Here is a 72089-nt window from a genome sequence, read left to right on the forward strand (position 1 = left end):
GGCTATGAAGTTCAAAGCTCAATGAGGTTAGAAAACCAAAAAAAGTGCTTTAGTAAGTCAGTAAAAAGTAGGTAGGAGTATTTAAAACAAGAAAATGATAAGGATGCCCATTACTTATGCATCGGTCAAATTTTGTTTGAATGCAGATTGCACATTTTCTGTTAGTACAATAAACCTCATTTCAAGGCAGAAACATTACTGTGTCCAACAGTTATTAGATATATGAAACTGAAATAGCTGTTGCAAAATATGTATATAATATTTTAATATATAGATAGATAGATAGATAGATAGATAGATAGATAGATAGATGGTAAACCTTTCCTTCAATTTAGTTTCAATCCATTGGATGACCAGACAATGACATTTAAGACATTTTGAAACATCTTGAATATGTTCTTCACTAAAGGAGATCATCTACAGTACATGATACTGAAAAACTGGAGAAAGTTCAGAGAAGAACAACCAGGATGGTAAGTGAACTGCAAAGTATGTCCTACGAGGAACAGTTAAAGGATTTGGGACTGTTTAACTTGCAAAAAAGAAGGCTAAGAGATGACTTAATACATGTCTACAAATATCTGGAGGGATGTCACTGTGTAGAGGGAACATTCTTATTTTCATTTGCACAGGGAAACATGAGAAGCAATGGAATGAAATTGAAAGGGAGAAGATACAGATTACACTCCCTGACAGAAGTTATGTCGCTTATCCATGTTATGTAAATGAAAGCCTATAACCTGACGTTAAATTCATCCATTGGTTGTATAAATTATTCTTTTGAAAGCTGAAACCCTCCGAAATGTGGTTTAGGTTTGGAAAATAAATTGGCATCAATGCAGAAATATTGATCAGTTAATGGACACAGAATGGTCAGATTTTGGCAAGACAAACGTTTTGTCGCCCACAGAAAGTAATGTGATATTCAAACAAATAATTAACTTAAAATACAAATATATGTTGCATAACATTGGTGAATGAAGTTGTGGTGCTATTAGAGTCATATTTAATATTTTGTGTGACTTCCATGAGCTTGAAGGACTGCATCCATGTGGTTCAACAATGATTCATACAATTTACTAATGAAGTAATCAGGAATATCAAAGAATGCAGTCTTACATGCCTCCCAGAGTTCATCTAGATTCTTTGGTTTGGTCTTCCAAGCTTCCTCTTTCATCCTACTCCAAACATGTTCAATGATGTTCATGTCTGATGATTGGGCTGTAGCAAGTAATGGTAAACTGACTGAACAGCGAACTAGTCTGAACTGGTGCATAACCAAAAAACAACTTACATAGCAAATAGATGAATGGCTGCACTCAATTGTACTAAAGCAAGGGAATGTGTGATACATGAAATGTGAATAGCATAATGCCTTGTGAAATCTATGAAAAACACATGAGATGCTTAGCATAACATTTGGCAAAAAAATGTGAGCCCATCCACCAACGTCAAGGTAATCTCATGGATTGGATGGGTCCCTGACCTGACTGCCTAGTGTGAACACTTACCTCTGTCTAATATCATGGTAAAGCCTGGATTTATTGGAAGGCCGGAACCATCTGTGTTGGGATGTAATTACAATCACAGCATGGTGAAGGGCAGGGCATTCAAGTCAGAAAAAATTAGTATAAAGCAAGTAATGGTAAACTGACTGAACAGCGAACTAGTCTGAACTGGTGTATAACCAAAAAACAACTTACATAGCAAATAGATGAATGGCTGCACTCAATTGTACTAAAGCAAAGGAATGTGTGATAAATGAAATGTGAAAAGCATAATGGCTTGTGAAATCTATGAAAAACACATGAGATTCTTAGCACAAAATTTGGCCAAAATATGTGAGCCCATCCACCAACGTCAAGGTAGTCTCATGGATCAAATGGGTCCCTGACCTGACTGCCTAGTGTGAACACTTACCTCTGGCTAATATCATGGTAAAGCCTGCATTTATTGGAAGGTCGTAACCAACTGTGTTGGGATGTAATTAAAATCACAGTATGGTGAAGGGCGGGGCATTCAAGTCAGAAAAAAATAGGTTATAGCAAGTAATGGTAAACTGACTGAACAGCGAGCTAGTCTGAACTGGTGCATAACCAAAAAACAACTCACTTAGCAAATAGATGAATGGCTGCACTCAATTGTACTAAAGTAAGGCAATGTGTGATACATGAAATATGAATAGCATAATGGCTTGTGAAATCTATGAAAAAACACATGAGATGCTTAGCACAAAATTTGGCCAAAAAATGTGAGCCCATCCACCAATGTCAAGGTAATCTCATGAATTGGATGGGTCCTTGACCTGACTGCCTAGTGTGAACACTAACCTCTGGCTAATACCATGGTAAAGCCTGCATTTATTGGAAGGTCAGATTCAGAACCAATTGTGTTGGGATGTAATTAAAATCACAGTATGGTGAAGGGTGGGGCATTAAAGTCAGAAAAAAATAGGTTGATTAACAAGGACTGACATAGCGGATATCCTTGTAACATCTAAAGTTGCATTACGCAATAAGAGTCACTCCTAATGGAACATGATACCTATATAGAAGAGAGGAGCTCAAGACTCATATAACTATACAGGGCCAACCACAAATCTGATTAAGTATAAATTTTATTTAATTCAACATAGACACAAAATTCAAAAACAGAGACACAAAGGCCCAATCTATATACAAAATTCAATGGACGAGTGTCTGGAAGGGGATAATAGAGCAATGAACAGTATGCACAATGGCTGCAAGGAATCACCACTGAGGAATGGGTCAGGAAAAGGATTATACGGCTAGCATGATGGCCCTGTACCCATAGCAGTAAACCGCAAGGCCAGAAATCAACTAAGTAGAAAATGTGTTTAAGATCTGGTACAAAAACCTGGATCTATATAAACATCTGGCCACTCATAAGTAAATAGAATAGTACTTATACCATCCCACAGAAAGTGCTCATGCTAAAGTGCAATTGCGCAGGGCAGCAGCGGTTAGGGACAAAACTTACCCATGTCAAGGGGTGATAACGCAGTCACTATGCATACAACATGCCCCGACGTGCGTTTCGCGTTGCGGGCTTCTTCGGGGGGGGCAGTGTGGGTCTACCAGACATGTTGCAAATATTTATAGAACTTACTGAGCGCTACACCTGTGAGCACATGTGGAGTGGGACCAGGGCCGCCACGCAGCTCGTCCGTACGTCCGGCTTCCGGTGCAGATCAAAGGAAAAACTTCCTGTGACGTCACTGGCCCGCACCGAAGCCATAAGGACGACTTCGGAGATGCCGGAGTGCCCAGGACACCACTAAGTACTATTCTATTTACTTATGAGTGGCCAGATGTTTATATAGATCCAGGTTTTTGTACCAGATCTTAAACACATTTTCTACTTAGTTGATTTCTGGCCTTGCGGTTTACTGCTATGGGTACAGGGCCAACATGCTAGCGGTATAATCCTTTTCCTGACCCATTCCTCAGTGGTGATTCCTTGCAGCCATTGTGCATACTGTTCATTGCTCTATTATCCCCTTCCAGACACTCGTCCATTGAATTTTGTATCTAGATTGGGCCTTTGTGTCTCTGTTTTTGAATTTTGTGTCTATCTTGAATTAAATAAAATTTATACTTAATCAGATTTGTGGTTGGCCCTGTGTAGTTATATGAGTCTTGAGCTCCTCTCTTCAGAAAAAAATAGGTTATAGCAAGTAATGGTAAACTGACTGAACAGCGAACTAGTCTGAACTGATGCATAACTAAAAACAACTTACATAGCAAATAGATGAATGGCTGCATTCAACTGTACTAAAGCAAGGGAATGTGTGATACATGAAATGTGAATAGCATAATGTCTTGTGAAATCTATGAAAACACACATGAGATGCTTAGCACAAAATTTGGCCAAAAAATGTGAGCCCATCCACCAACGTCAAGGTAGTCTCATGGATCGGATGGGTCCCTGACCTGACTGCCTAGTGTGAACACTTACCTCTGGCTAATATCATGGTAAAGCCTGCATTTATTGGAAGGTCGATAGGGTTTGCCTGACTCTATACAAAAAATGGGTAAAAACTTACTATATTGGTGCTTATGGCCCTTCACCTTAATGAGCCTAATTATTAATTCAACACAATAATTAGCTACAATGTAAACCGCTTATCTATGCAGACAATTTTTTGTTTTTATTTTTTTTAATACATTTATCCCTCCACTTCTTCTAAGAAACAAAACCCTTTCATTTTATCACCAATGTAGCAGAACATGGGCTTGTGCTTTGCTTAGTTTTGAATGACACCTTCCATTTTGCATTCAGTATATTGAAAATGGGTAAAATATCCAAGTAGGATCAAATAATGAAAAAACTGCAACTCTGCCATTGTTTTTACTATAAATTTGGAGTATAATTGGTCTGCACTCTTTATGAATGGAAACGGTGGTGCTGGTATAGTGGACACGAGTCCTAAATACTAGTAATATAAAATTATACCGCACTCACAAGTGGAATAACATGCAAAAATTGAACAATTTATTGTGTACAACAATAACATAACATCACTATATAGAGTCCAACATCAAAGCGTAACTAAAAAGACGTTTCGGACCCTCCGGGTCCTTATTCATATACCGCTGCGGAAAGAAAAAGAAAAACATGCCATATATACATAAGATCACATAAATAACAAAAATTAAATAAAGTCCGCATAACATATATATAGTACACAATAGGTAGAGGAACCCCAAATTAATAGCCCCGAAGTACAAAACCTAAAGTAAAGGAATAACACCACTAACAAAACGTGTCTACCTCTGACATGTAAAAGCACACTTATGTGAGAAGAGAGTACAATGAGATTTACCTTTGGTGGAGTGATGTGTAATATGAGAGTACACCCAAAAGGGTAAAGATCACAATGTAAAGTCCGTATGCTGTGGGAAATAGCGTAAGGATTAGATAAGACTAGATTATATGGATAAACCGAAGAAAAAAGGAATAATGATTTACCTAGCTGGATGGTAGAAGGCGTTAGTGTAGGGGATATGCCACATATGTCGCACCTAATGAATAAAGGATGCAGTGTGTGAAGGAACAATAGTCTAACATTGATAAAGAGCCCAAATGTGTATAAAGTGCAGGGTATTTACCTTGTGTGTCCGTCTGAAAAAGCTGCGCTCCCGCGCCCTGCTGTAGCTGTGTGCACCGGTAGCAAAATGTGGGCCCTTTATATCCCCCTGAATAGACGCTGCCAGGGAAACCCCGCCCCCGGAAATGACATCGATGCTAATCAGTGCGCAAGCGTCCCGGTTGTTATGGACGCTGTACCCGGAGCCGGCCGGCAAGTGGGGCGCGTGCGCAGTGAGCCCTGTGCGGAGATACTATGTCGTCCGTCGGCAAATCGGGCGCATGCGCGGTAAGTACCGGCATCGGACCCTAAGTATTAAAGCCGCTGTCTGGAACATACAGCTGGAACTCGTGCGCGGGGGTATCCGGCGGTAACCCTGTGCTGAACAGGCCATGGTATAAAAAGAAAAAGCCTCCCTATTACGTATAGCAAGGGCATAATAAAAAAATAACAAGCTGGTCCCCATGCAAGCAGAATAAGTGTACCCACTATGGTAAGGTATGGAAATATCCGATATAAGGAGAGATGACCAAAAACTTGACAATATGTGCTGTATGAAAAGTATGGATAAAAAAGAAAAAATAAAATTAAAAAATAAAACTAAAAATAAAAATGAAAGATAAATAAAGAAAAAATAAATAATAAATAAATAATAAATAATAAATTGTTTTTACTATATTCATTTTGTGGTAAAAATGACGTAGAAATATTACAATACAGGCCAATAGAATTAAGGCAGTACAAAATTTGCATAGATACTGTATTTTGTAGTTTAAGTGGTGAAAAAATGCAAATTTTCTAGAGAAGTTATTTTGGATTGTGTCATCATTTTTCGAGATCCATAATGTTTTTATCTTTCCATTGATGGAGTTGTATGCAAGGAAGGCTTGATTTTTTTAACTCAGGTAGTGCTGATCATCCAGGATGGCACATTAATGCGAGCTGTGGCAAGAAGGTTTGCTGTGTCTGTCAGCGTCGTGTCCAGGGGATGCAGGCACTACCAGGAGACAGGCCAGTACACCAGAAGATGTGGGGGGGGCAGTGGTGGGGCAACAACCCAGCAGCAGGACCGCTACCTTTTTGCAAGGAGGAACAGGAGGAGCACTGCTAGGAGCCTTGCAAAATGACAAAATGACCTCCAGCAGGCCACAAATGTGCATGTATCTGCACAAACAGCTAGAAACCGACTCCATGAGGATGGTCTGAGTGCTCAACGTCCACAGATGGGGGTTGTGCTCACAGCTCAACACCGTGCAGGATGCTTGGCATTTGCCACAGAGCACCAGGATTGGCAAATTCGCCACTGGCGCCTTGTGCTCTTCACAGATGAAAGCAGATTCACACTGAGCACATGTGACAGACGTGACAGATGTGACAGAGTTTGAAGACACCATGGAGAGCGATCTGCTGCCTGCAACATCCTTCAGCATGACCGGTTTGGCAGTGGGTCAGTAATGGTGTTGGGTGGCATTTCTTTGGAGGGCCACACAGTCCTCCGTGTGCTCCCCAGAGGTAGCCAGACTGCCATTAGGTACCAAGATGAGATCCTCAGACCCCTTGTAAGACCATATGCTGGTGCAGTTGGCCCTGGGTGCCTCCTAATGCAGGACAATGCCAGACCTCATGTGGCTGGAATGTGTCAGCAGTTCCTGCAAGATGAAGGCATTGAACACATCTGGGACATTATGTCTCGCACCATCCACCAATGTCACATTGCAGCACAGACTGTCTAGGAGTTGGCGGATGCTTTAGTCCAGGTCTGGGAGGAGATCCCTCAGGAGACCATCCGCCGCCTCATCAGGAGCATTCCCAGGCATTGTAGGGAGATCATACAGGCATGTGGAGGCCACACACACACACACTGCTGAGCATCATTTCCTTGTCTTGAGGCATTTCTACTGAATTTGTATCAGCCTGTAACTTCATTTTCCACTTTGATTTTGAGCATCATTCCAACTCCAGACCTCCATGGGATGTTGGTTGTTATTTACATTGATCATTTTCAGATTTTAATGTTCTCAACACATTCCACTATGTAATGAATAAAAATTTACAACTGGAATATTTCAATCAGTGATAACTAGCATGTGGGATTTTAGTGTTCCCTTTATTTTTTCCCTATTATTGTATTATATATTGCAGCATATAGTAAAATCATGGCTTCCCTATAGAGCTGAGTCAGTGGCTGGGCTTCACAAGATGGCAGCAAAAAAGCCCTTCTGTATGCCCCCCAGCTGCCGTTATAACCCATTGGTGCCTGATGAAAGTTATATTTATATACAGTACAGACCAAAAGTTTGGACATACCTTCTCATTTAAAGAATTGTATTTTCATGACTATGAAAATTGTACATTCACAATGAAGGCATCAAAACTATGAATTAACACATGTGGAATTATATACTTACCAAAAAAGTGTGAAACAACTGAAAATATGTCTTATATTCTAAGTTCTTCAAAGTAGCCACCTTTTGCTTTGATGACTGTTTTGCACACTCTTGGCATTCTCTTGATGAACTTCAAGAGGTAGTCACCGGGAATAGTTTTCACTTCACAGGTGTACCCTGTCAGGTTTAATAAGTGGGATTTCTTGCCTTATAAATGGGGTTGGGACCATCAGTTGTGTTGTGCAGAAGTCTGGTGGATACACAGCTGATAGTCCTACCGAATAGACAGTTAGAATTTGTATTATTGCAAGAAAAAAGGAGCTAAGAAAAGAAAAACGAGTGGCCATCATTACTTTAAGAGATGAAGGTCATTCAGTCCAAAAAATTTGGCAAACTTTGAAAGTGTCCACAAGTGCAGGGGCAAAAACCATCAAGCGCTACAAAGAAACTGGCTCACATGAGGACCGCCCCAGGAAAGGAAGACCAAGAGTCACCTCTGCTTCTGAGGATAAGTTTATCCGAGTCACCAGCCTCAGAAATCGCAAGTTAACAAGAGCTCAGATTAGAGACCAGGTCAATGCCACCCAGAGTTCTAGCAGCAGACATATCTCCACAACACCTGTTAAGAGGAGACTTTGTGCAGCAGGCCTTCATGGTAAAATAGCTGCTAGGAAACCACTGCTAAGGACAGGCAACAAGCACAAGAGACTTGTTTGGGCTAAGGATAACACAAGGACTGGACATTAGACCAATGGAAATCTGTGCTTTGGTCTGATGAGTCCAAATTTGAGATCTTTGGTTCGAACCACCACGTCTTTGTGCGACGCAGAAAAGGTGAACGGATGGACTCTACATGCCTGGTTCCCACCGTGAAGCATGGAAGAGGAGGTGTGATGGTGTGGGGGTGCTTTGCTGGTGACACTGTTGGGGATTTATTCAAAATTGAAGGCATACTGAACCAGCATGGCTACCACAGCATCTTGCAGCGGCATGCTATTCCATCCGGTTTGCGCTTAGTTGGACCATCATTTATTTTTCAACAGGACAATGACCCCAAACACACCTCTAGGCTGCGTAAGGGCTATTTGACCAAGAGGGAGAGTGATGGGGTGCTACGCCAGATGACCTGGCCTCCACAGTCACCAGACCTGAACCCAATCGAGATGGTTTGGGGTGAGATGGACCACAGAGTGAAGGCAAAAGGGCCAACAAGTGCTAAGCATCTCTGGGAACTCCTTCAAGATTTTTGGAAGAAGATTCCCAGTGACTACCTCTTGAAGCTCATCAAGAGAATGCCAAGAGTGTGCAAAGCAGTCATCAAAGCAAAAAGGTGGCTACTTTGAAGAACCTAGAATATAAGACATAATTTCAGTTGTTTCACACTTTTTTGTTAAGTATGTAATTCCACATGTGTCAACTCATAGTTTTGATGCCTTCAGTGTGAATGTACACTTTTCATAGTCATGAAAATACAGAAAAATCTTTAAATGAGAAGGTGTTTCCAAACTTTTGGTCTGTACTGTATCACAGTCAGAAATTGACAGCGACATCTAAATGGTTTACATCATCGATCGGAGCTCAGCTCAGGCTGCTGCTATTAGAGACGTATGCCGACTATATAACGTAGGCATCCCCTGGAGATAGCTCTGCTCCTGAGCACCCTCCACAATCAGTGATACCAGCGCTAATGTACATGTACGTAACCTTGTGCTAATGGTTTAAGGAGTGCGATCATGTACTTGGTTTTGTTTGTAAAACATATTTGAAGAACTTGGGTTGCTTGTTTTCTATTTGCAGGTCCTGCACTTGGAAGGGTTGTGTCATCTTATTACATGGGTAAAATTGCAATGCGCTTGTAAAAACTACTTTTCCTCTTCACAAAAATATTTTCTTCTGTCAAGAAAGGAGAAACTTTTAATTCAGTGGTATTCAACCTTTCGCCAAGGACACTAGCCAGCCTCAGTCCTCCTGCACCTACAACCCATGCTGAATAGACAAAGCTGCCTCTGCTAAGAGCACGGGAGGGCGTACGGTTAATGACAGAGGTCCAGCCTTTCTGCTGACCCAAACTGTCAATCTTCAGAAGCGCACCACCCTAGCAAAGTGGAAGCCAGAAGACAGAGGAGCAATGCCCTCCTGAAGAAACAAACATGGCATAACTCCTTTTTCTATAACGTCGGTGGCCATTGAACCTCAGGCACCGCCCTAATGGCTGACTTGACAGTCTATCTACTTTTATTATATTAACTAAGCAATGCTTTACATGATTAATACGTCTTTCATCATAGTTAACAAAACAGGATGCATACATTATTAAAAACATCTCTCGAACATGATGGAGCTGGTGTGCTAACTTTGAAAATTCATGTCAAAATGGCAGTGTAATAAATTTTGTAAACATTTCATGTCTGATACTAAAATGCCTATTTTAAAGGCTCATTTTAGTTACAGAACTATACATTCTGATGTGCATTTAAAAGTAAGTACGCTAGATTTTGGCGATCTCACACATTCACGCAATTTCATTCTTTTTTTGACAGGCATAATGTACATCCATGAAGCTGAACTGTTTTCTATGAAGGCAATAAAAGGCTTCTTTTTTAAGAGATATACCTTATATACTCGAGTATAAGCCGACCCGAGTATAAGCCGACCCCCTAATTTTGCCACAAAAAACTGGGAAAACTTATTGACTCGAGTATAAGCCTAGGGTGGAAATGCAGCATTTACCGGTGAATTTCAAAAATAAAAATAGATCATTATTTCCCCATAGCTGTGCCATATAGTGCTCTGCACTGTTCATTATTTCCCCATAGCTGTGCCATATAGTGCTCTGCACCGTTCATATTGCCCCATATCTGTGCCCTATATGCTCTGCACCGTTCATATTGCCCCATATCTGTGCCCTATATGCTCTGCACCGTTCATATTGCCCCATATCTGTGCCCTATATGCTCTGCACCGTTCATATTGCCCCATATCTGTGCCCTATATGCTCTGCACCATTGATATTGCCCCATATCTGTGCCCCATATATGCTCTGCACCGTTCATATTGCCCCATATCTGTGCCATATAGTGCTCTGCACCGTTCATACTGCCCCATATCTGTGCCCCATATAGTGCTCTGCATCGTTCATTTTTGTCCCATAGCTGTGCCCCATATAGTGCTCTGTACCGTTCATACTGCCCCATATAGTGCTCTGCACCATTCATACTGCCCCATATAGTGCTCTGCACCGTTCATACTGCCCCATACAGTGCTCTGCACCGTTCATACTGCCCCATATAGTGCTCTGCATCGTTCATACTGCCCCATATAGTGCTCTGCACCATTCATACTGCCCCATATAGTGCTCTGCATCGTTCATACTGCCCCATACAGTGCTCTGCACCGTTCATACTGCCCCAAACAGTGCTCTGCACCGTTCATACTGCCCCATACAGTGCTCTGCACCGTTCATACTGCCCATATAGTGCTCTGCACCGTTCATACTGCCCCATACAGTGCTCTGCATCGTTCATACTGCCCCATACAGTGCTCTGCACCGTTCATACTGCCCCATATAGTGCACTGCACTGTTCATACTGCCCCATACAGTGCTCTGCATCGTTCATACTGCCCCATACAGTGCTCTGCATCGTTCATACTGCCCCATACAGTGCTCTGCACCATTCATACTGCCCCATACAGTGCTCTGCACCGTTCATACTGCCCCATACAGTGCTCTGCACCGTTCATACTGCCCCATATAGTGCTCTGCATCGTCCATACTGCCCCATATAGTGCTCTGCACCGTTCATACTGCCCCATATAGTGTTCTGCACCATTCATACTGCCCCATACATTGCTCTGCATCGTTCATACTGCCCCATACAGTGCTCTGCACCGTTCATACTGCCCCATACAGTGCTCTGCACCATTCATACTGCCCCATATAGTGCTCTGCATCGTTCATACTGCCCCATATAGTGCTCTGCATCGTTCATACTGCCCCATACAGTGCTCTGCACCGTTCATATTTCCCTATATATGCTCCACATAAATCTGTGCCGCTGCTGCCGCTGCTGCAATAAAAAAAAAAAAAGCCATACTCACCTCTCTTGATTGCAGCTCCCGGCGTCTCGTTCCGGCGTCCGGTCCCGGCATCTCTCTCTGCTCTGACTGATCAGGCAGAGGGCGCAGCGCACACTATATGCGTCATCGCGCCCTCTGACCTGCACAGTCAGAGCGGAGATAGACGCCGGGAAGATGGAGCGGCGCCCGGCGGCTGGAACGGGGACAGGTAAGTATGACATACTTACCTAGTCCCAGCGATCCTGGCGCTCCCCGCCTGTCACACGGTCTTCTGTGCTGCAGCTCTTCCTGTCAGCGGTCACCGTTACCGCTGATTAGAGAAATGAATAGGCGGCTCCACCCCTATGGGAGGTGGAGCCGCCCATTCATTTCTCAAATGAGCAGTCCCACGTGACCGCTGAAGAGGGGAAGAAGCTGCAGCACAGAAGACCGTGGGACAGCAGGGGGAGCGCCGGGATCGCTGGGACTAGGTAAGTATACCTCAGCGCCCTCTCCCCCTCACCCGCCGACCCCACCGCTACCGTGACTCGAGTATAAGCTGAGAGGGGCACTTTCAGACCAAAAATTTGGGCTGAAAATCTCAGCTTATACTCGAGTATATGCGGTAACTAATTGTATGATACACCAAGCACATGATTTTCATGCTGAATTATTGCTACAAATTATTAATTAGAGCTGTTTGGGAGGCCCCAAGGGACCTCACATGACCCCTTTAAAAATGCACATTGTTTTTATTGTGAAATCAAGTAACAGATTAACCCCTTAGCGACTGCCGATACGCCTTTTAACGGCGGCTGCTAAGGGTACTTAAACCACAGCGCCGTTAATCAACGGCGCTGTGGAAAAAGTAAATAGCGCCCCCCAGAGTCGGATTTTCTCCGGGGTCTCGGCTGCTGGGGGTAGCCGAGACCCCAGAGAACATGATTCGGGGTTTTTTTTACCCACCCCGCATTTGCGATCGCCGGTAATTAACCATTTACCGGCGATCGCAAAAAAAAACAAAACGCGATCTCTTTTTAATTTCTCTGTCCTCCGATGTGATCGCACATCGGAGGACAGAGAAAAGGGGTCCCAGGTAGCCCCCCAATACTCACCTACCCCCCCGGTGCTCCTCGTGGCTCCCGGTGGGCGCCGCCATCTTAAAAATGGCGGGCGCATGCACAGTGCGCCAGCCGGCCGGCCCCGCGAGAATCTTTGGGGTCTCGGCTGCCGGGGGTAGCCGAGACCCCAAAGAGCATGATCAGGGTCGGTTTTACCGACCCCTGTTTTGCGATCGCTGGTAATTAACTGTTTAAGTGTAATTCTCTGTCCTCTGATGTGATCGCACATCAGAGGACAGAGAAATAGGGGGATTCGGGGACCCTATCATACTCACCTGTGTCCCTGGATCCTCCTGCTGCTCCTCCTGGCCGCCGGCAAAAGAAAATCGCGGGCGCATGCGCAGTGCGCCCGCCATCTGTCTCCATCTGCCGGCCGGCAGGAGAACAGCAGTTGGGGCTAAAATTAGGGTTAGGGTTAGGGCTAGGGCTAGGGCTAGGGTTAGGGCTAGGGTTAGGGTTAGGGTTAGGGCTAGGGTTAGGGTTGGGGTTAGGGCTAGGGTTAGGGCTAGGGTTAGGGTTAGGGCTAGGGTTAGGGTTAGGGTTAGGGCTAGGGTTAGGGTTAGGGCTAGGGTTAGGGTTAGGGCTAGGGTTAGGGCTAGGGTTAGGGCTAGGGTTAGGGTTAGGGCTAGGGTTGGGGCTAAATTTAGGGTTGGGGCTAAATTTAGGGTTAGGGTTGGGGCTAAATTTAGGGTTAGGCTTCTTTCACACTTACGTCGGTATGGGGCCGTCGCAATGCGTCGGCCCGACATACCGACGCACGTTGTGAAAATTGTGCACAACGTGGGCAGCGGCTGTAGTTTTTCAACGCATCTGCTGCCCAATCTATGTCTGGGGAGGAGGGGGCGGAGTTACGGTCACGCATGTGCGGTCAGAAATGGCGGATGCAACATACAAAAAAACGTTTCATTGAAGGTTTTTTTGTGCCGACGGTCCGCCAAAACACAACTGATCCAGTGCACGACGGACGCGACGTGTGGCCATCCGTCACGATCCGTCGGCAATACAAGTCTATGGGCAAAAAACGCATCCTGCGGGCACATTTGCAGGATCCGTTTCTTGTCCAAAACGACGGATTGCGACGGATGCCAAATGACGCAAGTGTGAAAGTAGCCTTAGGGTTAGGGTTGGGGCTAAAGTTAGGGTTAGAGTTGGGATTAGGGTTAGGGTTTGGATTAGGGTTGGTATTAGGGTTAAGGTTGGCATTAGGGTTACGCTTGGGGTTAGGGTTAGGTTTGGGATTAGGGTTAAGGTTAGGGTTGTGATTAGGGGTGTATTGGGATTAGGGTTAGGTTTGAGGTTAGGGTTGAGATTAGGATTAGGGGTGTGTTGGATTTAGGGTTTTGATTAGGGTTATGGTTAGGGTTGACATTAGGGTTGTTTTGGGGTAAGGGTTGTGATTATGGTTAGGGTTAGTGATTAGGATTATGGATCAGGTTGGGATTAGGGTTAGGGGTGTGTTGGGGTTAGGGTTGGAACTAGAATTGGGGGGTTTCCACTGTTTAGGTACATCAGGGGGTCTCCAAACACGACAGCCAATTTTGCGCTCAAAAAGTCAAATGGTGCTCCCTCCCTTCTGAGCTCTGCCGTGCGCCCAAACAGTGGGTTACCCCCACATATGGGGCATCAGCGTACTCGGGATAAATTGGACAACAACTTCCGGGGTCCAATTTCTCTTGTTACCCTTGTGAAAATAAAAAGTTGGGGGCTACAAAATCTTTTTTGTGGAAAAATATATATATATTTTTTTATGACTCTGCATTATAAATTTCTGTGAAGCACTTGGGCATTCAAAGTTCTCACCACACATCTATATAAGTTCCTTGGGGGGTCTAGTTTCCAAAACGGGGTCACATGTGGGGGGTTACTACTGTTTAGGTACATCAGGGGCTCTGCAAACGCAACATAACGCCCACAGACCATTCTATCTAAGTCTGCATTCCAAAACGGCGCTCCTTCCCTTCCGAGCTCTGCCGTGCGCCCAAACAGTGGTTTACCCCCACATATGGGGCATCAGCATACTCAGGATAAATTGGACAACAACTTTAGTGGTCCAATTTCTCCTGTTACCCTTGTGAAAATAAAAACTTGGGGGATACAATATATTTTTTGTGAAAAAAAAATATTTTTTATTTTCACGACTCTGCATTCTAAACTTCTGTGAAGCACTTGGGCATTTAAAGTTCTCACCACACATCTAGATAAGTTCCTTGGGGGGTCTAGTTTCCAAAATGGGGTCAGTTGTGGGGGGTTACTACAGTTTAGGTACATCAGGGGCTCTGCAATCGCAACATAATGCCCACAGACTATTCTATCAAAGTCTGCATTCCAAAACGGCGCTCCTTCCCTTCTGAGATCTGCCGTGCGCCCAAACAGTGGTTTACCCCCACATATGGTGCATCAGCGTACTCGGGATAAATTGGACAACAACTATTGCAGTCCAATTTCTCCTGTTACCCTTGTGAAAATAAAAACTTGGGGGCTACAATATCTTTTTTGTGGAAAAAAAAATATTTTTTATTTTCACGACTCTGCATTCTAAACTTCTGTGAAGCACTTGGGCATTCAAAGTTCTCACCACACATCTAGATAAGTTCCTTGGGGGGTCTAGTTTCCAAAATGGGGTCACTTGTAGAGGGTTTCTACTGGTTAGGTACATCAGGGGCTCTGCAAACGCAACATAATGCCCGCAGACCATTCTATCAAAGTCTGCATTCCAAAACGGCGCTCCTTCCTTCCGAGTTCTGCCGTGCGCCCAAACAGTCGTTTACCCCCACATATGGGGTACCAGCATACTCAGGACAAATTGGACAACAACTTTTGGGGTCCAATTTCTCTTGTTACCCTTGTGAAAATAAAAACTTGGGGGCTAAAAAATCTTTTTTGTGGAAAAAAAAATATTTTTTATTTTCACGACTCTGCATTATAAACTTCTGTGAAGCACTTGGGCATTCAAAGTTCTCACCACACATATAGATAAGTTCCATGGGGGGTCTAGTTTCCAAAATGGGGTCACTTGTGGGGGATTTCTACTGTTTAGGCACATCAGGGGCTCTCCAAACGCGGCATGGCGTCCGATCTCAATTCCAGCCAATTCTACATTGAAAAAGTAAAACGGCATTCTTTCTCTTTCAAGCTCTGCGGTGCGCCCAAACAGTGGTTTACCCCCACATATTGGGTATCGACGTACTAAGGAGAAATTGCTCAACAACTGTAGTGGTCTAATTTCTCCTGTTACCCTTGTGAAAATAAAAATTTGTGGGCAAAAAGATCATTTTTGTAGAAAAAATGCGTTTTTTTTTTCCCGGCTCTACGTTATAAACTTCTGTGAAGCACATGGGGGTTCAAAGTGCTCACCACACATCTAGATAAGTTCCTTAAGGGGTCTAGTTTCCAAAATGGCATCACTTGTGGGGGGTTTCCACTGTTTAGGCACATCAGGGGCTCTCCAAACGCGACATGGCGTCCAATCTCAATTCCAGCCAATTCTACATTGAAAAAGTAAAACGGCACTCTTTCTCTTCCAAGCTCTGCGGTGCGCCCTAACAGTGGTTTACCCCCACATATTGGGTATCTGCGTACTGAGGAGAAATTGCACAACAACTTTTGTGGTCTAATTTCTCCTGTTACCCTTGTGAAAATAAAAATTTGTGGGCAAAAAGATCATTTTTGTAGAAAAAATGCGATTTTTTTTTTCACGGCTCTACATTATAAACTTCTGTGAAGCACATGGGGGTTCAAAGTGCTCACCACACATCTAGATAAGTTCCTTAAGGGGTATAGATTCCAAAATGGGGTCACTTGTGGGGGGTTTCCCCTGTTTAGGCACATCAGGGGCTCTCCAAACGCGACATGGCGTCCAATCTCAATTCCAGCCAATTCTACATTGAAAAAGTAAAACGGCGTTCCTTCACTTCCAAGCTCTGCGGTGCGCCCAAACAGTGGTTTACCCTCACATATGGGGTATCGACGTATTCAGGAGAAATCACACAACAACTTTTGTGGTCTAATTTCTCCTGTTACCCTTGTGAAAATAAGAATTTTTGGGCGAAAAGATCATTTTTGTGTAAACAAAAGCGATTTTTTATTTTCACGGCTCTACGTTATATACTTCTGTGAAGCACTTGGGGGTTCAAAGTGCTCACCACACATCTAGATAAGTTCCTTAAGGGGTCTAGTTTCCAAAATGGTGTTACTTGTGGGGAGTTTATACTGTTTAGGCACATCAGGGGCTCTCTAAACGTGACATGGCGTCCGATCTCAATTCCAGCCAATTCTGCATTGAAAAAGTCAAACGGCGCTCCTTCACTTCTAAGTTTTGCGGTGCGCCCAAAAAGTGGTTTACCCCCACATATGGGGTATTGGCGTATTCAGGAGAAATTGCATAACAAAATTTATGGTTACATTTCTGTTTTTACACTTGTGAAAATAAAAAAAATGGTTCTGAATTAAAATGTTTGCAAAAAAAAGTTAAATGTTCATTTTTTCCTTCCACATTGTTTCAGTTCCTGTGAAGCACGTAAAGGGTTAATAAACTTCTTGAATGTGGTTTTGAGAACCTTGAGGGGTGTAGTTTTTAGAATGGTGTCACACTTGGGTATTTTCTATCATATAGACCCCTCAAAATGACTTCAAATGTGATGTGGTCCCTAAAACAAAATGGTGTTGTAAAAATGAGAAATCGCTGGTCAACTTTTAACCCTTATAACTCCCTAAAAAAAAAAATTTTGTTTCCAAAATTGTGCTGATATAAAGTAGACATGTGGGAAATGTTATTTATTAACTATTTTTGGTGACATATCTCTCTGATTTAAAGGCATAAATATACAAAATTTGAAAATTGCAAAATTTTAAAAATTTTCGCCATATTTCCGTTTTTTTCATAAATAATCGCAAGTAATATCGAAGAAATGTTACCACTAACATGAAGTACAATATGTCACGAAAAAACAATCTCAGAATCAGCAGGATCCATTGAAGCGTTCCAGAGTTATAACCTCATAAAATGACAGTGGTCAGAATTGCAAAAATTGGCTCGGTCATTAAGTACCAAATTGGCTCTGTCACTAAGGGGTTAAAATAGTAAAATACCATATTATTACAATGTAGCTCGTATTTAAAAGGTTACTACATAGATATTTCACCAACATAATACACTTAAACATTATATGGTTGAAAATATTACATAGCATTAAAATCGCATGATGTATACCTTCATTTAATTCTATTCCTATAATTACTAACTATGGTCATTAAAAAATGTCTGCAGCATTATTACATGGTTCAATTCTATTATGCCGCGTTTCATCTGCAATTTCAAGATATATCCAGTATCGAATCTAAGTACTTTAAACTATGTTATATCTTTGTATGTGACAGAGATTTATGACTCATCCATACTAAATAAGTGAGCACTTCCATGAACAAATGAGGCCTCTCTCCCATCTGTTCTTCATTCTGATACATTATCTTCTCAGATGAGATGGCAGAGCTTCAGTGATTGTAATACCATATAGAAGTGTCAATGGGGGGTAGTGATCACATTCTGCTAATCTGAATTAATAATATCATTTAGTGGAGAACAGAATGAATGATCAGTGATACAATACTTACAAAAAGTTTTCTCACTGATAAAAATTAAAAAACTCATGATTATTTTGCTTTAGTTTGTTGTGATCAAATCAATATATGTAAGAATTGGTATATTGGCATATTGTTGGAGACAATGTTCTGCTCTTCTGTTCAGATCACCTGTATCCAACATGAATCCTGGACCTGGTTCTTTTAGTTTGACACAGTGGATAGCCCCCAACTTACCAAACATTAATCCTATAGCTTTATCATGGCAGGATGCCCCTTTAAAAGAGGTATTCCCATTTCATAGATTTTTGGCAAATGTCATAAATAGCATGAAACCTGAATAAGGTCTTGGTACGTGTTGCTCTCAGGGAAAAGGGGGTCAGAAATGTTATTTATTTCTAAAGGAATTACAACCCCATCTGACCAGAGTGCACAATTAAGCCTCATTCTCAAGGTAGGCCCATGTTTCATTGGTGTAACCTACATTTACTATAAAATCATGGCATATCCTGAAAAGGAAGAAAGAACATGCCCTAACAATAGGTTAGATTACACTTTTTTCTATGTGAGACCTGTAGTGACTGACAGTCTACTCTCCCCACTGATCTCACTGCAGAGCTGTGTGTGATTACAAAGTGTCAAGAGTAGATTTCACCAGCAGTCAGTGTGAGGGAGGGGCAGTACAGCAGAGATGACAGCACTGTGAGTGGAGAGCTGCAAGCAGTATTTGTAATGAAACAGAGCTAAGCTCTGCTGTACATCCCCTTCCCTCATTCTGACTGCCTTGACTTGAAAACTGAAAGGAGTATTTCATTACACTTATTTCTGTTCTTCTCCCAGCACTTTGTAATCACACATTGCTCTATGGTGAGCGAGAAGAGCAAACTGTCTGTTATTACATGTCTCACAAAGAACAAAGCCTGTTCTAAGATATTATAGGGGAGTGTCCATTTATTCCTTGAATGTTGCTGCCTGCTTATGATTGCTCACCCTCAAACAGGGAAAGAAGTGTGCACTACCATGGGAAAAAAAAGACAATGGTGACTCCCTCTGAAACTTAACCCAACCTAGGTTTATAATTTAAGCTTTACAAGCTAATATCTGTGCAACATAGAGTCCAAATGAAAAAATAAAAATGTGTTTTGCTCAGCTATGCAGCCACTATTCAATAATGTGACCAGTTTAACGTGTTCAAAATGATGACAGATCCTCTTTAAAGCATGCCAATTAGCTGTGTCATATATTAAATAGACCCTGAACCAGAAAATAAAGAACTTCATACAACTTCTAAAATGTCTACCTCGGAGCCTTCTGTTCTATGTGGAGTAGAAATATGGCCTATTTAGCCTTTTCATAGTCTTGAACCTCAACACTGTCCATATGCTGCAACTTACTCTGCACAGTTTCATCCTTATTAGAAGACTACACTATTTTTTACCTTATTGCAATGAACTTAACTAAAAAAACGTACTTACTGATCTATTGCAATACGTATATTTTCACAAAGAATATGTAGTGAAGATCTTATTCTGTAAAATATTAATACAGAAATGTTAGAGATCAGCTAGAATAAGTAATTCCCCTGTAAAACTTGTATATTATTACTAGTCATTGATCGTGGATGATTTTTTACTAATTCACCAAATGACATAATCATTATATATTTACAACGTTGTTCTTTGACCCCTCTTATGCTGCAGATGAGTAAGGAATTATCATTGTACTCACATGAGCATCAGACCTGCAAAATGGCACGGGTCAGAGGATTTGCTCTAATAGTTATTTCTTTGCTGGAAGAAAATCAATGGCACGGGGATGACATGTTATAGAACCACATTCTAAACCCATAAAATAATGATAACGGTTTTGTTTTTAGTTCACTACTGAGACTTTGTACTTTTATCAAATTAGTTTAGCGGATTGATTTGACTCAGCAGGACGTTCTTCAGCACGAAATATAAACATTTAATTACACTTCTTTGTGCTGTCATATGATAGTTGCAAATTTATTCTACGTTTTAAAGGCTGAATTATTATATGGGCAAAAGAGTTCACCACCTATAATTGTCCACCATCTCGAGAGATCACAATCCCACCACACCATCATGACCTTGAGTCTGTAGAGCACTACATAGGCATCAATGTAAAACAATGGACATTGGCAGGAGTTGAGAGTCTAGACCTGCTCGACTAGCTGACCTTCAAGAACTTTTCTCAAATGTCTCTGTAAAAAAAGTGGTTATCAAAATGTAAAATTTGTGTTTCATTGGTTATTTGTTATTGCATGTTATTTCATAATGACTTCTTCTTCAGGCTTCTAAAATAAGGCTAGGTGCAGACGAGCATATTTTTTGCCACCTGGGAAAATTGGATCAATTATGTCAATCACACTCTGATCAGAGTTTGACTACAGCATGAGCATAGCGTGATCCAATTTTCCCAAATATGTAGAAGAATGAGAAAAAAGTCTTTATTTTCTCTATTGTGTCCATCTGTGGAAATCGTATTGTACTCAGATGTCATCCGAGAGAAGTCCAATGGTTTCCACGCACTCATTGATTTGTTTCGGATCAAACTCAGGCATTCTGTGATTTTTTCCGTGCACAGACTCTGTCCAAAGAAAAAAATTAGACGTGAACTTCCCCATAGAATAATATTGGTCAGAGTGTGATCCAAAGTTTTGTTGCGTCGCACTCGGTCATGTGAATGAGCATGCAGAACCTTATAATTTCTTAGAAAATGGAGATATATTATTGTCCTCTCGTACATACATGGTAATTATGTCTTCCAGTTGCAGTGTATTTGTTAATCCGTACCGGGTACCGTGTTAGTGTTCAGAGATTTTTCCCCAGATTTATGCATGTGTCATCTGTTAATGGCCATCTTGTATGCCAAAGATACAGGAGTATCTTAGATACTTAGATATTTCCGTGTTTAATATATGTAAAAGTGTAGGGCAGGCAGGTAGACGAATTTTGATATCTTACACTAATCACTCTCAATATTGTCATAATTATTAAAGAGATGTTTTTCAAATTATATCAAAGAAGGATTTTCTGTGTACCAACACCAGCTGTGACATCTCCATAAGAAAACAGAAGGTTACAACCATGTCACCTTGGTTGGGCGCTTTGCTGATGCATCCCCCCCCCCACCCTATGCTGACGTCAGCTTCCCAGGCAAGAAGGGTGATTAGATGCCGTTCACATGTTGTCTCAGCTATAATTTCGCTCCAGTTTTAACCTCCCGACTTTGAGTAATAATTGTCCCTGACAAGAGGGTGAATCGCAGGCAGTGAGTTGATAAGCATTACATACAGATGACAGAAGTCAGCACTGTATTACTAACACTGTGACATATTGGATTACTGCTGTGAATATAATAAAAGAGAGACGAAACACTTTGGCAGCTCAAAGACAAGCCAATTCTTAACTCTCTGGTGGTACTATTATCTTCCATTTACTGCCACTGATAACTAGGGTGCATTTAGCTGCTTTCTGAATCTAGTTACTGTTCACTTAACACGTTCCTGGCTGGACAAACAGGATAGGACTCAGCTGATAATCATGTGTGAAATTACTTATTCCACATTTTATCTCCCCCCAACTTCACTCTAGATAAGTTTGGAGAGAGAAGGCTTTGAACTTGCCATGGGAAAAACACAAAAGGCCAGGACTTTAACCAGGATGTCATGTCTCCCTACACTCCTTCTACTATAGTACAGGCGTGGAGCCACAGCGACCCACTCACTCTTGACACAAGAGATAGACCCTGGGTTTTCTGGTTTATGAATGTAAAGATTTCTCATACAGATTGTATTATGGAGGTCAGTGCAAATACTTAGCTGACTGGATTATCACTGTGTTTCTAAATTGGAAAGATTATCCTTTTTTTTGTTTAATTGTGACAATGCATTTGTGTGCTTTTTAGGATTATTTTTGCAATTCTGATCTGCACTTTTTTGTTATAAACTTTATCCAGAGATGTCCCTGTTAATATTATATATATTTCTGGGACACAGCTACTGTTATGGGGTATGTTCACATTGCATCTTTTTCTGACATTTTTTAAGCTTTAAACACTGCCAAATAAACTCTTTAAAAACACTCAAAAGATTAAGCACATTCATTTCTATGCAAAAACTATTTGCTATTCATATGCTCAGGTATTTTAGCTTCAGGTTTTCAAAAGACATTAAGGCCCCAATTTTTCATTGACTTTGCCACTGTTTTGTCTACTTTTGTGTGTTTTGCAACTTTTTTTTGTTTACATCCAATTCATTATCCCATTTGCTCTTTTGTTGAAGAGTTCAGCTATTTCAGATATTTTTGCCAGATTCATCAATCAGTAACCTGGTTAGCCAATAAAGGTTTCACTCCTAGAATACTTCTGTCATCATTGGGCAGAAAAATATTCACATCGATTTTTCTGGCTAACATGGTACCACAATACAATTTGTTATTGTACAGCAAAATTTTGAGCAACTCTATTTGAGTCCCCACCCCACACTCCAGAGGGTATTTTTGAGTATACTGGTACTTTGGCTCACTGAAGAACAACGTACCTGATTCATTAAAATGCACATGTCACTTATTGAATAAGACATGGTGTATTTCATAACTAGCGTGCGCTGCCACGAGAAATTTGCTCCAGTCCAAAGCCTGTCAAGGACTGATGTATATTTCTGGAATAATTTATGCCACTAAAGTGACGAACCTTTTTATGAATTTGGACTGTTAGACTCAGCCACGTCACAATATTTTTGTGCAACTTCTTAATTGCACAAAAATGTTATGAATTAAGGTGTTTTATACCAGAATTTTGGTGTAAACATCTTAATGAATCAGGCCATTAGAATAAACATGCTCTTGTTAAGTTTTGCTAGCTCTTCCCTCCCAGGCTGTTATAGATCAGGCATTGTGTTGACTTCCAAGTAAAATTTAACATGAGAACCAAAGAGAGAGAAAATGTATAATGGAGAGAGCCGAGTGTTTGAATTTGCATGAAACCATGGAGACTCTGAGGAAAGAAATGACTGTTTTTTGACTCTGGCCGCCATAAATAGTTGCTTCAAAATTCCATCACTTTTTCAGAAGTGAGCCAGGCGATCAGCTGATTGAAATGGGTACTGTTATAATACTTAAAGAACAAAGATATCACTAGAGTTCAATGGGTGTTATTATTTTAGAAATGTAAGTCGTATCTGATAGAACTGGCATTTACTATTTGATTGCTCATTCATTTTTTATATCTTATAGAAAAGAATCAAGAATATCAAGAATGTATGGCCATTAGTGATGAGCGAACGTGCTCGGATTAAGTCTTATCCAAGCATGCACGGGTGTTATCCGAGCATCTGGGCGTGCTCATACACTACTGTTCCAAAGTTCAGGGTCACCCAGACAATTTTGTGTTTTCCATGAAAACTCATACTCTTATTAATCAAATTTGTTGCCAAATGAATTGAAAATCGTGTCCAGACATTGACAAGGTTCAAAAAAATGTTTTTGAAATAATAATTTTCTCCTTCAAACTTTCCTTCGTCAAAGAATGCTCCCTTTTCAGCAATTACAGTATTGCAGACCTTAAGCACTCTAGCAGTTAATTTGCTGAGGTAATCTGGAAAAATGTCACCGCATGCTTCCAGAAACATTTCCCACAAGTTGGTTTGGCTTGATGAGCAGTTTTTGCGTACCATACGGTCAAGCTGCTCCGACAACAGCTCAATGGGGTTGACATCTGGTGACTGCGCTGGCCACTCCATTACAGATAGAATACCACCTGCTTGCTTCTTCCCTAAATAGTTCTTGCATAATTTGGAGGTGTGCTTTGGGTCATTGTCCTGTTGCAGGATGAAATCAAGTGCTGTCCACAGGGTATGGCATGGCTTTGCAAAAGGAGTGTTAGCCTTCCTTATTCAAAATCCCTTTTACCTTGTACAAATCTCCCACTTTACCAGCACCAAAGCAACCCCAGAACATCACATTACCTACACCATGCTTGACAGGTGGTGTCAGGCACTCTTACAGCATCTTTTCAGCTGTTCTGCGTCTTACAAAGGTTCTTACGTGTGATCCAGACACCTCAAACATGGATTCGTCTGTCTATAACACTTTTTTACAATCTTCCTCTGTTCAACGTCTGTGTTCTTTTGCCCATATTAATCTTTTCCTTTTATTAGCCAGTCTCAGATATGGCAAATATTTTCTGTGCCATTCTGCCCTGAAGGCCAGCATCCCCGAGTTGCCTCTTCACTGTAGACGTTGACACTGGCGTTTTGCATGTACTATTTAATGAAGCTGCCAGTTCAGGACCTGTGAGGAATCGATTTCTCAAACTACAGACTCTAATGTACTTGTCTTGTTGCTCAGTTGTGCAGCGGGGCCTCCCACTTCTCTTTCTACTCTGGTTAGAGCCTGTTTGTGCTCTCCTCTGAAGGGAGTAGTATACACCGTTGTAGGAAATCTTCAGTTTCTTGGCAATTTCTCACATGGAATAGCCTTCATTTCTAAGAACAAGGATAGACTGTCAAGTTTCACATTAAAGTTACGGCCGCGCATGCGCGGTTGGAAAAAGCGGAACTGACGGACAAAAAAACCTTGCATGCATGCTTTGTGACCCGTCGCAATGCGTCGCTAATGAAAGTCTATGGAGAGAAACGCATCATGTGGGCAACTTTGCAGGATGCATTTTTTCTCAAATATGATGCATTGCGACGGAGGCCAAACGACGCTAGTGGGAAAGTAGCCTTAGACTGCCTGAAAACCTGCAGGGATTGCTTATTTGTTGCACAATTCCCACATGTGTTCAGGCTGTCTTACAGCCACAAATTATGCAGCTGCAGAGACTAGAACGTAATATATGAGCATGCTAAGATGCTCGGATAACACCCAGGCGTACTTAGAAAAGATGTTATTAGAGCACGCTCGCTCATCACTAATGGCCATCACTCTATTCATTGCAGCCACAATATGCAATTGGAACCTGCATCCTTCAGACCCATGTGGCAAAACCTTTGGAAATATCATTAATGTCATAGTTGAGAATGCTTATTTGAGATGTAGCACTAACTCAAATTAAAGGCTGATCATGTAACCCTTAGTCAATCTGGCGTACCTTTTTTGAACTCTCTAATATGGCCAATAGAATGGGTCCTAATTAAGACACCGTTTTCTATTATGTCTTTAAGTCTGTGCCTAATACAATACTATAGTAATACTCCATGAAGTGTTAACACAGTAATTCCATAGGAGGCTACAGTAGTATGGATAATAATATAATAAACATAAAAAGGCTGCTGCTGAGGTATAGAGCATTTCCGATACTGAGCATTCTCATGGTAGTGTGCACACAGTAATGTCCTAATGTAGTGCTCATATAGTAGTTTCCCAGAATAGTTCAATAGTAGTAATAATGGTATTCCATGTTGGTGACATACGATGACCATAGACTGAAATATTTTTGTAATAAATGGTAGATCAGTATAAGGCTGCCGTCACACTAGCAGTATTTGGTCAGTATTTTACATCAGTATTTGTAAGCCAAAAACAGGAGTGGGTTATAAATGCAGAAGTGGTGCATATGTTTCTATTATACTTTTCTTCTATTTGTTCCACTCCTGGTTTTGGCTTACACATACTGATGTAAAATACTGACCACATACTGATAGTGTGACGGCAGCCTAAGATATATGGGAATATTCAAAGGTTTTGGGTAACCTGTGCTGCTGGTATTATATCTAATAAAGGAGTCAAACCAAAAAACTGTATCAGAGCAGTTTATTCTCCAAGTGTTTCAAAGTATTTTTAATTCTTCAGTAGAATCATCTCTGTGGTTCTCCTGTGGTTAAACATAGGACATTACCTAAGTATAACACAAATAAAAGAAGTAAATTTTTCTCAAAGATGCTTAAAAAAAGCTCAAAAAGCATTACTGAATGAAAATAAACTTGTGAAGTGAAAATGTGTGCATAATATACCGTAATTCAATAAAGTGCTGGCAGTGGATAAAAGGAGAAAAATAGGCATATTATCAAAATTGTCAACTATAAGAACAACTATACAATGGATACACGGTGCTCCTAAGCAAATTTTAACATTACAAAGAGTAAGGTATAAAGTTCCTAATATAAATTTAATGAGTCAAAGATCAAGTCTACAACCAAACTTATATGCACAGAGATACTGTAAAAACCACTTACTCAATTACTCTAATACTTTGGTCTCCTAAAAAGCCACAATATAACCTTAAACCAATGATATGAGGACAGACAACCCGAGATAACGTAAAACACTGTTCTGCTGTTATATTGTGAATTATTCTTATTATGACGTCCCCATGGGGATTACTTTCTGCCAGTTCAGTTTTACAATCCCATCACTTAGCATTATTAACACTCTTCTAGCTATGAAATTACCATTTTCTCCGAAAAACTATCAACAATTATATCTACAGCCATTAATCCAGCAGTTACAGAAGCAATCACAATAGCAGGAAACAAACTTACACTGATAGGAGGCTAGACATTAACAGAAACCCAAATATGGGACAAGGTTCAGCTGGAGGGACGTGGGTGCAGTCACGTGAGCATGCTCAGTGTGATGGCGGATTTAAAAAAAAAACTATTCAATATCTATTAAAACTGGAAAAAATCAATTTGAGTTCTTTAAATTGGAGGAAATGTATGCAAAAAAAACACAGCACCTCCCACCTATTAATCACAGCACCAGGGAAAAGTGCATGGTACAGCATTTTAACGTTTAATGATACCCCATGTGGCTGCCATAACAGTTCCCTCAATGCCTGACACCCATCTTTTACCAACCTGTTCCAAATAGTAGCTAAATGGTTACCGCTGTAAACTTGCAGTGCAGTTACATAATTAACAGTGTTGTCTGTAACCTACTAGTCATTATATCAGTATTTCGTTTTTTAAATTAACTACTTTGTACTTTACATCAACTGATAATTCCCTACTGAAATCCCTCCTTATGCCAACTTCCTCTTTTATATTTTTTGTTCACTTCTGTTGGCGTTTCGCAGGATGCACTGGGAAGTCTCAAGCATAACATCATCAAGAGACTGGCGCTGCGACCACTCTTCCTGCCTCCTTTACTGACGTCCCGATTCAGGCTGGTGAAAGCAGCTGATGTTGGTGACCACAGAGCCAGCTTCCTGTTGACATCCTAATTCAGGATGGTAAATAAAGCTGGTGGAAGTGACCTCAGCTCCAGGTCCAGGTCCTTGAAGGGCAGAATCAAACGGAGCTTCATCGGAAGTGAACATAAATTTTGAACCGGGTGGAAATTTTCAATTAATATAAATTTAAAAAGTGGTCAGTTTCTAAAAGTAGATAGCTAAACCTTGACTATTAGATTTCAGACAACCCCTTTAAAATAAGCACATTACCCATGCCCATAAACCCTACACGGGGATAGGCCACACTCCATAACAAGATTCAAACAAAACGATCCTATTATAATTACCGACAATAGGATCAAGAAGTGTTTCTAAGCATAGAATTTTAAAACAATTGAATTTATTAATTAAACATCAATAAATTACAAAACAATACAACAGATGGTGCCTCAAACCAAACAAACAGAGGCCAGTAAAGTGTGGAACTAGGGGGGGAAGAAGCAACCGCAAAACACGGGTTGGGGTCCGGTGGCATAGCCTGTCACTTGGCAGTGGATTTTCTTGTGGACACGCTTAGAGGTAATATGTTGAGGAATGGATACTGTGCAGTCTGTGTATGTGTGGATCTTTGAAGGGATGATGCAATAGTATTTGGTCATGGGTGTTCCTCTGTATGGGTGATCTGCGCCCTTAGTACCTGCTTTGAAATTGTGGATATGGTTTCCGTTTCCCCACTTTTGTCCACTGGTAACATGGAAAGTCGCTAGTTGCAAATATTGTATCATTAGTGTCTAATTGAGAGTATGCAACATTTTACTGACTGTATATATATACCTCTATTACTAAAAGAACCTTAATCTTTGTGGATAGATTTCCGCATCCAGTAATTTTGCCTAGTTCCACACTTTGCTGGCCTCTGTTTGTTTGGTTTGAGGCACCATCTGTTTTATTGTTTTGTAATTTATTTTTGTTTAATAAATAAATTCAATTGTTTTAAAGTTCTGTACTTAGAATCACTTCTTGATCCTGTTGTCGGTAATTATAATAGGATCGTTATGTTTGAACCCCTTTAAAATGGCTGAAAAAAGACAAATATCCATCAAGTTCAACTGTGGCATTAGTTCTGGGTTTAAGTTCAATCAAGGGTGACATCTGCCTGAAGTTTCTATGTTCTCCCTGTGTTTGCATGCTTACTGCATTGCTCCTCAATGCTTACTCTCATCCTACTAAATTTAATTTTTCATGGTGTGTGTGTGGAGATGGGAATAGGGGTTAAAATAGGAAATGTAGATTGTGAGGACCATTAGGGAAAGAGACTGATGTGAATATTGATAATCTCTTTACAGCACTATTTATGTTGGTGCTATATAAGCAATAGGAAATAGATATCTCTAGATTCATATGTGCAAGTTGTGAAGCTGCACAAAGACTTCATAGGCAAAGGAAGGAACCATCACGTACTACACATATTGCTACTATCTACATGCAATTGATTAGCTCATACATTTTATACTTAAAAAAAAAGCACACTACGGACATCAAGCAATGCGATTGCTATGGGAAGTTCAAGGGGCTCACTGGGTAAGGTGGATCCTCTAAGCACAAGTTCCAAGGGGGCACATGGGCCATGGGCGTCGGTGCAGCAGGTTGTTGAGTAGAAGGACTGAAAACCGTAGGTAGACAGGTGGAATGTTGGAAACCACAGGCAGGTGAAGGATATCAGGAAACCACAGGCAAGCGGGAATAGTGAAGAGAACCACAGGCAGGCGGAGGATTTTAGGAAGCTGCAGACAAACAGAGGATGTCAGGAAACCACAGGCAAGCAAGTGTAGTGCAGGAAACTGCAGGTAGGTAGCAGATAATTTTCTTTTTTATAAAGGATCAAATTGGGCATAGGAGAACTGATTTGTGGAGGCACAAACAAGGGACATTTCTGTGTGGGGAGCAAATGAGGGATTTTATTATTTTGGGCCACCAATGGACCATATTGCTATGCAGTGTAACAAATTAAGGATATTACTGTTTGGGAGCAAAATTATGTATTGTTGGTATAATATTATTATTGTGGCAGCACAAATGGAAGATATCAATATTTTGGGGCAAAAATGGGGAACATATTTGTGTCCGGAACAAATTGAGGACATTACCTGTGTGGGCACAAAGAGAGGACAATACTTTGGAGCAGCATTATCATTGTGTGGGCACACATGGGGGCATTGTTAACACGTGGAATCACAGAAATTGTACTGTTACCATGTGGAGGCAAAAAAGGAGCACTGTAACTGTTGTGAGACATTACTACTACACGGAGCACAAAAGTAGGGTATTATTTTTGTGCAGGGTAATTATTATTGCTTGGGGGATTTTGGATGGTAATAACATAATGTATAAGTGAAAAAGTGTGGATGGTGCTGGAAAACTGATGAGTCAAATGTTTCTGCATTACATTCCGCAGAGTTGAATCGTGGAAAACCTTGTAACCGTTTGGCATGGTTCGAGAAGAAAAATTGCGTTTCCATTTTTTGCTCCTCTTCTTCCCATGGCCTTAACTTTTTCATTTTTCTGTCAATATGGCCACGTGAGTCATTATTTTTTGCAGGACAAGTTGTACTTTTGAATGGTGCCATTGGTTTTACCATATCTTGTACTAGAAAACAGGAAAGACAATTCCAAATACGGTGAAATTGCAAAAAAAGTGCGATTCCACAATTGTTTTTTTGGATTTTTTTTACAATGTTCACTAAGTGCTAAACTGACCTGCCATTATGATTCTCCAGGCTATTACGAGTTCACAGACACCAAATATGTCTAGGTTCTTTTTTACTTAAGTGGAGAAAAGAAATCCAAAGTTTATAAAAAAAAAAGTTGCCATTTTCCGAGACCTGTAGCGTCTCCATTTTTCAGGATCTGGGGCTGGGTGAGAGCTTATTTTTTGTGTGCCGATCTGGCGTTTATATTGCTACCATTATAGTCTTTATATTGCATTTTATGGCAATGTTGTAGCGACCAAAAAAACGTAATTCTGGCTTTTTGATTTTTTCTCGCTACGCCGTTTATCGATTATATTAATTATTTTTATATATTGACAGATCGGGTGATTCTGAAAGCGGTGATTCCAAATATGTGTATATTTGATTTTTTTTATTGTTTTATTTTGAATGGGGCGAATGAGGGTGATTTGAACTTTTATATTTCTTTTACTTTTTTAATATTTTTAAAAACCTTTTTTTTTTTGCTTTTTTCTTGCTTCAATATTCCTCATGGTAGACTAGAAGCTGCGATCATCTGATTGCTTGTACTATATAGAGCATGGCTGCAGCTCTTCGATATGTAGCAGAAATGCTCACTTGCCATCAGCGCCGACTGCTGGGCAGCTTAACTTCCTGTGCGTGCATGCTAACAGCCACGGGTAGATCGCGATTCCACCCTTGGATGTTAGGGGCACATGACAGCTGATTAGATCAGTTGTCATATCCCTGTAAATGTGCAGGCTCATTGCTGGAGTCTGCACCGAACAGGGGGAGGAGTCCAATGTCAGATATATCCGTCATTGGACGTTAAGGGGTTAAAATAAGAATGAGTCACAGGATGTTTCTTTTCTATAAGAATTTGATTGCCATTTTGGCTGTAAAGTGATACATGCCTATTGTTGCAAAGAATGAAATGAGATCAAGGAGCATGTGGTCTGTTTTGAGGTCTGAATTAGGTTAGGACCTATGTAAATAAGTCACCTACGTTTTTGTCATGCCCTGTTCCTCTTGAATCACTCTATGAAGAGTTCTTCCAGATTCACAACTTTGTCAATGAAGAGTAACCTCTGATGAAAGACTGTGATGCTGCTAGTAGTATTTGTAATTTTCCTTCAAATCTTTAGGCTGTGTAAGTATATTTTATGAAGTTGCCTAACTTTACTATTAATCAATCAATTAATTATGATGCTGCAGATTTCAAATCCACAGAGCTGGTTAATCTACACCTCGGATATTTTCCGCAGAATGCATAATATTTCTTAACACCTCATTGACAACGCTTCTCCTTTAAGCCCCCGTCACACATAGTGAGATCGCTAGCGAGATCGCTGCTGAGTCACAAGTTTTGTGACGCAACAGCGATCTCAGTAGCGATCTCGCTATGTGTGACACGTAGCAGCGACCAGGCCCCTGCTGTGAGATTGCTGGTCGTGTCGGAATGGCCTGGGCCGTTTTTTGATCGTTGAGGACCCGCTGGGTAGCACACATCGCTGTGTTTGACTCCTTACCAACGACCTCGTTGACAGGACGTCCCATTGAATCGTCATGAAATAGCATCGTTGTACAGGTCGCTACAGGTCGCCGCATCGCTGCTGCGTCGTTGGTGAGATCTCACTGTTTGACATCTCACCAGCGACCACATAGCGACGCAGCAACGATCCCTGACAGGTCGTATCGTTGTTGGGATCGCTTAAGCGTCGCTATGTGTGACGGGGCCTTTAGCCTCATCAATCAACTGCATTCACACTGTTTGGGAACAGACCTCTATGTTTATTTTGAGCCTTTCAAAAACAAGTTTTTGGAGGAAATTCTCTTTCTTTGACGAGTTTTTGTAGAAGTTTTTCATTTCCTTACGTAGCTTTGAAGAGTTTTTGAAACATTTTTTAAGAGTTTTTGCCTAAATCATTTTTTCTGGTCTTTTTTTTTTGCAGTCTTTTGTTTGGGCAATGCCTTGTTGGAGAGGATTCCATCAGAAAAGACATACTTTTTTCTTTTTTCCAACCAGGATTTTTTCAAAACCCGAAGTGAAAAAAATCTGCGCAACTGGGCAGATCTGCTATACTTGACTGTAAGAAAACGATAACGACAACTCGAGCTGTTTTGTACCATTCATATTGGTTGTCACCCAGCTTTTTCATAGGCAAATATGCCTGACTGCAAAAAACACTGCTAATTTATTCATATTTCAATACTATTTTACTATTTCACGTCCGTGTGCTCTGCCACATTAATTTCCTAGCACATTACAAATAGAAGATACCAGAATGTCTTCATTTATAGGTATTTATTTTACTCAGTTGAGGGAAAATGACCTTTGTGAATATGATGTACAGTAAATGTATTTGGAGGATATCAGACATAAGTTATTATGATTTATTACCATTCATCACCCATTGACTGTAGTATAATAAATGCACCATAGTTCACTTCATAATAATATCACTGTCAGGGAGGATGTCATTCGGTGACACATAACTTCTGGTAATAAATTTAGAAAAAAAAAAAAGAAATGCTATCTACATACAAAGCACGGTTTTAAAGAAAGACCATTACACTGAATTGGAGTCCAATCATTGAAATTAATGAATATCACACAGCGCTACATACTTACTGCTGTTTAAAGGACTTACATGATTAGAATTCCTTCTTATCAAGAAGCCCTGGAATCTGGAAGCATCACCTGTTTGCAGAATTCATTATGGTCTCCGCATACATACATCGATCATAGCCCCACATCCTAGGAAAGTCTATCAATCAAAATGTCTGCCTTGTGTGGATTCAAAGGACAACACAAATTGGTGCTGCTTTTGTTGTGCAGGGGGGCAGAGTAACATTTTTAAACTGATTAAATGAATGGGATTTCACACAGAAGGCCATAACACCTCTCAGCGAGCCAGAGTGGGCTTATGCTAACTCTACAAATAAGCCATTCCTTTGGCATTACTGGTTTTCAGTCATTATAATAAAAATAATATTCACGTTTACCTAGAGGTCTGTTCTTTTCCCGATTTAATCAGGAAAGTAATATATTACGTGCTACAATTGTGAATCACTTGCTCATTAATATGCTGATATTGCAGGCTTAAAATTGTTCGTTAACTCTTTGGGACACCATGGTTTCGTTTCGATACATTGATAATGTTCTATGATAAGGTAATTCGTGCGACCACTTTCACACATCGACATTCATGTTCTGAATACGGACTGTTGTGGCTCTCCTGTCTGGACCAAACTAATAAACTGTACACTCCTCATCATTGAAATTGCAACACCGAGAAAGAAACTTCATGGAATTATGACAAAAATAGCAGCAATAGACATGTTAATGATATGTAAATGATGAAAAAATTGAGGCAACATTTTCAAAACATCTCAATTTATTCAGTATAAAGTATAAGCACCACCACATGCATAAATACATGCTCTTATATACCTTGGCAGGTTATCAATGAGGTTAAAATCCGTGATGAACAGACCCAGGGAAGTTTGGTTTGGTACCAGAACTGTACCCAAACTTGAATCATAACCCAAATCGTATTGAAAACAATCATCTCTCTCCTCCCGGACATCTCCTGGAACTCCAAAATGGACTTCCAGGAGAAGTGCCATCTAGCTGCTGTCCATTTTCACTGACTGATAGAAGGTGGAAAAACTTTTTCTTCGTATCAGTGAAAAAACTGATGAAATGCTGATCACACTCTAATGAAAATTACGATGAAATTTGGCTGAAATTGATGTCTGAATGAGGACTCAGGCTGATGAATTTGGGTCAAGGGGCTGGCAGCTGCTCCGGACATAGCATGAATATTGACTTGTGAAACTGACCTTAAAACAAGACAAAATTATCCATTTGACCACAATAATGAGTTAAAAAAGACAAAGTGCATCAAATTATAAGAAATTCCCTAGACTCAGTGAATCCCAACAATTTGCGATTTGACTAACGAGGATCATTTAAAATGTGCGCTGCTATTTTATACATAGCAGAAGAATGAATCAGATTAAAGGGAACCTGCCACCCCCAAAATCGAAGATGAGCTAAGCCCACTGTCATCAGGGGCTTATCTACAGCATTTTATCTACAGCATTCCGGAATGCTGTAGATAAGCCCCCGATGTATCCTGAAAGATGAGAAAAAGAGGTTAGATTATACTCTCCCAGGGGCGGTCCCGCTGCGGTCCAGTCCGATAGGTGTTGCGGTCCGGTCCGGGTCCTCCTATCTTCTTATGATGACGTCCACTTCTTGTAGTCACGCTGCGGCTCTGGCGCAGGCATACTTTGTCTGCCCTGTTGAGGGCAGAGCAGAGTACTGCAGTGCGCAGGTGCTGGGAAAGGTCAGAGAGGCCAGGCGCCTGCGCACTGCAGGACTTTGTTCTGCCCTCAACAGGGCCCCCCACTCCTCCATACAGTATCATGGGAGCCCACTCCTCCACACAGTATCATGGGATCCCTGCTACCCCATACAGTATTATGCCCCCCGCTCCTCCACAAAGTATTATGGGATGCCGCTCCTCCACAAAGTATTATCGGCCCCCCGCTCCTCCACACAGTATTATGGGACCACCTGCTCCTCCATACAGTATCATGGGAGCCCACTCCTCCACACAGTATCATGGGATCCCCGCTACCCCATACAGTATTATGCCCCCCGCTCCTCCACAAAGTATTATGGGATGCAGCTCCTCCACAAAGTATTATGGGACCCCCTGCTCCTCCACACAGTATTACCCCCCAGGTCCTCCACACAGTATTATGCCCCCCCAGCTCCTCCACACAGTATTATGGGCCCCCCGCTCCTCCACACAGTATTATGCCCCCCCAGCTCCTCCACACAGTATTATGGGCCCCACCAACTCCTCCACGCAGTATTATGCACCCCAGCTCCTCCACACAGTATTATGCCCCCCCAGCTCCTCCACACAGTATTATGGGCCCCACGCTCCTCCACACAGTATTATGCCCCCCAGCTCCTCCACACAGTATTATGGGCCCCCCCAACTCCTCCACGCAGTATTATGCACCCCAGCTCCTCCACACAGTATTACGCCCCCCCAGCTCCTCCAAACAGTATTATCCCCCCAGCTCCTCCACAAAGTATTTTGCCCCCAGATCCTCCATTCAGTATTATGGGACCCCACTCCTCCACACAGCATTACTATGGGCCCCATAGAAAAAAAACATAAAAAAAAAGTTAAATCCTCACCTCTTCTCGTTCCGGCGGCAGCTGCAGTGTCTTCAGCCTCTCTCTGGCTTTGCAACACTCAGGACAGAGAGGCTGAGTGCGCAGTGATGACATCCTCTGCCCTGAGACGTCGCAGAGTCAGAGGGCGCGGAAGACGTCTGCAGCTGTCGCCAGAACAAGGAGAGGTGAGTATTAGAAGGGGGGCCCGATGCCAGCGCTGGCATCAGGGGGGCCCTGGTCGTGGCAGCGGTCTGCACCACCTGAAGATTTAAAGGGGCCGAGTCCTTTTTTTTCCCTTCCTCCTCCTCCTCCTTCTCCTCTCTGGGGTGGAGCCCACCGGGCATTTCCGACCCTGGGTGCAGGTGTGGGTTCAATCACCATCGTAAGTATACAGAGCAGCAGTTGTAACCACATCCCCATTTCTGACTGATACTGAATCTGAATTGGGCCCGGCTGTCAGTCAACTGCGACTGTGAATAGCAGTAACCTTACTGATATCACTACTCTTCACAGTAGCTTGGTACTGATGTCACGACTTATCAGAATCACCGGCTCACGCTGCACTCAGCGAGACTCGGCAATTGTGAACAGCAGTAATGTTACTGCTACTCACAGTCGCTGGGATTTGCTGAGCACAGTGTGAGCCAGATTGGGGTAACATCGTGGGAAATGCTGGACTACATCAGACCTGTGTGGTAACTCTTTTTATCATAAATTGGTGAACAAGGGACAGTGTCTTGTTTTTCTTCTTCTCTTTTTATGTTTTTCAGGCTTCCATATGTGGACTATGTCAGATTCCCTGGACAATATTGGACCTGGGTGGGATTTATTTTTTTACAAATTGGTGAACTATAGAAAGTGTGGGGGAATGTTTAGTTTAATAAAGTATTTGTGTGTGTGTGGCTTTTTTTTATTACTGGGTTAGTAACGGGGGTGTCTAATTGACACCTCTCCATTAACCCCAGTGTTTGATGCCTGCAGTGTTTTTTTTCAATTCTTAGGTGACATCAACCCCAAGCCCCTTTACCCTGATTGCCACCGTGCCAGGGAAATCTGGAAGAGCGATGTTGAAGTGCATCTAATGTGATGCTCTACTTCTGGGGTGGGTGCGGGCTTGTATTTTTTAGCTGGGTAGGGACCAATAACCAGGGACCTTCTCAGCCTGATAATATAAGCCCATAGCTGTCTGCTTTATCTTTGCTGGTTATTAAAAAGGCTCATAATTTTTTTCATTCACTTATTTATTTATTAGGTTGATATATGCACACAAGCAAGGCGTTAATTACATATCTCACAGATATCTATTGACCCCATATCTATCTATCTATCTATCTATCTCGTGTCTATCTATCTATCAAAAAAATCTTTCATTTCTATTCTGCATTCTCTTCCAGTACATGTCACACCGATGTCACATGGATGTCACACTTATGTCATCTGTGTGCACGTGGGCGATACGTAATGTCATTCTTGCTGCCAAGAAAAATGTACATGTCTACGTGTGGGTCACAAGGACATGTATACAGCCCAAAAGATTATATTGGGTGTCCGTATGTACATGTCTCCATTACGTGTGAAAAATGACACCACACGTGCAGGAAACTGGACATGTTAAGGGGGCCTTATGCATTTTTCGTGCATTTTCTTTCTACAGCAAATGTAATTTTTCTGTGATAAAATCAGGTTAAAATACTCTGTAAACATACCCTAATGAATATGGTATACTCTGACCGGAGTAACATTCCTGGTGAAGAACATGGAGGTGAACGCAGCTGATAAGGTACGCCTCTTTCTGAATTTTATTCCTGCATTGATCCCGTCATTATTTCACTTACATACAGCCACACTAATACTTTGATCCCAAGTATAATGAGTAAGGGTACCGTCACACAGTGCAATTTTCATCGCTACGACGGTACGATCCGTGACGCTCCAGCGTCGTAACAATATCGCTCCAGCGTCGTAGACTGCTGTCACACTTTGCAATCTACGACGCTGGAGCGATAATTTCATGACGTATGTGCGATGTAGAAGCCGTTGGTTACTATGCGCACATCGTATACGATATATGTTACACCATGCGATCATGCCGCCACAGCGGGACACTAGACGATGAAAGAAAGTTTCAAACGATCTGCTACGACGTACGATTCTCAGCGGGGTCCCTGATCGCAGGAGCGTGTCAGACACTGCGATATCGTAACTATATCGCTCGAACGTCACAAATCGTGCCGTCGTAGCGATCAAAATTCAACTGTGTGACGGTACCCTAAGTAGTGCCATTTTCACACATTGCCAAACTGGGATGGATCAGGTTAAAAAAAGGTTGACAATATAAATGAGCAGATCACTTTGCATGACCCTAGTCCAAAGTCCAGATGAGTAGTCACTGGTCATGGACAGGGTCTGTGCAAATTTTCTTACCCTACGGAATTCCAAGTTAGTTGGGCAAGCTGCATGTATTTTCATTTTGTAAGAGACTACCAACCAGGACCATGGTCATGTAGTTAACTGTATATAGCACTCAATGCAACTAAGGAGTGAGTAAAGATTTATCTTTTGGGGCCCATTTTTGCAGTTCCCTTTCTTATAGTCCTTAAGGAGATGGCTAAAAAGTATATTTCTGTGACATCAAGCAACACATTTATTACATTGGGGGTTGGTACAAAAAACAAAAGAGCCAAATACAGTAAACAATTTCCATATGGTCTAATATTACCAAGGAAATTGCAATATCTCAGATTACTGATGTAGCGATTTATAGACTGCTCCTCAGATGCTATGATCTTCATTGTCTTCTGAATTATTTTTAAAGAAAATATAAACTTTTATAGATGTTGTGAAACAAAACTTATTCATGGTAACATTACCTTTTATAATTCTAAGATTCCAAATGTGACACATTTAACTACAGGAAAGCCTTTGTAGCCCATATTCACAATGTAACTTTAGACATCATGCAATGTTGCAGACAGTGCACCCAAAGGCAATGGAAGGCTGTCCACCTCCTGTAGTGGTATCTGATGATGCAAGACAATAAGAGCTTAGTCAGATGGCTGAATAATTCAGAATGGGATCAGAACCCTGTGGCTCGGGTCGAGAGAGCTGCCGGCCAGTCCTTGCAATGCGTTCCGATCTTACTCTGATTTATACAGCCATCTGACTTTGCTGTTAAAGGATCAATACAAGTTAAGAAAAGCATGGCTGCTGACTTCAAAAAACAGCCCCAGATATGTCCACATAATGTGGGACTAAGCAGCACTACCTCATATACACGTTTTGAAAAACTGCAGGCATGCTTTTAAAATCCTATACAACTGGTTTAAGGCATTGTTAACACAGTGTTTTCCTCCACGCTCAGTGCTCCATTCAAATGGTTCTGCCTAACTAGCCAGCATATTCAGATGTCTTCCCAATCTATTTACCTAATTGAAATGAATAAATTCTCCATGTCACCTCCTTTCTTTTGGTGCCTGTCTGTATTACATGACCACCACACCATTGTGTTTTGCAAAAAAAGACGGACAGCACCAGAAAGGAGCTAATGTGGAGCCCAGTTTCATGGTTGCCACATTCATGTAAATGGCTACGTTGCAGAAACTTTTGAATATGGTTTTTTGACTCTTCAGAAGGTATTCCTTGAGTTCTGAGTATGGGGAAGAATGTACTGTGAACACTGTCTAATAGAGTTGAGCGACCTTGACCTTTTTAGAGTCGAGCCGGGTTTTGCGAAACCCGACTATGTCCAAAGTCGGGTCGAGTGAAATCGGCCGATTATGACGTAAAGTCGGGATCGACCGAAACACGAAACCCAATGCAAGTCAATGGGGCAGCATAGTCGGCAGTGAGTGGGGGCCAGGAAAACACCTAGAGTGGCCATTTTAATGTCAAAACCATCCATTCTTCTTAATGAAGCTTGTCAAGCGTAATTTACCTTATAATAATTGGAAGGCATTTGAAATTGGGGGTCATTTGGCTAAAGTTGTGGGGGGTAGGGCTGGTTCAAGTAATTAGTGGGCCCAGGAAATCTGGACCACGTCACGGCAGTGGAGCAGGGAGAGGTAAGTATTTCAACTTTGCAAGTGCTGTGAACCTGAGCAAGCAGGGGGGGCCCACTCGTTGGCATTGGCACTGGCACAGGGCCCCTCAAAGTACAGCGGTGTGTTTGCACGGCGGGGGCGCCTCCCACCGGCAGCAACACTTTTGCGTACTATGAGAGGCCCTGTGCCAGTGACGTCGCCAACTAGTATTCCTCCCCCCACCTGATGAAGGAACCTGCACTTTCATCTGCACCTTCCTCTTTGTCCCCGTGTAAGGTGGTGTGGTATGCGGGAAGAGCAACCTGACTTTCAGCAGGGTCACAATGTTGTTGTGTAGCGTGCACGGGGAATGTTGCGTTATGGGTCAATGTACCAGCAGACTCATCTATCACTGGCTGGGCAATGGGCACGATGAAGTGGAAACACAGATATAGGCCCAAAGAAGAAAGTGGGCTAAATGCAGTTCAAAATTGGTAACACAGGAATAACCAGGGGGCATTGCAGTGGAGGACAACTGGAATGAGAGGCTGACACAGAGAGTAGGGCCAAATCAGTAAGTAGTCGAAATGCAGTTCAAAATTGGCAACCGTAGTAAACAGGCGGCACAGCTTTGTTCAGTGGAGGAGAACAGCAAGGAGTGGCAGACACCGATAGTAGGCCCCAAACCAACTAGTACGCCAAATGCAGTTGTTCCATTTAACCACAATTTAATGAGAGCCTGAAGATAGAAGCTCAGGAAAGGCAACCTGGGGAACACCTTGGAGTGTAACACACCATCTCTCTCCACCCCATACCCATTTTGTATGGCCTAATGCAGTGTACTTTTCTACAACTACTAAACGAGAGTCGGAAGACCGAAGCAATGGCAAGGAAACCTGGGGAACACCTTAGAGTGTAACACACCCTCTCTCTACACCCCATACCCAATTTGAAGGCCTAATGCAGTGTAGTTTCCAAGAACTACTAAACGAGAGCCGGAAGATCGAAGCTCAGGAAAGGCAACCTGGGGAACACCTTGGAGTGTAACACACCCTCTCGCTACACCCCATACCCAATTTGAAGGCCTAATGCAGCGTAGTTTCCAACAACTACTAAACGAGAGCCGGAAGATCGAAGCTCAGGAAAGGCAACCTGGGGAACACCTTGGAGTGTAACAAACCCTCTCTCTACACCCCATACCCAATTTGTAGGCCTAATGCAGCGTAGTTTCCGACAACTACTAAACGAGAGCATGAAGATCGAAGCTCAGGAAAGGCAACCTGGGGAACACCTTGGAGTGTAACACACCCTCTCTCTACACCCCATACCCAATTTGTAGGCCTAATGCAGCGTAGTTTCCGACAACTACTAAACGAGAGCTGGAATATCGAAGCTCAGGAAAGGCAACCTGGGGAACACCTTGGAGTGTAACACACCCTCTCTCTACGCCCCATACCCAATTTGTAGGCCTAATGCAGCGTAGTTTCCGACAACTACTAAACGAGAGCCGGAATATCGAAGCTCAGGAAAGGCAACCTGGGGAACACCTTGGAGTGTAACACACCCTCTCTCTACACCCCATACCCAATTTGAAGGCCTAATGCAGTGTAGTTTCCAAGAACTACTAAACGAGAGCCGGAAGATCGAAGCTCAGGAAAGGCAACCTGGGGAACACCTTGGAGTGTAACACACCCTCTCGCTACACCCCATACCCAATTTGAAGGCCTAATGCAGCGTAGTTTCCAACAACTACTAAACGAGAGCCGGAAGATCGAAGCTCAGGAAAGGCAACCTGGGGAACACCTTGGAGTGGAACACACCATCTCTCTACACCCCATACCCAATTTGAAGGCCTAATGCAGAGTAGTTTCCAAGAACTACTAAACGAGAGCCGGAAGATCGAAGCTCAGGAAAGGCAACCTGGGGAACACCTTGGAGTGTAACACAACGTCTCTCTACACGACGGAAGGGCTGATTCTTAGGAAGGAAGGCTGTTGGAAATAAGCATTGCGCGTCCGAGGGTGATTATATTCTTATTAGGTATATACTCACCCTCGGACGCGCCCTGCTTCTTTATTTGGAATGAATGTTTATTTGCAATGTGGTGTTGACTTTCTCTATTATTTTGGTAATTAATGATTTTATTATTTTCATTATTTTGCATCTTCTCGGCAATAATATAAAGAAGACGCGACAGGACAACACTCGGTGGATGCCATATGTGTGTTTTCAATTTAAAAAAACTTTCAGTTAACTACTTGCAGGAGAAAGTAATTGTAGCTGGTGGCCATTTTTAGTACTGTACCAGATTAGAGTTGTGTGTTTGTTTTTAATGTTAAAATGTCTGCATTTGATATCTCACCAGTATTTTCTTTTTTATAAGCAAAATACTTATTTTTATATTTTCTGATGTTGGTTCCAGGGGTACACGGCCAGCAGTGCCCTGGTCAGTGTAGTAGTAGTTGAAAGAATGGACCGCAGACAGGCATCGAAGGCCTAAAATAATAACACATGGCTGTAGGCAATTTTAAATTGGTTCCAGGGGTACACGGACAGCAGTGGTGTGGTCAGTGGAGGCCTAGTGGAAGGAGTGACCGCAGACAGGCATCGAAGGCCTAAAATAATAACACATGGCTGTAGGCAATTTTAAATTGGTTCCAGGGGTACACGGGCAGCAGTGACCTGGTCAGTGTAGTAGTAGTTGAAAGAATGGACCGCAGACAGGCATCGAAGGCCTAAAATAAAAAAATTGGGCTGGCTGTAGGCAATTTTAAATTGGTTCCAGGGGTACACGGGCAGCAGTGGTGTGGTCAGTGGAGGCCTAGTGGAAGGAGTGACCGCAGACAGGCATCGAAGGCCTAAAATAATAACACATGGCTGTAGGCAATTTTAAATTGGTTCCAGGGGTACACGGGCAGCAGTGACCTGGTCAGTGTAGTAGTAGTTGAAAAAATGGACCGCAGACAGGCATCGAATGCCTAAAATAATAACACATGGCTGTAGGCAATTTTAAATTGGTTACAGGGGTACACGGACAGCAGTGACCTGGTCAGTGTAGTAGTAGTTGAAAGAATGGACCGCAGACAGGCATCGAAGGCCTAAAATAAAAAAATTGGGCTGGCTGTAGGCAATTTTAAATTGGTTCCAGGGGTACACGGACAGCAGTGGTGTGGTCAGTGGAGGCCTAGTGGAAGGAGTGACCGCAGACAGGCATCGAAGGCCTAAAATAATAACACATGGCTGTAGGCAATTTTAAATTGGTTCCAGGGGTACACGGACAGCAGTGGTGTGGTCAGTGGAGGCCTAGTGGAAGGAGTGACCGCAGACAGGCATCGAAGGCCTAAAATAATAACACATGGCTGTAGGCAATTTTAAATTGGTTCCAGGGGTACACGGACAGCAGTGACCTGGTCAGTGTAGTAGTAGTTGAAAGAATGGACCGCAGACAGGCATCGAAGGCCTAAAATAATAACACATGGCTGTAGGCAATTTTAAATTGGTTCCAGGGGTACACGGACAGCAGTGACCTGGTCAGTGTAGTAGTAGTTGAAAGAATGGACCGCAGACAGGCATCGAAGGCCTAAAATAAAAAAATTGGGCTGGCTGTAGGCAATTTTAAATTGGTTCCAGGGGTACACGGGCAGCAGTGGTGTGGTCAGTGGAGGCCTAGTGGAAGGAGTGACCGCAGACAGTCTTCGAAGGCCTAACATAACAAAATTGGGCTGACTGTAGGCACTTTTAAATTGGTTCCAGGGTAACACGGCCAGCAGTGGCCTGGTCAGTGTAGTAGTTGTAGAAAGAAGGGACCGCAGACAGGCTTCGAAGGCCTAACATAACAAAAATGTCAAAACAATGGTATTGTCAGTGCCAGGCATTGAAGGATGTCAGCGGCTAGACTACACATTGGTGAAGCTGTGAGAGATAATTTTGCTAGTGGTAGAGCACTGTTTGAGCTGGGGGGGGGAACTGTCTTGTGGCCGGCGGTACAGGCACAGGGCCCCTCATATTACAACGGTGTGTCTGACGTTGGGTGCGCACCACCACCGCCAGAGACACTTTATTGTACTATGAGGGACCCAGTGGCAGTGCCGTCGACCAAAAGCGGCCACACCCACCTCTTCAGACAAACAGCACTCTCAAGGGTCCAAGCGCAAAGTGGCGATAGCACGGCCCCGTGTGGGGAGTTTGGCCATTTCGTGAGGTGGAAACATGTCGTATGCTGGACAATCAGGTGAAGAAAATTACGAGATTGGAAAAGTCATTCAGAATAGTCCACAGGCAAGACCTTTTCATAGGAAAGCTAGGTGTCAGCCGGGCAGGGTGGGGCAAAAGATTTTGAAATCCAGTTGTGGTTCATTTTAATGAAGGTTAGATCATCTACATTTTGGGTAGCCAGACGAGTCCTTTTTTCTGTTAGTATTGAACCTGCAGCACTGAATACTCTTTCTGATAGGACACTAGCTGCCGGGCAAGCAAGCTCCTGCAATGCATATTCTGCCAATTCTGGCCAGGTGTCTAATTTGGATGCCCAGTAATCAAATGGGAATGACGGTTGAGGGAGAACGTCGATAAGGGATGAAAAATAGTTTGTAACCATACTGGACAAATGTTGTCTCCTGTCACTTTGAATTGATGCTGCAGTACCTGTCCTGTCTGCGGTCATAGAAAAATCACTCCACAACCTGGTCAGAAAACCCCTCTGTCCAACGCCACTTCTGATTTCTGCCCCTCTAACACCTCTGGTCTGCTGGCCCCTGGAGCTCGTGTGAGAACGATCACGGGCGCTGTGTGCAGGGAATGCCAGAAGCAAACGGTCAACAAGAGTTGATTGTTTTGTTGCTAATATTAGTTCCAAGTTCTCATGTGGCATAATATTTTGCAATTTGCCTTTATAGCGAGGATCAAGGAGGCAGGCCAACCAGTAATCGTCATCGTTCATCATTTTTGTAATGCGTGTGTCCCTTTTGAGGATACGCAAGGCATAATCCGCCATGTGGGCCAAAGTTCCCGTTGTCAAATCTGCGGTTGTGCTTGGTTGAGGGGCAGTTGCAGGCAAATCTACGTCACTTGTGTCCCTCAAAAAACCAGAACCCGGCCTTGCCACGCCACCAATTTCCCGTGCCCCCGGGAAAGCTTCCTCATTAAAAATATACTCATCCCCATCATCCTCCTCATCCTCCACCTCCTCTTCGCCCGGTACCTCGTCATGTACACTGCCCTGACCAGACAATCGCTGACTGTCATCAAGGCTTTCCTCTTCCTCTGGTGCAGACGCCTGATCCTTTATGTGCGTCAAACTTTGCATCAGCAGACGCATTAGGGGGATGCTCATGCTTATTATGGCGTTGTCTGCACTAACCAGCCGTGTGCATTCCTCAAAACACTGAAGGACTTGACACATGTCTTGAATCTTCGACCACTGCACACCTGACAACTCCATGTCTGCCATCCTACTGCCTGCCCGTGTATGTGTATCCTCCCACAAAAACATAACAGCCCGCCTCTGTTCGCACAGTCTCTGAAGCATGTGCAGTGTTGAGTTCCACCTTGTTGCAACGTCTATGATTAGGCGATGCTGGGGAAGGTTCAAAGAACGCTGATAGGTCTGCATACGGCTGGAGTGTACAGGCGAACGGCGGATATGTGCGCAAAGTCCACGCACTTTGAGGAGCAGGTCGGATAACCCCGGATAACTTTTCAGGAAGCACTGCACCACCAGGTTTAAGGTGTGAGCCAGGCAAGGAATGTGTTTCAGTTGGGAAAGGGAGATGGCAGCCATGAAATTCCTTCCGTTATCACTCACTACCTTGCCTGCCTCAAGATCTACAGTGCCCAGCCACGACTGCGTTTCTTGCTGCAAGAACTCGGACAGAACTTCCGCGGTGTGTCTATTGTCGCCCAAACACTTCATAGCCAATACAGCCTGCTGACGTATGCCAGTAGCTGCCCCATAATGGGAGACCTGGTGTGCAACAGTGGCAGGTGCGGATGGAGTGTTTGTGCGACTGCGGTCTGTGGACGAGCTCTTGCTTCTGCAGGAGGACGAGGAGGAGGAGGAGGAGGGGGTGCGAACGGCTACAGACAACTGTTTACTAGACCGTGGGCTAGGCAGAACTGTCCCAAACTTGCTGTCCCCTGTGGACCCTGAATCCACCACATTTACCCAGTGTGCCGTGATGGACACGTAACGTCCCTGGCCATGCCTACTGGTCCATGCATCTGTTGTCAGGTGCACCTTTGTGCTCACAGATTGCCTGAGTGCATGGACGATGCGCTCTTTAACATGCTGGTGGAGGGCTGGGATGGCTTTTCTGGAAAAAAAGTGTCGACTGGGTAGCTCGTAGCGTGGTACAGCGTAGTCCATCAGGTCTTTGAAAGCTTCGCTTTCAACTAACCGGTAGGGCATCATCTCTAACGAGATTAGTCTAGCTATGTGGGCGTTCAAACCCTGTGTACGCGGATGCGAGGCTAAGTATTTCCTTTTTCTAACCATAGTCTCATGTAGGGTGAGCTGGACTGGAGAGCTGGAGATCGTGGAACTAGCGGGGGTGCCGGTGGACATGGCAGACTGAGAGACGGTGGGAGATGGTATTGTTGCCGCCGGTGCCCTAGATGCAGTGTTTCCTACTACGAAACTGGTGATTCCCTGACCCTGACTGCTTTGGCCTGGCAAAGATACCTGCACAGATACAGCAGGTGGTGCGCTAAATGGTGGTCCTACACTGCCGGAAGGGATGTTGCGTTGATGACTAGCTTCATTGGCCGAGGGTGCAACAACCTTAAGGGACGTTTGGTAGTTAGTCCAAGCTTTCAAATGCATGGTGGTTAAATGTCTATGCATGCAACTAGTATTGAGACTTTTCAGATTCTGACCTCTGCTTAAGGAAGTAGAACATTTTTGACAGATGACTTTGCGCTGATCAATTGGATGTTGTTTAAAAAAATGCCAGACTGCACTCTTTCTAGCATCGGATACCTTTTCAGGCATTGCAGACTGAGCTTTAACCGGATGGCCACGCTGTCCTCCACCAGGTTTTGGCTTTGCCACGCGTTTTGGGCAAGATACGGGCCCGGCAGATGGAACCTGTGGCGATGTTGATGCCTGCTGCGGCCCCTCCTCCTCCTCTGCTTCAGAACTGCTGCCGCCTGCACCCTGTTCCCCCAATGGCTGCCAATCGGGGTCAAGAACTGGGTCATCTAATAACTCTTCTTGTACCTCCTGCGCAACTTCGTCTGTGTCACCGTGTCGTTCGGTGGTATAGCGTTCGTGATGGGGCAACATAGTCTCATCAGGGTCTGATTCTTGATCAGCACCCTGCGAGGGCAATGTTGTGGTCTGAGTCAAAGGACCAGCATAGTAGTCTGGCTGTGGCTGTGCGTCAGTGCACTCCATGTCAGATTCAATTTGTAATGGGCATGGACTGTTAACTGCTTCACTTTCTAAGCCAGGGACGGTATGTGTAAAGAGCTCCATGGAGTAACCCGTTGTGTCGCCTGCTGCATTCTTCTCTGTTGTTGTTTTTGCTGAAGAGGACAAGGAAGTGACTTGTCCCTGACCGTGAACATCCACTAACGACGCGCTGCTTTTACTTTTACCAGTTTCACGAGATGAGGCAAAAGAGCTAGAGGCTGAGTCAGCAAGATAAGCCAAAACTTGCTCTTGCTGCTCCGGCTTTAAAAGCGGTTTTCCTAATCCCAGAAAAGGGAGCGTTCGAGGCCTTGTGTAGCCGGACGACGAACCTGGCTCCACAGCTCCAGACTTAGGTGCAATATTTTTTCCCCCACGACCACCTGATGCTCCACCACTACCACTACCCTCATTACCAGCTGACAATGAACGCCCCCGGCCACGACCTCTTCCACTAGACTTCCTCATTGTTTTAAAAACGTAACCAAACTAACGTTATTTGTTGCAGTCACACAACTTACACGGTGAGCTATAACTTCAGTATGATTTAGCTACCCCTTTACAGGTTGGTGAGACCACAGCGAAAATCAGGCCCAATGTTACACACTCTTTTTTTGGTGGCTGCAAATTAGAGAGATGCCCCACACGCAGGACTGTCACTGAAGCACAAATGTTAATATTAATGTCACACTATTATTTTTTTTTTATTTTTATTTTTTTCAGGAACACTTTAGAAACCCCCCCAAAAAAAAAAAATAGATTTTTGCAGGGAGAATTTAGAAAACAAATGTAACAAACTATATGCTTTCTATGGGCCACTGAGTGAGAGATGACGCACACAGGAATCAGGAGTGGCACACAAGCCCAGAGGCCAATATTTTTCTACCAATGATTGATGGAGTTATTTTCTCTGGTAGATTTTGGAACCCAAATCAAGGAAAAAAAATGTAGGCTTTCTATGGACCACAATTGGAGAGAGAGAGAGAGAGAGATGGCACACCCAGGAGTCAAGACTGGCACACAAGCAGAAAGGCCAATATTAATCTCCCACTGTTTTTTTTTTTTTTTTTTTTTTTTCAGGGAGACTTTAGAAAAAAAAATAATAAAAAAAATATGATTTTATCAGGAAGAATTTAGAAACCAAATAAAATAAAATGATTTTTTCAGGGAGAATTTATAAAACAAATAAAAACAAAAATAGGCGTTCTATGGCCCACTGACTGAGAGATGACGCACCCAGGAGTCAAGACTGGCACACAAGCAGAAAGGCCAATATTAATCTCCCACTGTTTTTTTTGGTTGTTTTTTTTTTTTTTTTTTCAGGGAGACTTTAGAAAAAAAAATAATAAAAAAAATATGATTTTATCAGGAAGAATTTAGAAACCAAATAAAATAAAATGATTTTTTCAGGGAGAATTTATAAAACAAATAAAACCAAAAATAGGCGTTCTATGGCCCACTGACTGAGAGATGACGCACCCAGGAGTCAAGACTGGCACACAAGCAGAAAGGCCAATATTAATCTCCCACTGTTTTTTTTTTTTTTTTTCAGGGAGACTTTAGAAAAAAAAATAATAAAAAAAATATGATTTTATCAGGAAGAATTTAGAAACCAAATAAAATAAAATGATTTTTTCAGGGAGAATTTAGAAAACAAATAAAACCAAAAATAGGCGTTCTATGGCCCACTGACTGAGAGATGACGCACACAGGAGTCAGGAGTGGCACACAAACCCAGAGGCCAATATTTTTCTACCAATGATTGATGTAGTTATTTTCTCTGGTAGATTTTAGAACCCAAATCAAGGAAAAAAAATATAGGCTTTCTATGGACCACAATTGGAGAGAGAGAGAGAGAGAGAGAGAGAGAGAGAGAGAGAGATGGCACACCCAGGAGTCAAGACTGGCACACAAGCAGAAAGGCCAATATTAATCTCCCACTGTTTTTTTGGTTGTTTTTTTTTTTTTTTTTTCAGGGAGACTTTAGAAATAAAAATAATAAAAAAAATATGATTTTATCAGGAAGAATTTAGAAACCAAATAAAATAAAATGATTTTTTCAGGGAGAATTTAGAAAACAAATAAAACCAAAAATATGCGTTCTATGGCCCACTGACTGAGAGAGAGAGAGAGATGGAACGCTTAGTACTGGCACACAAGCCCAAAGGGCAATATTAATCTCCCTTTTTTTTTCCAGGGAGAATTTCTGAAACCCAAAAAAAAAATAAAATAGGCTTTCTATGGCCCACTATTTGTGAGAGAGATGGGACGCTCAGGACTGGCACAGATGGCACGCTCAGGACTGGCACAGAAGCCCAGAGGCCAATATTAATCTCCCTTTTTTTCTGGGAGAATTTATAAAACCAAAAAAATATTTAAATAGGCTTTCTATGGCCCACTATTTGTGAGAGAGATGGCACGCTCAGGACTGGCACAGATGGCACGCTCACAACTGGCACACAAGCCCAGAGGCCAATATTAATCTCCCTTTTTTCAGGGAGAATTTCTAAAACCCAAAAAAAAAATAAAATAGGCTTTCTATGGCCCACTATTTGTGAGAGAGATGGGACGCTCAGGACTGGCACAGATGGCACGCTCAGGACTGGCACAGAAGCCCAGAGGCCAATATTAATCTCCCTTTTTTTCTGGGAGAATTTATAAAACCAAAAAAATATTTAAATAGGCTTTCTATGGCCCACTATTTGTGAGAGAGATGGCACGCTCAGGACTGGCACAGATGGCACGCTCACAACTGGCACACAAGCCCAGAGGCCAATATTAATCTCCCTTTTTTCAGGGAAAATTGATAAAACAAAAAAAAAAATTAAATAGGCTTTCTATGGCCCACTATTTGTGAGAGAGATGGCACGCTCAGGGCTGGCTGGCACAGATGGCACGCTCAGGACTGGCACACAAGCCCAGAGGCCAATATTAATCTCCCTTTTTTTCTGGGAGAATTTATAAAACCAAAAAAATATTTAAATAGGCTTTCTATGGCCCACTATTTGTGAGAGAGATGGCACGCTCAGGACTGGCACAGATGGCACGCTCACAACTGGCACACAAGCCCAGAGGCCAATATTAATCTCCCTTTTTTCAGGGAAAATTGATAAAACAAAAAAAAAAATTAAATAGGCTTTCTATGGCCCACTATTTGTGAGAGAGATGGCACGCTCAGGGCTGGCTGGCACAGATGGCACGCTCAGGACTGGCACACAAGCCCAGAGGCCAATATTAATCTCCCTTTTTTTCTGGGAGAATTTATAAAACCAAAAAAATATTTAAATAGGCTTTCTATGGCCCACTATTTGTGAGAGAGATGGCACGCTCAGGACTGGCACAGATGGCACGCTCACAACTGGCACACAAGCCCAGAGGCCAATATTAATCTCCCTTTTTTCAGGGAAAATTTATAAAACAAAAAAAAAAATTAAATAGGCTTTCTATGGCCCACTATTTGTGAGAGAGATGGCACGCTCAGGGCTGGCACAGATGGCACGCTCAGGACTGGCACACAAGCCCAGAGGCCAATATTAATCTCCCTTTTTTTCAGGGAGAATTTATAAAACCAAAAAAAAAAATAAATAGGCTTTCTATGGCCCACTATTTGTGAGAGAGATGGCACACTCAGGACTGGCACACAAGCCCAAAGGCCAATATTAATCTCCCACTGTATTTTTATCAGGGAGAATTTATACACCCCACAAAAAAAAATACAGAAAAATGAAAAGGCTTTCTATGGCCCACTATGTGAGAGAGATGGCACACACAGGGATGGCACTCTAGCAGAAATGCCAAATTGCCAATCTTAATCTCCCACCAAAAAAAAAAAAAAAAAAAAAACAGGGAATGTCCTACAATTACTATCTCCCTGCCTGCAGTAATCTCAGCCAGGTATGGCAGGCAGCTACTATCTCCCTGCCTGCAGTAATCTCAGCCAGGTATGGCAGGCAGCAATAAGGAGTGGACTGATGCACAAATGAAATAAAAAGTGTGGACAAACAAAAAAGATAGCTGTGCAGAAAGGAAGGAACAAGAGGATTTGTGCTTTGAAAAAAGCAGTTGGTTTGCACAGCGGCGTACACACAGCAATGCAGCTATCAGGGAGCCTTCTAGGGCAGCCCAATGAGCTACAGCGCTGAGGGGAAAAAAAAAAAAAAAAAAACTTCCACTGTCCCTGCACACCGAGGGTGGTGTTGGACAGTGCAAATCGCTGCAGCACAAGCGGTTTTGTGGTTAATGGACCCTGCCTAACGCTATCCCTGCTTCTGACAAAGCGGCAGCAACCTCTCCCTAAGCTCAGATCAGCAGCAGTAAGATGGCGGTCGGCGGGAACGCCTCTTTATAGCCCCTGTGACGTCGCAGACAGCAAGCCAATCACTGCAATGCCCTTCTCTAAGATGGTGGGGACCAGGACCTATGTCATCACGCTGCCCACACTCTGCGTTTACCTTCATTGGCTGAGAAATGGCGCTTTTCGCGTCATTGAAACGCGACTTTGGCGCGAAAGTCGCGTACCGCATGGCCGACCCCGCACAGGGGTCGGATCGGGTTTCATGAAACCCCGACTTAGCCAAAAGTCGGCGACTTTTGAAAATGTTCGACCCGTTTCGCTCAACCCTACTGTCTAACATAGTCACTCATTACAAAGAGTACAGTTAAACTATGCAGTGGCAAGTACCACAAAATCATGTAGTAATCCTAGTAAACCTTAGGTGAGTTAATACATTTTCTATCTAGTTTCTGTGTGTATAGGGTCTTGATGAACAGCGAATAAGGATATAATTCACAAAGGGTTTGACGAAAACCCACAAATTGGCCAAATGTAGCTTTGATGAATAGACCCTAAAGACTTTTTATCAGTCCTTCCTTCAGAGCCACAATAATTGTTGTGTTATAGATGCTCTCTCCTACTGTTGTGAAAGTACTAAACATTCCTTCAGTCCCTGACCCAGCAGCAGCGGCAGGATGAATGAAATGCTTCCACAGTCTCATCACTCACGCTTCTGGCAGATCTCTGCCTCTCCTGTCTGCCTGTTGCCTTTTGAACCTGTCACTTAGCCATATCGTAGGGGCTGAGGAAAGGGGAGGAAGCCAAATGAGAGAAGGAGGAAATCATCTGTTTGCTAATCACCTTTCATGAGCAATGAAATTCTGCCGGCTCAGTGCCAGCTAGGTACGTTTTAGAACGGGAGAGCGGGGGCCTGCGGTGTCACTCAAGGTGGATATTTATCAGAGATGACAGTTTGCAAATATCTCAATCTCGGACAAGACTGTTTCAGTGACACAAAAGAGTGTTGTAAAATTGGAAGAGTCAGCAGCCAACATTTATTCCATCAAGACCTGTCCAGGCACTGAAAATCACTTGACAATCACTAGTGCCAGCATTAGTGGCTGGTTTTAACTCTTGGTGTTTCTCATACCTATAAGGATCCCTCATCTGTAATAACGTCATTCAGCATGACCCTGCTCACTAGTCACTAACTCCACGTTGCTTAAGGATTTGAGAAAGACAGGAGTTGTCAAAATATTATGACTATTTGAGGATAATCATGATACCGAGACTTATGTATCACAAAATATTTTAGCAATGTCAGGTTATTGATTGTCAAAAAATTCTGTGGAAAGGACCACACCGTTGGGACTTACATGATCCAAAAGGAAGCAAGCTGTGGAAAACATCATCTAACCTGGAAAATCCAAAAGAATCATCTGCTGCAAATTACTCAGCCAATGTGTAATATTTTACACTGCTCATACACAACACTCGACACATTTTTTTTTAACTGTGAGTATAGATAGGTTATGGAGCGTCTAAGTTGTGGAGTCATTCCGCAGATTGAAAGAATAAATTATATTGCATGCTTTCCTGATGGCACAAAGCCATCTTTGTTCTTCTACCACGGGATTGATATAAGACATCATAATTTACATGGTTGTTGCAGCCAAACTTTCTTTTTATTTTAAAAGATCGTATCTCGGTTGGAAGCAAAAACCAAGAACAAATAAATTGATTTTTAGAGCAAGTAATATAATTAAATATGTTATCCAATACTTTAACATTGATGACCTCTCCTTAGGGTAGGTTATCAATGTCTGATCGGTGGAGGTGCGACACACCGCACCCTGCTGATCAGCTGTTCTCTGTGCTGGCGGCTGCAAGAACTGCTCAGTTTCGGAGCTGCTCCATCTACTTATAGTGGCCGCGGCTGGGTACTGCACATCCGCCCCTATTGGTTTTAAAAAACGGAAGAGGGAAGAGAAGCCCTGCTTCAGTGCATATCCATTGTGATCCATATTCCATCTTTATGACACATGTGTTGCATTCATGTTTAAATGTTAGCTGTTATTTAACCCCTTTACCCCCAAGGGTGGTTTGCACGTTAATGACCAGGCCAATTTTTACAATTCTGACCACTGTCCCTTTATGAGGTTATAACTCCGAAACGCTTCAACGGATCCTGGTGATTCTGACATTGTTTTCTCGTGACATATTGTACTTCATGATAGTGGTAAAATTTCTTTGATAGTACCTGCGTTTATTTGTGAAAAAAACGGAAATTTGGCGAAAATTTTGAAAATTTCGCAATTTTCAAACTTTGAATTTTTATGCAATTAAATCACAGAGATATGTCACACAAAATACTTAATAAGTAACATTTCCCACATCTCTCCTTTACATCAGCATAATTTTGGAACCAATTTTTTTTTTTGTTAGGGAGTTATAAGGGTTAAAAGTTGACCAGCAATTTCTCATTTTTACAACACCATTTTTTTTTAGGGACCACGTCTCATTTGAAGTCATTTTGAGGGGTCTATATGATAGAAAATGCCCAAGTGTGACACCATTCTAAAAACTGCACCCCTCAAGGTGCTCAAAACCACATTCAAGAAGTTTATTAACCCTTCAGGTGTTTAATAGGAATTTTTGGAATGTTTAAATAAAAATGAACATTTAACTTTTTTACACAAAAAATTTACTTCAGCTCCAATTTGTTTTATTTTACCAAGGGTAACAGGAGAAATTGGACCCAAAAAGTTGTTGTACAATTTGTCCTGAGTACGCTGATACCCCATATGTGGCAGTAAACCACTGTTTGGGCGCATGGGAGAGCTCGGAAGGGAAGGAGCGCTATTTGACTTTTCAATGCAAAATTGACAGGAATTGAGATGGGACGCCATGTTGCGTTTGGAGAGCCACTGATGTGCCTAAACATTGAAACCCCCCACAAGTGACACCATTTTGGAAAGTAGACCCCCTAAGGAACTTATCTGGATGTGTGGTGAGCACTTTGACCCACCAAGTGCTTCACAGAAGTTTATAATGCAGAACCGTAAAAATAAAAAATCATATTTTTTCACAAAAATTATATTTTTGCCCCCAATTTTTTATTTTTCCAAGGGTAAAAGAAGAAATTGGACCTCAAAAGTTGTTGTCCAATTTGTCCTGAGTACGCTGATAGCCCATATGTGGCAGTAAACCACTGTTTGGGCGCATGGGAGAGCTCGGAAGGGAAGGAGCGCAGTTTGACTTTTCAATGCAAAATTGACAGAAATTGAGATGGGACGCCATGTTGCGTTTGGAGAGCCACTGATGTGCCTAAACATTGAAACCCCCCACAAGTGACACCATTTTGGAAAGTAGACCCCCTAAGGAACTTATCTAGAGGTGTGGTGAGCACTTTGACCCACCAAGTGCTTCACAGAAGTTTATAATGCAGAACCGTAAAAATAAAAAATCATATTTTTTCACAAAAATTATATTTTTGCCCCCAATTTTTTATTTTTCCAAGGGTAAGAGAAGAAATTGGACCTCAAAAGTTGTTGTCCAATTTGTCCCGAGTACGCTGATACCCCATATGTGGCAGTAAACCACTGTTTGGGCGCATGGGAGAGCTCGGAAGGGAAGGAGCCCCGTTTGACTTTTCAATGCAAAATTGACAGGAATTGAGATGGGACGCCATGTTGCGTTTGGAGAGCCACTGATGTGCCTAAACATTGAAACCCCCCACAAGTGACACCATTTTGGAAAGTAGACCCCCTAAGGAACTTATCTGGATGTGTGGTGAGCACTTTGACCCACCAAGGGCTTCACAGAAGTTTATAATGCAGAGCCATAAAAATAAAACAAAATTTTTTTCCCACAAAAATTATTTTTTAGCCCCCAGTTTTGTATTTTCCCTAGGGTAACAGGAGAAATTGGACCCCAAAAGTTGTTGTCCAATTTGTCCTGAGTACGCTGATACCCCATATGTGGGGGGGAACCACCGTTTGGGCGCATGGGAGGGTTCGGAAGGGAAGGAGCGCCATTTGGAATGCAGACTTAGATGGAATGGTCTGCAGGCGTCACATTGCGTTTGCAGAGCCCCTAATGTACCTAAACAGTAGAAACCCCCCACAAGTGACACCATTTTGGAAAGTAGACCCCCTAAGGAACTCATCTTGATGTGTTGTGAGAGCTTTGAACCCCCAAGTATTTCACTACAGTTTATAACGCAGAGCCATGCAAATAAAAAATATTTTTTTTTCCACAAAAATTATATTTTAGCCCCCAGTTTTGTATTTTTCCAAGGTTAGCAGGAGAAATTGGACCCTAAATGTTGTTGTCCAATTTGTCCTGAGTACGCTGATACCCGATATGTTGGGGGGAACCACCGTTTGGGCGCATGGGAGGGCTCGGAAGGGAAGGAGCATCATTTGGAATGCAGACTTAGATGGATTGGTCTGCAGGCGTCACATTGCGTTTGCAGAGCCCCTAATGTACCTAAACAGTAGAAACCCCCCACAAGTGACCCCATATTGGAAACTAGACCCCTCAATGAACTTATCTAGATGTGTTGTGAGAACTTTGAACCCCCAAGTGTTTCACTACAGTTTATAACGCAGAGCCGTGAAAATAAAAAATCTTTTTGTTTTCCCACAAAAATTATTTTTTAGCCCCCAGTTTTGTATTTTCCCAAGGGTAACAGGAGAAATTGGTCCACAAAAGTTGTTGTCCAATTTGTCCTGAGTACGCTGATACCCCATATGTTGGGGTAAACCCCTGTTTGGGCACACAGGAGAGCTCGGAAGGGAAGGAGCACTGTTTTACTTTTTCAACGCAGAATTGGCTGGAATTGAGATCGGACGCCATGTAGTGTTTGGAGAGCCCCTGATGTGCCGAAACAGTGGAAACCCCCCAATTATAACTGAAACCCTAATCTAAACACACCCCTAACCCTAATTCCAACGGTAACCCTAACCACACCTCTAACCCTGACACACCCCTAACCCTAATCCCAACCCTATTCCCAACTGTAAATGTAATCTAAACCCTAACCCTAACTTTAGCCCCAACCCTAACTGTAGCCCCAACCCTAACCCTAACCCTAGCCCTAACCCTAGCCCTAACCCTAACCCTAGCCCTAACCCTAGCCCTAACCCTAGCCCTAACCCTAACCCTAACCCTAGCCCTAACCCTAGCCCTAACCCTAGCCCTAACCCTAACCCTAGCCCTAACCCTAGCCCTAACCCTAACCCTAACCCTAGCCCTAACCCTAGCCCTAACCCTAGCCCTAACCCTAGCCCTAACCCTAGCCCTAACCCTAGCCCTAACCCTAACCCTAAACCTAGCCCTAATGGGAAAATGGAAATAAATACATTTTTTTTTATTTTTCCCTAACTAAGGGGGTGATGAAGGGGGGTTTGATTTACTTTTATAGCGAGTTTTTTAGCGGATTTTTATGATTGGCAGCCGTCACACACTGAAAGACCCTTTTTATTGCAAAAAATATTTTTTGCAATACCACATTTTGAGAGCTATAATTTTTCCATATTTTGGTCCACAGAGTCATGTGAGGTCTTGTTTTTTGCGAGACGAGTTGACGTTTTTATTGAAAACATTTTTGGGCACGTGACATTTTTTTATCGCTTTTTATTCCGATTTTTGTGAGGAAGAATGACCAAAAGCCAGCTATTCATGAATTTCTATTGGGGGAGGCGTTTATACCGTTCCGCGTTTGGTAAAATTGATAAATCAGTTTTATTCTTCGGGTCAGTACGATTACAGTGATACCTCATTTATATCATTTTTTTATGGTTTGGTGCTTTTATACGATAAAAACTATTTTACAGAAAAAATAATTATTTTTGCATCGCTTTATTCTCAGGACTATAACTTTTTTATTTTTTTGCTGATGATGCTGTATGGCGGCTCTTTTTTTGCGGGACAATATGACGCTTTCAGCGGTACCATGGTTATTTATATCTGTCCTTTTGATCGCGTGTTATTCCACTTTTTGTTCGGCGGTATGATAATAAAGCGTTGTTTTTTGCCTCGTTTTTTTTTTTTTTTTCTTACGGTGTTTACTGAAGGGGTTAACTAGTGGGACAGTTTTATAGGTCGGGTCGTTACGGACGCGGCGATACTAAATATGTGTACTTTTATTGTTTTGTTTTTTTTATTTAGATGAAGAAATGTATTTATGGGAATAATATATATATTTTTTTTTCATTATTTTGGAATATTTTTTTTTATTTTTTTTACACATTTGGAAAATTTTTTTTTTACTTTTTTACTTTGTCCCAGGGGGGGACATCACAGATCAGTGATCTGACAGTTTGCACAGCACTCTGTCAGATCACCGATCTGATAGGAGTGCAGGCTGCTTCACAGTGCCTGCTCTGAGCAGGCTCTGTGAAGCCACCTCCCTCCCTGCAGGACCCGGATCCGCGGCCATCTTGGATCCGGGGCTCGAGCAGGCAGGGAGGTGAGGAGACCCTCGCAGCAACGCAATCACATCGCGTTGCTGCGGGGGGCTCAGGGAAGCCCGCAGGGAGCCCCCTCCCTGCGCGGTGCTTCCCTGCACCGCCGGCACATCGCGATCATCTTTGATCGCGGTGTGCCAGGGGTTAATGTGCCGGGGGCGGTCCGTGACCGCTCCTGGCACATAGTGCCGGATGTCAGCTGCGATAAGCAGCTGACACCCGGCCGCGATCGGCCGCGCTCCCCCCGTGAGCGCGGCCGATCGGCTATGACGTACTATCCCGTCCAGGGTCAGATAAGCCCAGGGCACCTCGACGGGATAGTACGTCTAAGGTCACAGAGGGGTTAAAGATACAAGACCAAATACAGTTTCCCATGTTAGGAATTGCAATGTATCTGTAAAAGTCGGATGCTATATGGTTGATCCGTATAGGATCTTATTTTTTTTGCAACCATAGAATTGAGTAGGCAAGTGCATGCTTAAATGAGGATATTTGGCATTTGTGAAAAAATTGTTATCTGAGCTGCCAAACTGAATAACAATGGTCCTAGTGCTGTCCATTTGAGGTCCTAATAAAAAATACTCAAAAATCCGCTGAACTTCCAACAGGTTTTTTACAATACTGTTGTCTTCCTATATCTTCAAAGGCTACAGCTGCACTCCTGACTAAACCTCTGTCACAGTATAAAAAAACAAGATTCCTCAATGGTATTGGATGCATGGAGCAGAAGAATTCTGTAATAAAAGCTGTAATAAAAATGTAAATCAAAGACATAGGAGTTAGTCTGAGAGGACAGAAAAACTGACAGCACATAGCCTTATAGAAAATGTAGCCACACCTGTTTTAAGCACTGTCTGTGTTCTAAAGAAAATGAGATTTAATCAAATATTCTTATTATCTTGATCTGTGCACCCATGGTGCGACTATAGGCTTAGTACACTGTACCTCCCAATGGTTTTAAATGCCCCTTCTACCTTCTCTGGTGATTTAGAGTGCTGGGTTGCCTGGAGCTTTCTCTGCACACAAAGTTCCCTCAGGTCAATCTTAAAAAAACCACCATTTTTATAACGTAAATTTAAAAAATAATAATAATTTACAATGAATTGTATAAAAGCAACACGATCTTGATGTGTTACAACTTGTTGAGCAAATCGATCCTCAAAGAATTGAGTTCAAGTTGAAGTTTCTGCGAATTCAAACATTTTGGGATTTGAGAGCGGACTAGCATCATTTTGCATTGCTGTGTGGACCTCTCCATAATGCTCTGTAGCTATCACATCTGATGGATTGCCATACCTTGTACAGTGGTGGTTAGTACCTGGACCATCACAGATCAGCAGTTCCCAATGGAGCACAGGTTAAATAGTAAAATTGTTATCCATCTACAGAGTCACTGGGTAAGTCTCTCCTGTAGTTTGTAAGTTTTTATGATCAGCGGGGTCCTCTTTCTCTCCTGCAGAGTGTAAACTCAATGTCAGCAAGGTCCTCTCTCTTTCTCTCCTGTAGAGTTTAAGGTCTTATGGTCATCAGGGTCCTCTCTAACCTGTAGAGTGTAAGCTCTTAAGTTCTCAAGGTCCTCTATCTCCTGTAGAGTGTAAGTTATCATGGTCAACATGGTCCACTCTCCTTACTGTAGAGTGTAAGTTTTTATGAACAACAGGGTCTTCTATCTCTCCTGCATAGTGAAAGCTCTTATGGTCCGAAAGGTCCTCTCTCTCCTGTAGAGTGTAAGCTCTTAAGCTCTTATGCTCAGCAGGGTCCTCCAATCTCTCTTGCAGAGTGTAAGCTCTTATGGTCAGCAGTGTCCTCTCTCTCTCCTGTAGAGTGTAAGCTCTTATGGTCAGCAGTGTCCTTTCTCTCTCTCTCCTGTAGAGTGTAAGCTCTTATGCTCAGCAGAGTCCTCTCTCCCACAGAATGTAACCTCTGAAGGTCAGGAGGGTCCTCTCTCCCTCCTGCAGAGTGTAAGCTCTTATGGTCAGCAGTGTCCTCTCTCTCTCTCCTCTCCCCGCCCCCTATATTTTACATGCAATTACAAGCTTTCCAGTACTGAGATTTACGCAAATTTTTTTGTCACACATCAAATTTTTATGGAAACTTCAGCAAAGTCGTCCAATACAAATTTCAAAAGATCCGCTCATCTCTAATTACAAGTAAAGACAGTCACACATTTGGTAGCTATCTCTCCTAATTCCCTGATGCACAGGACAGCACGTGCTCTTGTGTTCTCCATGATGGGGCCTCTGCCACACTATTTTGGATGCATCTTACCTATGCACCAAATAATAGAATTAGACTTTGAAATTTCAATAGCCGTGTTGTCTCTTCTCCCTTCATCATCTGTCGGGGAAGAGTCTCTAAAGGGCTTTCCTTTGCCTGAATTTGGGGGTTGAGGAGGCTTTTATCTAAAGTGTATGGGGGCATTTAGTCCTTGCTTTGCTATAAGGTTTAATACATAGCAGTACAGGTTTATTATCTATCACTGCTTATTATTTTTTATCTTAAAATCCCCTGTATAGCCAAATGAGGCAAATAAAAAGAACAAGAATCATATAGATAGTTATTTGAAGGATAAGCTCGGAAAGTCAGCATTTTTTCTTTATATATTGTTCATTTAAGAAAAAATTCAATGATAAGTATATGCTTAAAGAAGAAAGAGAAAATGCATTGAACCTAGACCTGAACACCTCTGTGAACCGACATAGTTCTAAAATAGCATTCTTGCCCTTGTGTAAAACACTAGGGGTTTTATATATCTGTTTCTTTAACAACTACCTTTAGACTTCAATTACTATCAGGCAAGAAGAATTAATATAGACAGGGTTGTTTGAATTGCTTGTAAAATCTTGAAGCTCAGTCTCACGTATGTGTGTGGATTTACCCCGCACCACAAGTACTGAGTACATTTTAATTGGGACCATGTGTGTATAGACCATTCATAATAAGAAAGAACAATGTTAGCATTAGCATTCTGTAATTGCCATTAGATAAACTTTGAGAAAGTCAGCCGGTCCCATAGAGCTTGCAGGCAGTTTTTTAACTCTTTGCTGCCTTTTAGAATTCTTTTCAATATTTAGGATTAAGTATAAATTTGTATTTCTATTAGGTCATGCGGTATTTTTATTTTGTAAAACTGGTTTCTTCATTTTTGACATTGCAAGTAAACATCGGCTCAATACTCAACAGAAATTCAACAGATAGGCGATTATATTCTAAAGTAGAGTATTGCTTCAATCAAGGCCATACATATGTCAAAAAGAACACAATCCTTTCAATCCTCCAGCCCAGATTATGCAAATTTTTGGCTTGGTAATTTTTTGATAAAAAAAAATTTGGAAGTGTGTCTGACACATTTTCCAGCAAGGATTACCAAACTTAACTTGCCTGCTTTGGACGCATCACACGAAGAAAGCAATCACTGGAGAAGGACATCATGCTCAGAAGAATATAAGGAACAAGGCGAAGAGGAAGACCAGCGACCCGATGGCTTGATACAATCAAGAAAAGACCCTGGAGGACCTATTTGGGCTTGCACAAGATCGAGTTGAAGGTCATTATTAAATAAATAAATAATAATACTTTAATTTGTTGAAACTTGTTAGCTTATTATTACTCATTATGTAGAAGGGATGCAAAGGTAGAAGTCACACCTAGACCTTGATGCCTAAAGGTACCTTCACACATAACGATTTCATTAACGATATTGTTGCAATGTCACGCTTTGTGTGCCGTAGCAACGATCCCACTAACGATCTCGTTATGTGTGACAGCGACCAACGATCAGGCCCCTGCTGGGAGATCGTTGATCGCTGGGGAATGATCAGGACCTTTTTTTGGTCGCTGATCACCCGCTGTCATCGCTGGATCGGCGTGTGTGACGCCGATCCAGCGATGTGTTCACTTGTAACCAGGTTAAACATCGGGTTACTAAGCTCAGGGCTGCGCTTAGTAACCCGATATTTACCCTGGTTACCATTGTAAATGTAAAAAAAAAAACAGTACATACTCACATTCCGATGTCTGTCACGTCCACCGCCGTCAGCTTCCCTGCACTGGCTGTCAGCGTCGGCCATAAAGCAGAGCACAGCGGTGACGTAACCGCTGTGCTCTGCTTTACGACCGGCGCTGACACAATCAGTGCGGGAAGCTGATGGCGGGGGACGTGACAGACATCGGAATGTGAGTACGTACTGTTTTTTTTTTAACTTTTACAATGGTAACCAGTAGAGTTGAGCGACCTTGACCTTTTTAGAGTCGAGCCGGGTTTTGCGAAACCCGACTATGTCCAAAGTCGGGTCGAGTGAAATCGGCCGATTATGACGTAAAGTCGGGATCGACCGAAACACGAAACCCAATGCAAGTCAATGGGGCAGCATAGTCGGCAGTGAGTGGGGGCCAGGAAAACACCTAGAGTGCCCATTTTAATGTCAAAACCATCCATTCTTCTTAATGAAGCTTGTCAAGCGTAATTTACCTTAAAATAATTGGAAGGCATTTGAAATTGGGGGTCATTTGGCTAAAGTTGTGGGGGGTAGGGCTGGTTCAAGTAATTAGTGGGCCCAGTAAATCTGGACCACGTCACGGCAGTGGAGCAGGGAGAGGTAAGTATTTCAACTTTGCAAGTGCTGTGATCCTGAGCAAGCAGGGGGGGCCCACTCGTTGGCATTGGCACTGGCACAGGGCCCCTCAAAGTACAGCGGTGTGTTTGCACGGCGGGGGCGCCTCCCACCGGCAGCAACACTTTTGCGTACTATGAGAGGCCCTGTGCCAGTGACGTCGCCAACTAGTATTCCTCCCCCCACCTGATGAAGGAACCTGCACTTTCATCTGCACCTTCCTCTTTGTCCCCGTGTAAGGTGGTATGGTATGCGGGAAGAGCAACCTGACTTTCAGCAGGGTCACAATGTTGTTGTGTAGCGTGCACGGGGAATGTTGCGTTATGGGTCAATGTACCAGCAGACTCATCTATCACTGGCTGGGCAATGGGCACGATGAAGTGGAAACACAGATATAGGCCCAAAGAATAAAGTGGGCTAAATGCAGTTCAAAATTGGTAACACAGGAATAACCAGGGGGCATTGCAGTGGAGGACAACTGGAATGAGAGGCTGACACAGAGAGTAGGGCCAAATCAGTAAGTAGTCGAAATGCAGTTCAAAATTGGCAACCGTAGTAAACAGGCGGCACAGCTTTGTTCAGTGGAGGAGAACAGCAAGGAGTGGCAGACACCGATAGTAGGCCCCAACCCAACTAGTAGGCCAAATGCAGTCTAACATTAACAACTACTTAACGAGAGGCTGAAAATGGAATTTCAGGACAGGAAACCAGGAGAACAGCAAGGAGTGGCAGACACCGATAGTAGGCCCCAAACCAACTAGTACGCCAAATGCAGTTGTTCCATTTAACCACAATTTAATGAGAGCCTGAAGATAGAAGCTCAGGAAAGGCAACCTGGGGAACACCTTGGAGTGTAACACACCATCTCTCTCCACCCCATACCCATTTTGTAGGCCTAATGCTGTGTACTTTTCTACAACTACTAAACGAGAGTCGGAAGACCGAAGCAATGGCAAGGAAACCTGGGGAACACCTTGGAGTGTAACACACCATCTCTCTCCACCCGATACCCATTTTGTAGGCCTAATGCAGTGTAGTTTTCTACAACTACTAAACGAGAGTCGGAAGATCGAAGCAATGGCGAGGAAACCTGGAGAACACCTTGGAGTGTAACACACCATCTCTCTCCACCCCATTCCCCATTTTTTAGGCCTAATGCAGCCTACTTTCCGACACCTACTAAACGAGAGCATGAAGATCGAAGCTCAGGAAAGGCAACCTGGGGAACACCTTGGAGTGTAACAACAACCTCTCTCTACACCACGGAAGGGCTGATTCTTAGGAAGGAAGGCTGTTGTAAATAAGCATTGCGCGTCCGAGGGTGATTATATTCTTATTCGGTATCTACTCACCCTCGGACGCGCCATGCTTCTTGATTTGTAATTAATGTTTATTTGCAATGTGCTTTTGACTTACTCAATTATTTTTTTAATTATTGATTTTATTAAATTAATAGTTTAACATCTTATTGGAAATAATTTAAAGGAGACGCGACAGGACAACACTCGGTGGATGCCATATCTGTGTTAACAACTCCAAAAAACTTTCAGTTAACTTCTTGCAGGAGAAAGAAATTGTAGCTGTTGGACCTTTGTAGTACAGTTCCAGATATTTGTTGTGTGTTTGTTTTGATTGTTAAAATGTCTGCATTTGAGATCTCAACACGATCTTATTTTTTATAATCAAATTAATTTTTTAAATATTTTATTAGGTTGGTTCAAGGGGTACACGGGCCGCAGTAGACAGGTCAGTGGAGGCCTAGTGGAAGGAGGGACCGCAGATGCGCCACTGTTTCACCCATACACAATTAGTAGGCCTAATGCAGCGTAGTTTCCAACAGCTACTAAACGAGAGCCGGAAGATCGAAGCTCAGGAAAGGCAACCTGGGGAACACCTTGGAGTGTAACAACAACCTCTCTCTACACCACGGAAGGGCTGATTCTTAGGAAGGAAGGCTGTTGTAAATAAGCATTGCGCGCCCGAGGGTGATTATATTCTTATTCGGTATCTACTCACCCTCGGACGCGCCATGCTTCTTGATTTGTAATTAATGTTTATTTGCAATGTGCTTTTGACTTACTCAATTATTTTTTTAATTATTGATTTTATTAAATTAATAGTTTAACATCTTATTGGAAATAATTTAAAGGAGACGCGACAGGACAACACTCGGTGGATGCCATATCTGTGTTAACAACTCCAAAAAACTTTCAGTTAACTTCTTGCAGGAGAAAGAAATTGTAGCTGTTGGACCTTTGTAGTACAGTTCCAGATATTTGTTGTGTGTTTGTTTTGATTGTTAAAATGTCTGCATTTGAGATCTCAACACGATCTTATTTTTTATAATCAAATTAATTTTTTAAATATTTTATTAGGTTGGTTCAAGGGGTACACGGGCCGCAGTAGACAGGTCAGTGGAGGCCTAGTGGAAGGAGTGACCGCAGACAGGCATCGAAGGCCTAAAATAATCACACATGGCTGTAGGCAATTTTAAATTGGTTCCAGGGGTACACGGGCAGCAGTGGTGTGGTCAGTGGAGGCCTAGTGGAAGGAGTGACCACAGACAGGCATCGAAGGCCTAAAATATTAACACATGGCTGTAGGCAATTTTAAATTGGTTCCAGGGGTACTTGGGCAGCAGTGCCCTGGTCAGTGTAGTAGTAGTTGAAAGAATGGACCGCAGACAGGCATCGAAGGCCTAAAATAAAAAAATTGGGCTGGCTGTAGGCAATTTTAAATTGGTTCCAGGGGTACACGGGCAGCAGTGGTGTGGTCAGTGGAGGCCTAGTGGAAGGAGTGACCGCAGACAGGCATCGAAGGCCTAAAATAATAACACATGGCTGTAGGCAATTTTAAATTGGTTCCAGGGTTACACGGGCAGCAGTGGTGTGGTCAGTGGAGGCCTAGTGGAAGGAGTGACCGCAGACAGGCATCGAAGGCCTAAAATAATCACACATGGCTGTAGGCAATTTTAAATTGGTTCCAGGGGTACACGGGCAGCAGTGGTGTGGTCAGTGGAGGCCTAGTGGAAGGAGTGACCACAGACAGGCATCGAAGGCCTAAAATATTAACACATGGCTGTAGGCAATTTTAAATTGGTTCCAGGGGTACTTGGGCAGCAGTGCCCTGGTCAGTGTAGTAGTAGTTGAAAGAATGGACCGCAGACAGGCATCGAAGGCCTAAAATAAAAAAATTGGGCTGGCTGTAGGCAATTTTAAATTGGTTCCAGGGGTACACGGGCAGCAGTGGTGTGGTCAGTGGAGGCCTAGTGGAAGGAGTGACCGCAGACAGGCATCGAAGGCCTAAAATAATAACACATGGCTGTAGGCAATTTTAAATTGGTTCCAGGGTTACACGGGCAGCAGTGGTGTGGTCAGTGGAGGCCTAGTGGAAGGAGTGACCGCAGACAGGCATCGAAGGCCTAAAATAATCACACATGGCTGTAGGCAATTTTAAATTGGTTCCAGGGGTACACGGGCAGCAGTGGTGTGGTCAGTGGAGGCCTAGTGGAAGGAGTGACCACAGACAGGCATCGAAGGCCTAAAATATTAACACATGGCTGTAGGCAATTTTAAATTGGTTCCAGGGGTACTTGGGCAGCAGTGCCCTGGTCAGTGTAGTAGTAGTTGAAAGAATGGACCGCAGACAGGCATCGAAGGCCTAAAATAAAAAAATTGGGCTGGCTGTAGGCAATTTTAAATTGGTTCCAGGGTTACACGGGCAGCAGTGGTGTGGTCAGTGGAGGCCTAGTGGAAGGAGTGACCGCAGACAGGCATCGAAGGCCTAAAATAATCACACATGGCTGTAGGCAATTTTAAATTGGTTCCAGGGGTACACGGGCAGCAGTGGTGTGGTCAGTGGAGGCCTAGTGGAAGGAGTGACCACAGACAGGCATCGAAGGCCTAAAATATTAACACATGGCTGTAGGCAATTTTAAATTGGTTCCAGGGGTACACGGGCAGCAGTGGTCTGGTCAGTGGAAGTCTAGTGGAAGGAGTGACCGCAGACAGGCTTCGAAGGCCTAACATAACAAAAATGTCAAAACAATGGTATTGTCAGTGCCAGGCATTGAAGGATGTCAGCGCCTAGACTACACATTGGTGAAGCTGTGAGAGATAATTTTGCTAGTGGTAGAGCACTGTTTGAGCTGGGGGGGGGGGAACTGGCTTGTGGCCGGCGGTACAGGCACAGGGCCCCTCATATTACAACGGTGAGTCTGACGTTGGGTGCGCACCACCACCGCCAGAGACACTTTATTGTACTATGAGGGACCCAGTGGCAGTGCCGTCGACCAAAAGCGGCCACACCCACCTCTTCAGACAAACAGCACTCTCAAGGGTCCAAGCGCAAAGTGGCGATAGCACGACCCCGTGTGGGGAGTTTGGCCATTTCGTGAGGTGGAAACATGTCGTATGCTGGACAATCAGGTGAAGAAAATTACGAGATTGGAAAAGTCATTCAGAATAGTCCACAGGCAAGTCCTTTTCATAGGAAAGCTAGGTGTCAGCCGGGCAGGGTGGGGCAAAAGATTTTGAAATCCAGTTGTGGTTCATTTTAATGAAGGTTAGATCATCTACATTTTGGGTAGCCAGACGAGTCCTTTTTTCTGTTAGTATTGAACCTGCAGCACTGAATACTCTTTCTGATAGGACACTAGCTGCCGGGCAAGCAAGCTCCTGCAATGCATATTCTGCCAATTCTGGCCAGGTGTCTAATTTGGATGCCCAGTAATCAAATGGGAATGACGGTTGAGGGAGAACGTCGATAAGGGATGAAAAATAGTTTGTAACCATACTGGACAAATGTTGTCTCCTGTCACTTTGAATTGATGCTGCAGTACCTGTCCTGTCTGCGGTCATAGAAAAATCACTCCACAACCTGGTCAGAAAACCCCTCTGGCCAACGCCACTTCTGATTTCTGCCCCTCTAACACCTCTGGTCTGCTGGCCCCTGGAGCTCGTGTGAGAACGATCACGGGCGCTGTGTGCAGGGAATGCCAGAAGCAAACGGTCAACAAGAGTTGATTGTTTTGTTGCTAATATTAGTTCCAAGTTCTCATGTGGCATAATATTTTGCAATTTGCCTTTATAGCGAGGATCAAGGAGGCAGGCCAACCAGTAATCGTCATCGTTCATCATTTTTGTAATGCGTGTGTCCCTTTTGAGGATACGCAAGGCATAATCCGCCATGTGGGCCAAAGTTCCCATTGTCAAATCTGCGGTTGTGCTTGGTTGAGGGGCAGTTGCAGGCAAATCTACGTCACTTGTGTCCCTCAAAAAACCAGAACCCGGCCTTGCCACGCCACCAATTTCCCGTGCCCCCGGGAAAGCTTCCTCATTAAAAATATACTCATCCCCATCATCCTCCTCATCCTCCACCTCCTCTTCGCCCGGTACCTCGTCATGTACACTGCCCTGACCAGACAATCGCTGACTGTCATCAAGGCTTTCCTCTTCCTCTGGTGCAGACGCCTGATCCTTTATGTGCGTCAAACTTTGCATCAGCAGACGCATTAGGGGGATGCTCATGCTTATTATGGCGTTGTCTGCACTAACCAGCCGTGTGCATTCCTCAAAACACTGAAGGACTTGACACATGTCTTGAATCTTCGACCACTGCACACCTGACAACTCCATGTCTGCCATCCTACTGCCTGCCCGTGTATGTGTATCCTCCCACAAAAACATAACAGCCCGCCTCTGTTCGCACAGTCTCTGAAGCATGTGCAGTGTTGAGTTCCACCTTGTTGCAACGTCTATGATTAGGCGATGCTGGGGAAGGTTCAAAGAACGCTGATAGGTCTGCATACGGCTGGAGTGTACAGGCGAACGGCGGATATGTGCGCAAAGTCCACGCACTTTGAGGAGCAGGTCGGATAACCCCGGATAACTTTTCAGGAAGCACTGCACCACCAGGTTTAAGGTGTGAGCCAGGCAAGGAATGTGTTTCAGTTGGGAAAGGGAGATGGCAGCCATGAAATTCCTTCCGTTATCACTCACTACCTTGCCTGCCTCAAGATCTACAGTGCCCAGCCACGACTGCGTTTCTTGCTGCAAGAACTCGGACAGAACTTCCGCGGTGTGTCTATTGTCGCCCAAACACTTCATAGCCAATACAGCCTGCTGACGTATGCCAGTAGCTGCCCCATAATGGGAGACCTGGTGTGCAACAGTGGCAGGTGCGGATGGAGTGTTTGTGCGACTGCGGTCTGTGGACGAGCTCTTGCTTCTGCAGGAGGACGAGGAGGAGGAGGAGGAGGAGGGGGTGCGAACGGCTACAGACAACTGTTTACTAGACCGTGGGCTAGGCAGAACTGTCCCAAACTTGCTGTCCCCTGTGGACCCTGAATCCACCACATTTACCCAGTGTGCCGTGATGGACACGTAACGTCCCTGGCCATGCCTACTGGTCCATGCATCTGTTGTCAGGTGCACCTTTGTGCTCACAGATTGCCTGAGTGCATGGACGATGCGCTCTTTAACATGCTGGTGGAGGGCTGGGATGGCTTTTCTGGAAAAAAAGTGTCGACTGGGTAGCTCGTAGCGTGGTACAGCGTAGTCCATCAGGTCTTTGAAAGCTTCGCTTTCAACTAACCGGTAGGGCATCATCTCTAACGAGATTAGTCTAGCTATGTGGGCGTTCAAACCCTGTGTACGCGGATGCGAGGCTAAGTACTTCCTTTTTCTAACCATAGTCTCATGTAGGGTGAGCTGGACTGGAGAGATGGAGATCGTGGAACTAGCGGGGGTGCCGGTGGACATGGCAGACTGAGAGACGGTGGGAGATGGTATTGTTGCCGCCGGTGCCCTAGATGCAGTGTTTCCTACTACGAAACTGGTGATTCCCTGACCCTGACTGCTTTGGCCTGGCAAAGATACCTGCACAGATACAGCAGGTGGTGCGCTAAATGGTGGTCCTACACTGCCGGAAGGGATGTTGCGTTGATGACTAGCTTCATTGGCCGAGGGTGCAACAACCTTAAGGGACGTTTGGTAGTTAGTCCAAGCTTTCAAATGCATGGTGGTTAAATGTCTATGCATGCAACTAGTATTGAGACTTTTCAGATTCTGACCTCTGCTTAAGGAAGTAGAACATTTTTGACAGATGACTTTGCGCTGATCAATTGGATGTTGTTTAAAAAAATGCCAGACTGCACTCTTTCTAGCATCGGATACCTTTTCAGGCATTGCAGACTGAGCTTTAACCGGATGGCCACGCTGTCCTCCACCAGGTTTTGGCTTTGCCACGCGTTTTGGGCAAGATACGGGCCCGGCAGATGGAACCTGTGGCGATGTTGATGCCTGCTGCGGCCCCTCCTCCTCCTCTGCTTCAGAACTGCTGCCGCCTGCACCCTGTTCCCCCAATGGCTGCCAATCGGGGTCAAGAACTGGGTCATCTAATAACTCTTCTTGTACCTCCTGCGCAACTTCGTCTGTGTCACCGTGTCGTTCGGTGGTATAGCGTTCGTGATGGGGCAACATAGTCTCATCAGGGTCTGATTCTTGATCAGCACCCTGCGAGGGCAATGTTGTGGTCTGAGTCAAAGGACCAGCATAGTAGTCTGGCTGTGGCTGTGCGTCAGTGCACTCCATGTCAGATTCAATTTGTAATGGGCATGGACTGTTAACTGCTTCACTTTCTAAGCCAGGGACGGTATGTGTAAAGAGCTCCATGGAGTAACCCGTTGTGTCGCCTGCTGCATTCTTCTCTGTTGTTGTTTTTGCTGAAGAGGACAAGGAAGTGACTTGTCCCTGACCGTGAACATCCACTAACGACGCGCTGCTTTTACTTTTACCAGTTTCACGAGAGGAGGCAAAAGAGCTAGAGGCTGAGTCAGCAAGATAAGCCAAAACTTGCTCTTGCTGCTCCGGCTTTAAAAGCGGTTTTCCTAATCCCAGAAAAGGGAGCGTTCGAGGCCTTGTGTAGCCGGACGACGAACCTGGCTCCACAGCTCCAGACTTAGGTGCAATATTTTTTTCCCCACGACCACCTGATGCTCCACCACTACCACTACCCTCATTACCAGCTGACAATGAACGCCCCCGGCCACGACCTCTTCCACTAGACTTCCTCATTGTTTTAAAAACGTAACCAAACTAACGTTATTTGTTGCAGTCACACAACTTACACGGTGAGCTATAACTTCAGTATGATTTAGCTACCCCTTTACAGGTTGGTGAGACCACCGCGAAAATCAGGCACAATGTTACACACTCTTTTTTTGGTGGCTGCAAATTAGAGAGATGCCCCACACGCAGGACTGTCACTGAAGCACAAATGTTAATATTAATGTCACACTATTATTTGTTTTTTATTTTTATTTTTTTCAGGAACACTTTAGAAACCCCCCCAAAAAAAAAAATTTGATTTTTGCAGGGAGAATTTAGAAAACAAATGTAACAAACTATATGCTTTCTATGGGCCACTGAGTGAGAGATGACGTACACAGGAATCAGGAGTGGCACACAAGCCCAGAGGCCAATATTTTTCTACCAATGATTGATGGAGTTATTTTCTCTGGTAGATTTTGGAACCCAAATCAAGGAAAAAAAATATAGGCTTTCTATGGACCACAATTGGAGAGAGAGAGAGAGAGAGAGAGAGAGAGAGAGAGATGGCACACCCAGGAGTCAAGACTGGCACACAAGCAGAAAGGCCAATATTAATCTCCCACTGTTTTTTTTTTTTTTTTTTTTTTTCAGGGAGACTTTAGAAAAAAAAAAAATAAAAAAAATATGATTTTATCAGGAAGAATTTAGAAACCAAATAAAATAAAATGATTTTTTCAGGGAGAATTTAGAAAACAAATAAAACCAAAAATAGGCGTTCTATGGCCCACTGACTGAGAGATGACGCACACAGGAATCAGGAGTGGCACACAAGCCCAGAGGCCAATATTTTTCTACCAATGATTGATGGAGTTATTTTCTCTGGTAGATTTTGGAACCCAAATCAAGGAAAAAAAATATAGGCTTTCTATGGACCACAATTGGAGAGAGAGAGAGAGAGAGAGAGAGAGAGAGAGATGGCACACCCAGGAGTCAAGACTGGCACACAAGCAGAAAGGCCAATATTAATCTCCCACTGTTTTTTTTTTTTTTTTTTTTTTTTCAGGGAGACTTTAGAAAAAAAAATAATAAAAAAAATATGATTTTATCAGGAAGAATTTAGAAACCAAATAAAATAAAATGATTTTTTCAGGGAGAATTTAGAAAACAAATAAAACCAAAAATAGGCGTTCTATGGCCCACTGACTGAGAGATGACGCACACAGGAATCAGGAGTGGCACACAAGCCCAGAGGCCAATATTTTTCTACCAATGATTGATGGAGTTATTTTCTCTGGTAGATTTTGGAACCCAAATCAAGGAAAAAAAATATAGGCTTTCTATGGACCACAATTGGAGAGAGAGAGAGAGAGAGAGAGAGAGAGAGAGATGGCACACCCAGGAGTCAAGACTGGCACACAAGCAGAAAGGCCAATATTAATCTCCCACTGTTTTTTTTTTTTTTTTTTTTTCAGGGAGACTTTAGAAAAAAAAATAATAAAAAAAATATGATTTTATCAGGAAGAATTTAGAAACCAAATAAAATAAAATGATTTTTTCAGGGAGAATTTAGAAAACAAATAAAACCAAAAATAGGCGTTCTATGGCCCACTGACTGAGAGATGACGCACACAGGAATCAGGAGTGGCACACAAGCCCAGAGGCCAATATTTTTCTACCAATGATTGATGGAGTTATTTTCTCTGGTAGATTTTGGAACCCAAATCAAGGAAAAAAAATATAGGCTTTCTATGGACCACAATTGGAGAGAGAGAGAGAGAGAGAGAGAGAGAGAGAGATGGCACACCCAGGAGTCAAGACTGGCACACAAGCAGAAAGGCCAATATTAATCTCCCACTGTTTTTTTTTTTTTTTTTTTTTTTTCAGGGAGACTTTAGAAAAAAAAATAATAAAAAAAATATGATTTTATCAGG

Source organism: Ranitomeya imitator, chromosome 4, assembly GCF_032444005.1.
Source record: "Ranitomeya imitator isolate aRanImi1 chromosome 4, aRanImi1.pri, whole genome shotgun sequence".
Lineage (NCBI taxonomy): Eukaryota > Metazoa > Chordata > Amphibia > Anura > Dendrobatidae > Ranitomeya > Ranitomeya imitator.